This window comes from Cynocephalus volans, chromosome X, assembly GCF_027409185.1.
Source record: "Cynocephalus volans isolate mCynVol1 chromosome X, mCynVol1.pri, whole genome shotgun sequence".
NCBI lineage: Eukaryota > Metazoa > Chordata > Mammalia > Dermoptera > Cynocephalidae > Cynocephalus > Cynocephalus volans.
The window spans coordinates 12971506-13043594 of NC_084478.1; the positions used below are offsets into that span (position 1 = coordinate 12971506).

The 72089-nt window shown below is 46.0% G+C and overlaps 1 protein-coding gene across 1 annotated transcript; it reads right to left on the reverse strand.

Moving 5' to 3' along the window:
• Positions 1-11708: 11708 nt before the first annotated feature.
• LOC134366929 (H(+)/Cl(-) exchange transporter 4-like) lies at positions 11709-52724 on the reverse strand. The gene is made up of 11 exons (XM_063083500.1): positions 52584-52724; positions 49921-50020; positions 44043-44230; positions 41159-41281; positions 34868-35074; positions 34667-34747; positions 33036-33581; positions 30182-30368; positions 28821-29219; positions 21526-21742; positions 11709-11799 (listed from the first exon to the last, which is right to left on the reverse strand). The coding sequence occupies exons 1-11, from the start codon at positions 52707-52709 to the stop codon at positions 11709-11711; spliced, it is 2265 nt and encodes a 754-aa protein (XP_062939570.1). The 5' UTR covers positions 52710-52724.
• Between the last annotated feature and the right edge of the window lie 19365 nt (positions 52725-72089).

Genomic DNA, 72089 nt, shown 5'->3' on the forward strand with positions numbered 1-72089 from the left:
TTGAGTTGGGACTTTGTGATCTGCAACCAAAAACCTCACCAACACAATCCCATTTTCCTCCTCTAAGTGGCCACTGCCCCCCGTCACCAGCGCCACCAGCTCTGTCTTCCCAGCCCCTCTCTACCTCCCTGTCAGCCTCAGGAAGATGACGCGTCATCACTGGCTCCTCGTCATCCATCTCCTCCCACATGGATGGGCCCCCAAATCTCTGGCAGGTGCCAAATCTCCATGTAGATACCAAATCTTTCAACCTATCGGTGTCTTTGAACTTGCAGCTCGTCTCTTGTAGACAGCACACTGAGCCTGAAATGCCTGAGGGACCTTCCACTGCATCCAAACAGGAGATGAGAGAAACCAGCCTGGAGTTCTGGGACACAGAGCAAGGCCAGAGATTGGGGAGTGATGGTCAAAATCGAGAGTTTGTAGAGACGAGAAGGCCAAGCCTGGAGCCCTGTAAGCCCCGTATTTATGGGGGGGGAGGACATCGCTCATTGTTACTCTCCCCAAAGTTACAGGCATGTCACAGAGGCCCGGAAGAAACATCAGCAGCAGAATTTCAGCTGCTACTGAAGGTTAAGAAGGATCCAGAAGGTAGCAGGACCCTCACTGCGTGCCCCTTTCTGCACCCACAGACTCCCTCTGCCTCGCACTGGCAAGGAGCTGGATCTGGGGGGCCAGTGGGTCATTTTAGCACCTTCCGCCACATCTCTGAGTGTCAAGCTCTGGGATATTCTCTTCTGAGATATTTCCATTGTCAGCACCAATCGCATCACTGAAGGCTCTTATTGACTGAGGCAGGAACCCGGGTGTGGAGGTCTGAAAACCAATTTCTGTCCTCTTTCCTAGACTCGAATCTATCATTTGGTACCTTAGATTTCCCGTTTTTCCATTCAAAACCTCTATTTCTGGTGGTTATTGGTCACTTTTATGGCAGAGCAGCAGACCTGACATTTTCATCTAGTTCTGAATTTGTGCACTATTAAGGACTCGGGAAAGGTTCCCCAGGCTTTAAGATCCTGCTCAAGTTGCACCAGGAGGGACTTTAAAGGGGAGGGGCAAGAGCTGGCATTCCACGAACCTGATCTAACTTGGCTCAGCACGGACTGCAAGGTGGGCATCCAAAGGAGGATATATGAGGTTAGCTGGAAAAAAAAAAAGGAAGGTTACAGCTGGTTTTTGAGAATGCATTTTAATGCTCCTGCAATGTCTGCAGCATTAAAATGAAGTTTCTAAGCAAGGAAAGAATAGTTGCTGACAGACAGCAGTCACTATTGTGCCCCCAGAATATTTTCTGGGGCAATGACTCAGAAGACATGCTGTCTTAACCAGTGCGTCCATATTGCAAGAGCCAAAGGGTGGTGCCTGCGGCACACGGCTCATGACATTAGATTGGAGTTTGCTGCTCTTTTCTTCATCTCAAACATACTGCTTCTAACATGTCTTCAAGGATGACATAGTAAAAGACAAGAAACATCAGTTTGCCAAAACTAAACCATATTTCGCAAGTACAAATAGAATCTGATCCCTGGTACCTGCATTGTTGCGGGGTTATATACTGCACTAAGATGGTTAGGGGTGTGGAAGGAGGAGAGGAGCTAAACTTCAAAATGCAAAGGGCAAGAACAGTCCTTTCAGCTCCCTGATCCTGGGTGTTTCTTTGGCCTGCATATTAATTTGCAAAGAGAAGCTTTGTAGGCCCCATTTTTCTAAGCCTCAATATATTATCAATAACAACCTACAGACTAACTTAGCACAGGGGTCTCAGATGGTTCTTACTGCTTTCAACACGGCGCTTTTGCAAATGAGACGGGCAGTTTGTCAAGCCAAAAAGGACTAATAGGGCACTTTGTTATATGGTCAAACCAGGGACTGGCAAACTGTGGCCTGCAGGCCAGATCCAGCCACCACCAGTGTTTGTACGGCCCGCAGACATTGCTGGAGCAGGTTGGCACTGTGGGACATGAGACCAGCCATGACATCGCCCTTCACCTCTGTTTTCCCTTCTGCTCCCACAACCTGCCTCCTGAGACAGTGGCTGCTGCTGAGGGCCCATACTAGTAGCCACCTACACACTGTATCCTCTGCTGTCGGCAAGTACTGGGGGCCGAGCAGTCCAGGACCCTCCAGCCAGCTGCCCAAGTTGAGGTAGCCCAGCTCCCCAGGAGGGTGAGAGGGTGTGCTAGGACCTGGCTGTCACAGGGGCAGAGTAAAACTCATCAAGCGGTGAGCCTCACCCTACCCCACCCCTCCATCCCCTCCCCGACATCCTGTCCCCCTTCCTGGAGCCAGTCCCCAACCTATACCGGGAAATCAGAGATTCTTAATATGCCCTTAGGAGAGAGATATAGACTATATATTCGTATATCTGAACCCACACACTTCTGGAAGTTGCATTTATTTCTTTTCTTTTGGGTTATCTGCACATCAGTCTTGGTAATAAGCAGTATTTGAATGCCACCTACTGGGCACAGGTGGCCTTCTCTCACTCGCATCAATCGTTCCCACTCCAGAAAAATGGAGGTGACATCTGCCATTTGATGACATTGCTTGCACTGGGTCGCACAGCATGCCACAGCTGGCTGAAAGGCTTGCAGTAAAGTGAGAGGTGTTGTCTGCTGCAGTCAAATTTCTCACTCATGGCAGAGCAGCATTTCCCAGCCTCTTTGTTAGGCGGCTGTCCTGTGCACTGAAGGATGTTTGTCAACATCCTGGCTCCACTCATGTAGCAGGTTGAATAGTGTCCCCCCAAAATATACGTTCAAATCCTAACTCTTAGTACCTGTGAATGTGACCTTGTTTGGAAATAGCATCCGTCTTTGCAGATGTAACTAAGTTAATCTCAGGGCGAGATCATCCTGGATTTATGGTGGGCCCTAAGTCCAATAACAGGTGTCCATACCAGAGAAATGAGAGGGAAATTTAAGACGCAGGGACATGGAGGGGAAGGCAATGTGAAGTCAGAGGCAGAAATGGGAGCGATGCTGGCACAAGCCATTGAATGTGAAGGATCGCCGGCAGCCCCCAGAACCTGGGAGAGAGGCACGGAAAGAAGACTCCAGAAGGGTCCAACCCTGCTGACACCTTGATTTTGGACTTCTGGCCTCCGAAACTGAGAGAGAACACACCTGTTATTTTAAGCACTAAGTCTATGGCAGTTTGATACATGCAGCAACATCAGGAAACTAACATAACCCACTAGATGCCGTAACATCCTACCCCCATTTGGACAATCAAAATGTCTCCAGATATTGCCAGATATCCCCCGAGGAGCAAAATGACCCCTGGTTGAGAACCGCTGTGTTAGCATGATGCCCTCCACTATGAAGGGAAGGAATCCCTGAGCGTTGTAAAGGCCGCCCAGCATCACACACACACAACAGCACATGAAGGCCGTCGACATGCAGGACAAATGAGGAATGCAACTGAATGAGGTAGAAATGCAGAAATAAGCAGCAACGTTCTTTTTCGTTTTGTTCTTGTTTGTTAGACATTCTGTCTACACCACCATCGGACACAAGCGGGAGCACTTTTTAATCCATTTTGATCCCTGACAACAAAAGAATTATAATCTTTGCTTCTTTGCAAGGTGGAAGTGAGTTCCCGCTTCCTGGAAATAGAAAGGTGCCCAGCGACCATCACACACACAGGAAGTCCCTACTGTCACAGAGGCATGTGACGACGACAAAGTCCAGCAGTGAACAAAGGGGCTGTTCTTGCCTCCTGACTTTCGGCCTCTTCCACTACCAGTTAAAGTGAGATGCCAACTTCAGCTCTACTTTTGGGAACAAACTTGGGCCATTTCCAAAAACAGTGGATGGTGTCATCGCTGGTTGGAAGCATGGGCTTGAGAAGCAGGTCACCTGGTTTGGGAGTAGAGCTCTGCCGTGCACTTCCTGTGGGAGCTTCCTCAAGCCCCCACACCTGTCCAGCCCTCATGTAAGTCCACGGTGGAATCAGCTCCGAGTGAGCATTCAGAGACACAATGAACATAAAACGTGCGCGGCCTAGATCTTGCTTGGCATAGTAAGGTGTGGAGAAGTCTTCACTGTCATGATTCGGATTGAAGCGCATTCGGCAATTAGCCAGTGCACTTGCTGAGAACATAGAAGTTACTGGGCTTTGAAGGCACTACTAGAGGAACAGAGATGCAAAATCTTAGGATTTCAGTTGCCCAAAAACACAGAGTGTTTGGGCAGAAAATTTTCAATTATCTGGATGAAGGATTACCCACAAAAAATAGCGTGGGTAATCAAAAACAGCAGTTAATCCAGAAATAACTGGACTGCCATCAGCAAGGGTCATAGGAATAGAAAATTTTGTTGAATAAAAGGATGTTAAAAATGAATGAATGCTAGACAACTGCCCAAGCCGTGCCCCACAGCAGCCTCGCACAGGGCAGACACACAGATGGCCTGGGACAACGGTCCTACCCCATCCTTGGAAATTTATAGTCCCAGTCTTAATTTTTATTTCGTCGTCGCCCAGCCAGTCAAGAACAAGGGATTTGACATCAACCAAGTCGACAGCACATTCTGTGCAACAGTCTTAAGGATGGGTCTTCAACTTTCCTGAATACTTGAGCAAAGTCACCAGGACCAGTTTTCCAGAGGTTCTGTGGTGTAGAAACATATTGTGAAATCAGTATCTCTTCTATTTACAACATGCTTCTTGAGGACTCTGTGCTTATTTTATTTTTTAAAATAGAGTTCAAACATTTAAGTTTTAATAAGATGCCAATGTTTACACAGAGTGTTAGGATTTAAAAAAACAACAAGTTGCTATGTGGTCACTCCAACACCAAATGCGAATATGTCTCATAAAAGTCTCACGTAGGCTCGTTCCCAGCACACCTAGGATGGCCAATAAATAGTTATTACCGTGCCAGTGAAAATGGGGTCTGGTTAATGTTTCCCAAGTCGTACACAGACTTTCTCCTCATGCAGCTTAGTTCAAAGGTTATAAGCTGAGTCTGATAAAACGCTGCCCATGTGAAATTAAAATGAAAGCATAGTATGACTATTCCGTGGTAATCCAATAGTTGTCCTCCTTCGGTTTCTCATCTTTTCCAACTCAGCATCTGATAATGAACACTGAGCAGAATTTCCACCTGTTGATAATTCAAAGTAATCAATTCTCACCCAAGTGAAATAAACTAACGTTTTCAGTTTCTGTGACTTATTGGATTCAAAATATAGCTATTTCCATGTCTTCTCCTTTGTGAGGTCTTTAGGAAGCACCGAATAGAGAACTTTGAGGCTGTCTGGTTCTAAGTAACAGCAAGTGCAGAGTATTGCCTGACTTACCTCCAGAGCATTTACATTTCCCTAAAAGCCACAAAAACATTTGCATTCCCAGGGGATGCACTGAAAAAACACTGAGAAGAAATGCACTCATCACTTTCAGTATACCCTTTATTTGGTGTCTTCCTGCCACAGAGTTGTTTAGTAATAAAAGAGGGAGGGTAAGAGTTGATGCGCATCGTTACAGAACACTGTTTCCACTATGCATTTATGGTTTTTTACGTTAAAAACTGATTCAGAAACGATCCAGCAAGTTCTGCAAATGTCTAAAGCCTTTGGTTCTGGAAAAGAAGGGGAAAAAAACCAAACATTATTCCTGAAAGACGATTATTTCCCCTCCAAATCCCCGTTCTGCTCATCAGATCAACAGGTAAAATGGATTGAAGCTGTGCATTTGGACACAGCAAGTACCTCAGACTCTCTACCCGCGCACTCTCAGGAGGATGAGGGGCAGTTTGCAGCCGTAAGTTCCCCACGAAGTCGGTCTGAGCCCCTGCCAGTGCTTCTCATGCTTCTGCTCTCAGTGCTTCTCCGTGGCTTCAGCTGGATTACAAGAAAAGTCTCTGGTTTCACTGACCTTTGACTATCTTTCCACTGTTTCGTGTTCCCATTTGAAGCTACTTGTTTCAGCTGGAAGGACTTTCTGGATTCCATAGAGCCAGGCTATGACCAGCACTCTTCCATTACAAGCCACGTGGGAACAAGAGAGAACTGCAGGAAGCGATCTTTAAGACTTAAAGTCCAGGAGACTCCAACTTCACTTGCAAATACTCCGTGGAAACCCCGACAACACTAACAACAGGATCTGTTACTCAATACTTAAGTGCTGTGAATGAGACAATGAATTTAATTCTATTAAAGGATCAAAGATTAAATTCTCTACTATTGACCGGATATTTCCACACAGAAGTGCTATGTGAGGTTACTTTGGAGGGGGCTAATTAAACACAGAAACAAATTTTCCATAGCAAGTCAGCATGATCTGACTTAATATATTTTAATCAAGGGAAAATATATTTTCCCACATTAACTAGAAGTTTCACAGAAACCCACTTGTAGCTAGATTTTTATCCAAAATGAAAATTCTTATTAGGGTTAAGGAATGATGGATTCTACCAACTAGAAAAATGGGCAAAGGAGTTGAATAGACATTTCTCAAAGGAAGACATACAAATGGCCAACAGGTATAAGAAAAAATGCTCAGCATCACTAATCATCAGGGAAATGTAAATCCAAACCACTTTAAGGTATCACCTCACCCCAGTCAGACTGGCAATTATAAAAAAGAGAGACAATAACAAATGCTGATGAGGATGTGGAGAAAGAGGAACCCTCCTGCACTGTTGGTGGGCATGTAAATTAGTGCAGCGCTTACGGAGAACAGTATGGCCATTCCTCAAACTACAGATAGAACTGCCATAGAATCCAGCAATCTCACAACTGGGGATATATCCAGAGGATTGGAAATCATCAGGTTGAAGGGATACCTGCACTCCCATGTTTATTGTAGCTCTATTTACAACAGCTAGGTGATGGAACCAACCTAAATGTCCATTGATGGATGACTGGATAAGGACATTGTGGTACATATACACAATGGAATACTACTCAGCCATAAAAGAGAATGAAATTCTGCCATTTGCAGCAATGTGGATGATCCTGGAGAAAATTGTTCTAAATGAAACAACCCAGGTACAGAAAAAGAAATACCACATGTTCTCACTCATAACTGGGAGGAATCCATAAATAAACAAATAAAAAATAAAGAGAGACAGAGAAAGAGAAAAAGAAACAACCATTACAGTAATACACTGAACTTTTAGAGAGAAAAGGACCGTGGTTAATAGAGGTCGAAAAGGGGAGGGGAGGCAGGGGAGGCTAACAAGGAATTGATTAATGGACCCAAAGAATAATTGTGTATTGTTATGATGAATAAGCTAACTAACCTGATTTAACCATCACACAATGTGCACAATTATTGAAAATCAAACTTGTACCACACGTGTATGAATAATAAACTATGTTTTAAAAAAAAAAAAAAGATGAATTCTAATTGGGAGTTTCAGTGTCAAATCGGAGACCGGGGTGGGCAGCAGGAATGTTCGAAAGCGTTTGGAGTAAAGAGAACAAGAAGGAGGATAATGGACATGATGATGGCATCCAATATAGCAGACATCATCCCTTCCAAAGGACCAATCCTCCTTCCTTATTAAAAGAATGTGAAATTTGTTCAGAGAGTAATGTGCCTAATTAAAAATTTTCCCTCCCACTCTCATATGCAGCTGGTGGGGAGACGTGCGACGGAATTCCGGCCAGTGGGTGTAAGTAAGCCAGGCATCTCTGGGAATCTCCACCTTCTTAATATACACACTGCCCCTTGTTAATTGCCTCTTCCTCTGTCTTCTCTCTTAGAAAGCAGACACGATACATGGAGGTGCAGCAACTAGGAGGCAATAAGCCAAAGGACAAAGGGTAAGGATGATGGGAAAAATACCAGAAGTGTGGATCCTTGATGATATTGTGGAGACAGTCCCGGAGTGCCCACCTCCTACATTTCTTATTTTGCCCTTCACTGTATGTTGGGTTTTCTGTTATTTGCAGCCAAACGCACACCTAACTGATACATCAATGTCCAATGACAATGAGACTGAAAGGATGAGAATGATTCAGTGAAAAGTAAGGGACAAAGACTAAAGTGAAAGGGCAAGTGGGATCAATCCTACACAGATTGTAGAGTGCCCCTAAAACACAGCTTAATTCCTCCCTGCAGAAAAGACAGAAGTCCTGATTAAAACAATAAATGTGTCATTACATTCAAGTACAAAGATGCCCAATGTTGAAATTGGCCATCTGAAATTTAACTCTGTCTTTCTGTGCTGTGATTGCTAGTATGAAAGTGCATGCTTACACATTAAAACTGAAAATTTTGCATCCTACAGAGCAGAGAATGGAACAGATTTAGAATCAATTTAGTATTTCTCTTGCAATCCATTTGGAGGAGTTCCCACTGAGAACTCATATGCTTCACCCTCTGCACAGCCACGTCTGATAAGACCTGAGAGAAAAAATAAGTATTAACACTGAGTAGCCTTTTTTGAGTCTTGCATATGCTACTTGGAAATTAAAGCATGCTTACGGCAAGCTGGGAGCACACAGGCTATGGCCCATTGAAACTGCTGGACTGATCAATATTTAAGAATGCATGGGTAACAGCAATAAATAAATGAGGAAAATGGGAGTGCAAATCAGTGATCAGGTGTGTATACCCTCAAAATTAGGAGGTGTCCCTTTGTATAGGAAAAAATACAGTGTGGCACTGCACATTCCAATAGCTCATCATGCAGAACCATTGATGGAGTTTGGATGTGTTGTCCACTCGAAAACTCATGTGGCAGTGTTGGAAAGTGATTGCGTCATGGGGGTGTATTCTTCATGAATGGATTAATGCTCTCCCTGGGGGAGGAGGGATTAATGAGTGAGTTATTGCTGTATTGGTTCCCGCAAGAGCTCGTTGCTTGAAAACATCCTGGCACCTCCTCTCTCTCTCTCTTGCTTCCTGTCTCCATGTGATCTGCTTGTACCTTCCAGCTGCCTGCCACTTTTCCACCATGAGTAGAAGCAGCCTGAGGCCTGTGCCAGATGTAGCCATCCCATAATCGTAAGCGAAATAAACCCCTTTCCTTTATAAATTACCCAGTCTCAGGTAATTCTGTTAGAGCAACACGAATGGGCTAAAACAGAAAATTGGTACCAGAAGTGGGGTGTTGCTATACAGATACCTGCAAATGTGGATGCAACCTTCGAACTGGGTAATGGGCAAAGGTTGGAGGAGTTTGGAGGACTTAGAAGAAGAGAAAAAGAGGACGAAGATTGGAATGTTTTACAGACTTATGTAGTGGTGAACAGAATGCTGATAGAAATGTGGACAGTAATGGCCATGCAGATGATGAGGTCTCAGATAGAAATGAGTAGCTTATTGGGAACTGGACAAAAGAAAACCCTTGCTATACCATAGCAAGGAACCTGGCTGCATTGGGTCCATGCCCTTTGACTTTGTGGAAGTTGGAACTTAAGCGCTGTGAACCAAAGCATGGGGCCAAAGAAATTTCTAAGCAGCAAAGCATTAAGAACACTGCATGGCTACTTCTGACAGCCTACTCTGAGTTATGGCAGCAAAGGCATGACATAAAACCAGAATTTAAAATAGAAGCAGAGCATCAAGATTTGGTAAATTTGCAGCCTGGCCATGAGGTAAAGAAGTGGAGAGCAGGAGAAAAATGCAAGGGTGAAGCAGATAAACTGTTTGCTAAAGACATTGTGTTGGTGGTGAGGCCCCCAGATGCTAAGAACCAGGACAATGGGAAAAATGCCCTAAAGGCATTTGAGAAATCTGGAAGGGTGCCCCACCCATCACAGGCCCTGAGGCCTAGAAGGACTGAGTTATCTTGGAGGACATACCTGGGGCACAGTTGCACTCGGGATCCAGCTCCCTGCATCCCAGCTGCTCCAGCTGGCAAGGCTCCAAGTGTGGTTTGTGCCACAGCCCTGGAGAGTAGAGGCCTGAAACCTCGGTGGTGTCCACGTTGTGTTAATTGTGCAGGGCAGCAGGACATGTGAGCAGTGGAGGCATGGCAGCCTCCACCTAGATTCCAGAGGGTGTATGGAAAGGCCTGGGGGCCCAGGCAGAGACCTGCTGCAGGGGCAGAGCCACTGCAGAGGCCATCTATTAGAACAATGCCGAACAGGAAAGTGGGGCTGGAGCCCTCATGGAGAGCCCCCACCAGGGAAGTGTCTTGTAGAGCCAAGGCAGTGGGACTACCATGGAGACCCCAGACTTATGGAGCTACCAGAGTGGAACACCAGCCTGGAAAAGTTGCAGGCACCAGTGTAGCCCACTGGGCTGCATCTGGCAGAGCTGTGGGAATGAGGCTGCCTAATGCTTTGGGGGCCCAGATGCCCAAATGTGCCCAGAATGCAGGACCTGGAGTCAAAGAACATTATTTTGGGGCTTGAAGACATAATGTCTTCTCTGCTGGGTTTCAGACTTGTTTGGGGCCTGTTTCTCCTTTCTTCTGGCCTATTCCTCCCTTTTGTAATGGAAATGTATACCCAATGTCTGTTCTACCATTGTATCTTGGCAGTTGATAAATTTGGTTTTGTTTTTCAGGTTCACAGCTAGAAGGACTTTTGCTTTTGGTCTCAGATGAGACTTTGGACTTTGGACTTTTAAGTTGGCGCTGGAGCATGCTAAGACTTTTGGGACTGTTGGGACAGAATGATTGTATTTTTTATGTGAGAGTGACATGAGTTTTGGGCGGCCAGGTGCAGAACGATGGAGTTTGGATGCGTTGTCCCCTCCAAAACTCATGTGACAGTGTTGGAAACTGATTGAGTCACAGCAGCGTATCCCTTAGGAATGGATTACTGCTCTCCCTGGGGGAGGAAAGATTAATGAGTGAGTTCTCGCTCTACTGGTTCCTGCAAGAGCTCATTGTTTGAAAAGACCCTGGCACCTCCTCTTTCCCTCTCTTGCTTCCTGTCTCCATGTGATCTCCTTGTACCTGCCGGCTGCCTGCCACTTTTCCACCAGGAGTGGAAGCAGCCTGAGGCTCATGCCAGATGCAGCTGTCCCAGCACTGTAAGCCAAATAAACCTCTTTCCTTTATAAATTACCCAGTTTCAGATATTCTGTTATAGCAACACAAAACGCACTAAAACACCCATGGTGCTAGTCTTGTGTGGAGAAATGATTTCTTCACACTCATCATGGTGGGTGCCCTGATTTTGGTTCAGAAACTGATTGATAAGCAAAATAACAGTCTAAAACTAGGAGCAAGAGATGGGCTAGTTGAAAGTGGACCACTGGCATACTCCCAGTTTTCACTGGTTTCCAATTTAGTTTCTTTTTCTTTTCCAACAAAGTAAGTGCAAATGTCTTTAGTATGATGAAGTAACACAGCAGAAAAAACTTCGGGAACCAATAAGCAAGGACACTGACTTGCCGACACCCCTTTGCCTTTTGGACTCAAAGCTTCACGTGCTTTCCTAAGTGACAAACATCAGCCTCGAGCAGAAGAGATGAACGTTTTTCGGTTTGGCATTGGTGTTCCATGTCCTTGTACAAACCACATCAGTTACACCCACCCACATGCCCCCACAGCAGTTAGTAAACTCATTAAGAAACACAGCTTGAAATGCATACAGGGTTAAAGCTATAAAATACCTACTCATTGATGTTTTGTTTTACAAAAAGATTTCATCCTTCTTTCCCTCCTTTCAAATAAAGCTTTTGTTTCAGCTGCCCCCAGTGCATACACGATCTTTCCCTGGGATAATAATGTATCGTTTATTTATTTCTTTTAAAATAATACAGTCAGTGTTTTTCTCAAAATAATTGCCACCTTGTTGCTAATTAAGCATGATGGATTCGGGGTCCTGGTTTGCCATCTGGGCCATATGTCTCAGCACATCCTTTTTTGTGATGATGCCCAGAAGTCTTCTGGAGAAGAAACAAAATAGAGAAAAAAGTTCAGCCTTGCAATATTGACTCAACCCTGTCCCTAAACCCCTGTGCCTTTCCACCTGGGCGCAGGGATAGACAATGTTTCCAAGCCTCCTTTGCAGTTGGGCAGCCCAATGCAGTGAGCTCTGGCTGATGGCCTGTTGGTTTAGATGACAGGGACCAGTCCCAGGTCTCTGCACATTTCCCCACTCTCCTCATCTGGCAGCCAGAGGCAGAGGAGCTAGTGAAGGACTCTGAGTAACAGAAGACTGACTTAGGAGCCACCAGATTCAAAGACCTGGATCCCTGAATGACTGTGTGGTCTACAGCTCATGCCCGCTGTATCCCACAGTGGAAGAGATGTGTATGAAAAGTAAACCTTTATTATTTTAAGCCACTGAGATTGCAAGCTTGTTTATTATGGCAGCAAACCTACAATGACTAAAATACTCTCTTAAAATTCAAGAGTATAATCAATTAAAAAAGGGCTTACAAAAACCATTGTCAGAAACTCGATCACACCACAGAAATTTCAAGTATAAGGTATTTTAAGTATAAAGAATTTTAAATATAAGATAAAAATTGATTCTATTTTCGATTCTATCTTACTGGGGGTGTAAAGTTTGACATTCATCTCTGACCATATCTGTAGATTAAATTTCCTCCCCTTTCAAAATTCCATTGTTTTCATCTTATGAAAACAATGTCCAAGGTCAAGTGTTCAGATCTCCATACTGGCCAGCAACCAAAAAAAAAAGTTATCATCCAAAAATATATATATATATATAATAACAGCAAGGTCAGTCAAGGGTTTGGATTCCCATACTGGCGAGCTGCCAAAAAAACCCAAAAAACAAAAATCAATGCCACTTATCAAGGTTCTTTGTATAGGACCTCCTAGACTGTACATTACAGAACTCCAAGAAACGCTGTTCACAAATACTACAGTGTAAACAGTGCTTCCTATGGATTGAATTGTGTCCCACAAAGTGCCATGTATTAGAACCTTAATCCTCATTGTGACAGTGTTAAGAGGGTAGGAAGTCCTATTATGGTCATTGAAAGATGGGACCTTTGGGAGGTGATTACATTGTGAGGACCATGCCCTAGTGAATGGATTAATCTATTGATCGTTTAAGGATGATCATTGGCATGGTCCTGACGGCTTTAAAAGGAGAGCCAGTGAGGAGCTTAGTCTCTCGCTTACTCCTGCCATATCCACCATGTCATATCTTGCTTTGCAGTAGAGTCACCACCAAGAACAAGGTCCTCACCTGATGTGTTCCCTGGACTTTGAACTTCCCAGCCTCCCAAATGGTAAGCAATAAATATTGTTTCTTATATAAATTATCCAGTCTCCGGTATTTCTGTCATAAGCAACAGAAATGGACTAAAAGATTGCCCCTTGGATTGTGCAGTGAATATCTGCACAACTGTTCACAGAAACCCTCACTTCATCATTTTATTGAATACTTAAATGACCACCTGTGGGAATAAATCATGCCCTCTGGGTAAAATGGAATGTTTGAAATAAGGGCACATGCACGACTTCTTTGAGAAAAAATTTCCAATGCCAAATAAGTTTACAAAATACTGATCACTACATCTCGATCTTACCCAAGAAGAGGGAAATGGGAAGAAAACTATGGCAGTCTCACACGGGAATAATGTATAGCTATTAAAATAAGAGGTTTCTACTCTGTGTTTATGTAAAATGATGCCATACCAAAAACAACAACAATCAGAAAACACCACTGTAATACACTGCTGTTTATTTCATTAAAGCCAAATTAGCCAAACACATCTCTTACTAATAGTGAATAAGAAGAGGGCATGCAGGTATTCAAATCAGTTATATCTGGTGAAATGGACACTGATCAGTGAAACTATCAGACCAGAATTCTAACTTTTTATCTCTGACCACACGGCACCTTAAACATCCTTGAAAAAGTGATTTATTTCTTGCGTTAGTTTCCCCATCTATCACACCGGGGGAGACAGCAAATATGCCCCTTTCCCTCCATCTCACAGGAACATCTTCAGGAAAGAGAAAAATAGCAAAGGGGCCTTTAAAAGCATTCTAAACAAAAATAATGATGATGATATGGATTACAGAAACACGGAAAGAAAATGTCATGACTCTATAGTGAGGAAAACAAACAACCAAAAAACTGGAAAGGAACACTTGATGAATCTAGAAAGCAGGATCGAATTAGATAGTCAGCATTTTGCAAGCCCCAACGTAACAATTAGTTTAGTCAATAATTACCAATGGATAGCAAAACCACTGGGTAAATGTTGCTTAAAAACAGAAAATCCACATGGTCTCAAGTACTGTTCTACTGATTATGTGCAAGGATCACAATGTCCCTTTACAACAGAAGACTCTGATCATCACCACTTCATCCAGGTGATGAGCTTAACATCAACGAAGTCAGAAGAGCTGATGTTATAGCATCACCTGTGTTGGAATGCTGCCAAAAACTACTGAAACCAAATTGAATCATGAGGAAGGAATCAGGTAAATCTAAAATGTGAGACTACTGGTCTGGACTTGTCAAAGAAAATCCATGCCATAAAAAAACAAACAAACAACGCAGGGAACTGTTCTAGACAAAAGACCAAAGAGGCAAAACAACCAAATACAATGTGTGAACCTTGATGGGATTCTGGATTGAAATTTGAATATGGACTGGATATTGAATGATATATTGAATTATTGTTAATTCTGTGTAATTACGGTTTGATGATTTTGTAAAAGAATACCCTTATCCTTAGAGGATGTATGCTTCATGCTTCATTCCTAATTGCCAAAACTTGGAAGCAAGCAACATGTCTTTCAATAGGTGAATGAATAAACCGTGGTACATCCATACAATGGAATACTACTCAGCAATAAAAAGAAACGAGCTCTCAAGTCACAAAAAGACACAGAAGAACCTTAAATGCCTACGGCTAAATGAAAGAAGCCAGTGTGAAAAAGCTACATACTGTCTGATTCCAAGTATGTGACACCCTGGAAAAGGCAAAACTATGGAGACAGTAAAAAGATCTTTGGTTTCCAGGAGGCGGGAGGAGAGCGAGAGAGATGCATACGGGGCAGTGAAACTATTCCGAATGACACTATCATGGTGGATACATGACCTTATGCATTTGTGAAAATCCATAGAAATGTACAATACAGAGAGTGTACCCTAATGTAAACTATGGACTTCAGTTCATAAGCATGTATCAGTATTGCTCCATCAAGAAATAGAACACACTAATGCAAGATGTTAACAATAGGGACAATGGGAGGGACGAGAAGGGGGTATATGGCAACTCTGTACATTTTGCTCAATTTTTCTGTAAACCTAAAACTTCTCTAAAAATAGTCCATTTATTAAAAGAAACAAGCAAACAAACAAAAACAGAACCTTGGGGGGAAATGGTTGCCTAAAAGGAGAGGCGGGGTGGTGACGAGGGATACAGCTGGAACTGTTGTTCACTCAAGCTGTTTAGGACCACTCGACTTTCACCATGTTCGTGTACCACTTTAAATACTTCTGGGAAACTTATCAAAGTGCAGTAAAATTAAAGATGCCCCATAAAACAAGATGCTGCTCTTCTAAATCTGCCAAGTCCTTGTATTGTTTGGCTTGGGCTGCCTTAACAAAATACCACAGACTGGGGGGCTTAAACAACAGCTATTTTCTTCTCACAGTTCTGGAGGCTGGAAGTCCAAGATCAGTGTGTGGGCAGGGCTGGTTTCTCCTGAGACATCTCCTTGGTTTGCAGATGGCCGCCTTCTCCCTGAGTGCTCACATGGCCTTTCCTCTGTGAGTATACGCGCCTGGTGTCTCTTCCTCTTCTTATAAGGACACCAGTTCTATAGGATGAGGGCCCCACCCTTCTGACCTCATTTAACCTTAATTACCTCCTTAAAGGCCCTATCTCCAAATACAGTCACATTGGGGGTTAGGGCTTCAACACAGAAATTTGGATGGGGCCATGTTTCAGTCCATAACAATCCTTCAACTTCCTCTCCACTGAACAGTTGTAGTAAAGTAATCCCCTCTGAATGCTTTCCTTCCTACACCATGTGGAATTCTAAAATTGATAACAAGGTGTATGGAACTGATGTAGGTGCACCTGGCTTGTGCTGGTTCAATCCTGAATCAAGACACCCAAAGGAAACAAACATCCTCTCTCTTCCTTGCACACGATGCTGGGTTCTCCGGGAAAAGCCATGTGTAAATATCACCCTGGCTGATGGGATCAGAACCCAACAAGGGCTCCCCACACAGGAATGGTACTGGTCCAGCTGGCAGCTCCTGGAACCCCTTCTTTCCATCCTGATTTGTCTTAGGAGCTTGGGGGTCGACTGCCATAACAAAGGCCCATTGCATTCACTTGATTAAAGGTAAACATTTCCTCAAGGGCACTATTACCCACTGCTTTGCCAAATCACCCTGCTTCTACAGTCACAGAAGCTTCAGTGATCCCCTGTCTTATCCATGTCAGAGGCTTGGCGGCCCAGGTAAGAAAAGGAGGTTTCCTCCTTGGGTCAGATCAATTTCCTACTAGCTCTGATGATTCTAATTAATTTCAAGGGAGGACAAGGAGAGGTGGCTTTGTCACTGGGAGGGGCCACTATATAAGGGCAGGAAGGAGTCCTCAGTGAGTCCCCCTCCTGTGCAGTAGCAGCCATATGAGTCCCAGTCTGGGTCTCCAGGTCTCCCTCTGCTCCTCCATGCTCCACAAAGGCTTTACTCAGGGTTTCTCCTCCTTGGCACTAGTGACATTTAAGGCTGGATAATTCTTTGTCATGGGGGACCTGTTTTATGCACTGTAGAACATAAAGCTGCATCCCAGGCCTCTACCCGCTAGATGCCAGTAGCTCCAATCCCACCACCGCCCCCATGCCCCCCTCATTGTGACAATCAAAAATGTCTCTAGGCCTTGCCAAATGTCAAATGTCTGAGGATGGGAGGCAAAAATGCCCCTGCTGGAGAACCACTGCCCAGATGGAAAAGTACTGAATATTTTCAGACCAGTTGGTTTATAGCTGCTGAGCTGGACACCCTGAAATGTCCCCGTTGCCCTTGTTTTACTTCTAGAACCCCAATTATCTCCCAACAATTCATAACTAAAGGGTTAATATCTGGCAGCAGCTCTAAAATACTTGCAATATCACTCCTGCCTGGGAGTTTTCAAGTAAGAGTGGACCTCTGTAGGTGAATGTATAATGCACCGTCAGCATGGAACATGAAAATCCCACTACCTGGCCCCACATGCTCAGTATTTTATTGACCAGATATTCCAATATTCCAATTATCCTGAATATTGAAGTTGCTGCTGCATATTTCCAACTGCCCCCAGGTCCACTCCCCATTGTTGTTGACCCGCAAAGCTGCTGATGAAGGGCACTGATGTCCTCTGGGATCAGGGTCAGCTGGCAGGGTCCTCTACCAAAGGCCCTTGATATCACCATCTCTGCACAGCTTTGCCCCAGTGCCTGGTAGCTCACGGTGCCTCAGGAAATAGGATACCTGGAAGCAGCCCAGGTAGGACTGGCCGTGCAACTGATTCCCTTCAAGCTTGAGCAAAGTGTTTTAACTCTTAACGTCCCATATCCTCATTTCAAAAATAAAGAGAAGCCAAATGTCCATCACCTAATGAAATGATCAACAAAATGTGGTCTATCCATACAACGGAAAATTGTTCAGCCAGAAAAAGAAATGAAGTACTGACACTTGCTACAACATGGATGAACCTTGAAAACATTGTGCTAAGTGAAAGAAACCAATCACAAAAGGCCACATATTGTATGATTCCATTTATATAAAGTGTCCAGAATAGGCAAATCCCAAGAGACAGAAGGTAGATTAGTGATTGCCTTAGGGCTGTGGTATAGCTAAGGGGTGTGGAGTTTCTTTTTGGGATACTAAAATATTCTAAAACTGTTGAGATGGATGCACAATTCATTTTCTACTAAAAATCACCGAATTGTATATTTTAAGGGTATGAATTGTACAGTATGTGAGTTCTGATAAAACTATTAAATAAATAGACAGCCAGATAGATAAATAAAGGCATAGTGATGCAAAGTCCCACTCACCACTCAGATGCCAAGAATCCACAGCTAGGAGTGAAGGGCAGGTGAGGAATTCTCTCACTGACCTCTCCCTCAGAAAGTATCATTGTAAAACAGAGGGCAAAGGAACAGGAGATGGAAGTTTTTTAAAATGAGCATTTGTAAGTGTTGGGATTCCAACTATCCGTTCATAATGAAAAAGGAATTGTTGTAAGGCCGGCAGCATTTACCTGTAATAGCCCACGAGGAAAGCCCTGATCAGAAGGAAGATGAGAGCAGGCGTGAGCAGTTCCGTCCACCCGGGCAGGACACCTAAAGGGGCTCTCATGCAGTGGGCGAGGGCTCTGCTGCTGACGATCACCCACTAGCGACAGTCCCTCAATTTAACCAGCTGTCATCCTCTGACATTTATTTTCTACCGGAAAGCCTAGTTCAGGACGTTCCCCTCTAGAACTGCTGCCTTGGGTAACAGCACTTAAACTGTATTACGTCCGTGTTCCTTAGTGCATGACAAGCTCCTCGGCTTTTTTTTTTTTAACACTTTTTGAGCTTTCTCCAGTTCTCAGCCAAAATGCTCATAAGATGCTCAGTAAGATGTTGATTAAACCAATGTTGCATTGAAAAAAATGTGACTTGTTAGTGTTTGCAAAGTGATGAGAACTCCAGTATAATACACACACACACACACACACACACACACACACACACACACACACACACACACACACACACACAAACCCCTCCCATATCTATAAAGCCTGGTCTTTGTTTCCTTATCTTCACCCAGGAGACAGTATCAAAAGATCAGGCACTTGCAGTTCTGGAAACCTCCTCTTAAAAAGCCCGTGACTGTAAAAGTTAAGTTGGTTCCAATGGAGCTGGGGAAATAGTTCAGGAGCTGCCTTGAGTTCATGCATACACTGAAAGAAAGCTGAACATCAGCCCAGAAGGAGACGACATCAAATCCAGCAGGCTTCATTAGTGGCACGAAATGTCCTATTTGATTTAAATCAACGTTTTCAACTTCCAGCCCCTTTGGGTAGCAGTTTGAGTGAATCTAGTGAATTATAAATGGCCAGATCTATGCAAGAACATAACTCAGATTCGAGCAGCTGGGCTCTTCTGAGAAAGCTGCCTCGGCCAGGTCCCTGTGAACCACCTAGCAGGCCTTGGAGGAAATCTGACACCATCTCCCATACTCACTTTTCTTTTCTAGAACCTTCCTAGGGAAAAATCTCACTCTTAGCCAACAGAGGCTTCCTAGATTCTGGCATCCTGGGGACAAAGACTTCTACAGTTCCTGGTCTGGTTTCAAGGTTACCTTGGGCCCCAGGCCCTGAGGAATCCTGCAGATGATCCAGGTGGGCAGGACAGGCTCGGCTCCCGCCGTCTCAAGCCAGTCAGGCACATGGCAGGGGCACGCACCAGAAACGCGAGCCGGCTTGAGATGCCTGCCCTGGCTGCGAGCCCAAGGAGATGAAACGCCCCGCAAACAAGGATCCCTTGCCAGCACCAACGTATCAGCATCTGTGTTTGTTTAAAACATGTAGAGCGAGAGAGAGTGCGATTTTGTTTTTTCGCAGAACATTCAGAGCCAATTTTGGCACCCAGATCTTCACAGGAAAATCTCATGGGGCTCCATGAGGTTTGAGCAGGCGTTAAGGGCAGAATTTCCTCCCTGGACTGGAAATTCTGATGATAAACGACATTCGATTATTGTTTTAAAGGAAAGGAGAAACTGTAATATACTTGAAACGACACGGGTGATCACAGTGGTATTTGTGCCAAGCACTGGAAACTCAAGTGCATAAGCTGACTTCAGGGGTTCTCAAAGTGGGGTCCCCCGAGCAGCATCAGGAGCCTCACTGGGAGCTTGCTAGAAATGTACATTCTCAGGCCTCGCCCCAGCCCTCAGGAATCAGTAGCTCTGTGGTGGGTTTTAACCTGGAGGTTTAACCCTCTGGGGCACTCTGATGCACGCTCAAGTTTGAGAAGCCACTGAGCTCCTTTAACATTTACCAGCAAAAATGATCTCTATCCTCAAACACAGGATTCATTGATTTGTTCCCTGCTGACTGCACCTCCCATGTGCAAGACACACCTCTGGCTGCAGTCAGACCTAAGGAGGACGCTCATCCTGCTGGCTGAGTTCTCTGAGTATATGTGCAAATCTAACCCTTTGCAGAGACTGTGTCCCTGTAAGCAGGACAGCAGGAGGAAAGACAAATGAATAGAATTGCTCATCTGGCTATACATGGACATCCAGTCCAGGGTCACTCGACTGCAGGACCAGTGACATTTTGGGTCAAATGCTTTGTTGTGGGGGCTGTCCTGTATATTGCAGGATGTTAAGCATCAGCCCTGGCCTCCAGTTGTGACACCCCAAATGGATTCTGTGAAGGCCTAAACTACATCGGGTACCAATGTCTCCACAACTCATCCCCCACCTCCTACCTCAGCATATAAAGGAAAAAAATGGACAGATCAGCCTAGGTTCCAGCCCACCCTGACTGAGCAAGTTCCCTCCTCTACCCAAGCTTCTGAGCCATGGAAGCTGGGGCACACCTCAGAGCACAAAGAATGACCTTCAGGGAACTGCAACTGTGGTACTGTCATGGACCCTTGATCTTTGTGTCACTGGTTTCCTGGTTTGTGATGACACAAAGCAAAAGTAATATGGCAGCAGAGACAATGCCATGGGGTTGGCAAACCTCTCAATTCTCTGACGATGTTTGTTTGGAATACCTGAAGTTGTTTCAGACACTGATATATTAAGGAACAGTCGGAGCATAATATGAATACCACCTCTCTTATGCAAGATTTTATCCACAAGAAACTCCAGGAGAATGCAGAAAACTGCACCTAGCTGAACCCAGTGGCACTGGAATATGCAAATGCGCACACACGCACCCCTCAAACATCTATGAGCTAGTCCAGCTGATGGGTCCACACCTGCTGGGACACCCTCCCCTCCGATTTCGGAGAGCTCTTCTGCCACCCCTTCACAGTGACACAGGCTGCAGCCTTTCTGACGCCCACACCTCGGTCAACTTCAGGTCTTCTCAAGAAGTGACATATTTATTGGCATATTCATGTATTTCTTGACCATTTAATATGTATAAAATGGCACTACCATTTGTATTATGTTTCCATCGCTTCTTTAAACGTGTCACTGATGAAGTTTTTGAGTGTTGTGCACCTAACCCCATTTTCCCCATAAGTCCTGTGGTCTTCACTGCTCATTTTTGCAGAGCGCTGTGATTTTGAGGAACTCCTATGTTGCGTTAGGACAGAATTGGCCATAATTTCTCCCTGAGCCAAGTACCATCCGGGTGATAGAAAAGCAGCACCAAGCCCCTCTCCTCTGGCTCCTCCCGTTTTTGACTCCACCCTCAGACTCGGCCCAGACAGGAGTGCAGCCTGCAAGCGTCTCCCGCCTTCCTGGGCTGCACTGGCCATCCCGGCTCCAGGTCCCAAAGCTCCTTGTACATTGCCTTCTCAATACACTCACCACGACTCCCTGACATCACCTGGCAAGCACTGGTCCACCCCAGCAGACCGTGAGTTCCCTAAGGGCTGACGATGCATCTTTTTCTCCCGAGTCCAGCCACAGTACACATTCTGTCCACACGTGTCCCGCCACTCACCCACTCCGTGTCACCAGGCACTGCCGGAGCCCCAGTTGCCGGAAGATGTCCACCACCATCTCCATGGGGGTGTGGTCCGTGACCGTGAAAGGGCTGAGGTTGAGGATGCGCCGCAGCTTCAGGGGGTCCGGGCTGTTGGCCGGCAGCTCAGGGGGCTCGTCTGTGAAGTACGTGATGGAATTGCTCACGATGCCCTCCTGCCTCTGTCTGGCATTCTCTAGAACGGAGACAAGCAGGAACAATAAGCCGCACAAAAATCCTGGCCGAGCAACTCCACCCTATAGCCCCACACGGCATCCTCGAATCCTACAGAAAAGGGGTTTAGAGGACAAACTACACATTTTTAATGAGGGGCTTCAGCCAAAGATCTGTGAAACTGGCATCTCTCTTAAGCTATGCTATGCCAGGCTCCCCCTGCTGTGACCAGATCGTTGGTTGCCAAAGTCTTGCAAAATGGGCCTGATCAAGACGGCTCCTTTGGGGATATTCAATGCTTCCCCCCTGCACTCCAGGGCACCCCTAATGGCTGAGGGCCCTCCACTCTTGCTTTCCTAACACTCCTCCACCTGCTCAGAGGCTGAAGTTTGACGGGACAAGAAACCTCACTTATCTGCCCAATAACCTTAATACATTGGTTTTCTTCGATTTTGTTTTTTTTTATTTACAAAATCAGTCATATCTGGCACAAATGGCATTGTGAATCTTGAGAGGAAGAAGGAACCAATAAGACCAGCCCAGGCTCACAGCCCAGAAATGCAGCTCAATCCCAAATATGGCCCTTGGGTGCAAAGAAACGACCTCAGAAAAGCTACATCCCCCAACCCCTTGGATCTCCTGTCTTAAAAATGGGCCTTTTTGTGGATTCCTCAAAGAAAGATAGTAAAACTGTTAGCCTGTTTCTGTCTGTAGGCAAGGCCATGTGAAAGAAAGCTGAAGAAAAGTAGGGTAACAGGAACTCATTAGAAACACAGCTTAATGCAGTGCTAGAAACCCGGGCTATTTTAAGTCATGCATGAAATAAATCCATCGGTCTCAAGATATTTCTCCAAGGCGATTTTCCTTCTGTTGGAATTTTAATCTTTCTTTTGGTTCATGAGAAAAGCTTAGGGAAAGTGTACAGCAAGGCTAGCCTTAGAATGGATCCTGGTTTCTGTAATAACATTTCTTGCCTTCTCAAGACTACTATTCACCTATATTGTTCTTTCAAAAATAAAATTCTAACTGCCTCCTCTAAGGTCATTTAGTACAATAGAGTACTTTAATGGAAATCTGGCAGTGTTTGGGGTCAGGCTGAGTCTGAAAGGGGGTCTCTGTTTAAAAGCAGAACAGTGGGCCTGCTGGGCAAATGCCTGCACATTATATGGGTCAGGTGAAATCCAGTTACATCAAATGGAATATGATTCAACCACAAACACCAGACGACACTGATGCACAACATGTTTTCAAATGTAGATCGTGCATGATACACACTGTGTACCTCTCTCCTAAACCAAGATGCTTCCATCTTTAAGCACTACGGCAGGGAGGCAGCGGTCAACACACACTTGCTCATTTTTGTAGACCACTGACTCCCATAATGTCCCACGTAACAAGATTTCCATCTATTTTAACAGGTTGAATGTCAGGATTGAATCAAGCCACAGACCCCAAATAAGAACTGATCACATGGATATGCTGAACATTTATAAAACCCAATATGACTTAGTGAACCATCAATCCACTTCCTAAAATAAATAACAAGATTATATTTCCTCTGAATTTACTGATTGGTTTTAAAACTCTGATTCTATCAGCCACTACTTCAATGAACTCATGCTCTCAAGTGCACTCCCAGTGCCTGGACAATGCCTAGCACACAGTAGACACAAAACAGGTATTTGCTAAATGCACACATGAATGAATGGTAGGTCTACCAAATGACAGTGTATCTGGTTCTGCCTGCCATGTAGAACAGAGCCTATTTCACGTGGGAGGCATTAGGAAGGAAAGCCCATGAGGTATTCACTGCCAAGCAAGAATCGTAGGCATCGGCTAGGGTCCGAGCCAGAGATCTGAGCTTGTGCTCCAACACCGGCAACTGCTGCTCTCTCCAGAAGGGCTCTGCTAGGCCACTTTGGAACTCTATTATAAGCATGTATATTAACTTTGGGGTTAGAGGTGCTATGTATAGGCCAAAAGCTGGTGAATGGAAGAAGAACTGGCAAGAAAGCTTTTTGTAACTCTCTACTAGAGTGAACCACCTACTCCCAGTTTGGAACAGAAATCTTTGTCAGTCACCAAAATGCCTGCAACAAAACTATAGCACATAAGTTCACAGAGGACAGAGACTATGTATTGTCATCCACGGACCCACCGCTCCTAGGATACACAACACATGGTGGACGCTCAAGAAATATTTCTGTATGAAAGAATAAACCAACTCCTCACCCAGGGGATGACCTAGTGGTAGGAAAGAATAGACTCACAGGCCCCAGGGACTCTTGGGAGCCCATGTTGGGAAAGAAACCAAAAATATATAGCCCAAAATGAACATATTTTTTAAGAGCCAGGAAGGAAATGCTTTAATTGCAGTAAATATTAAACATGTCCTTCTATGGTCATAAGAAAGTGGATGCCTTTTTAAATTTTTCCTTTTTTTTCTAATTTCCCCAATATTCTATGAGTGTGTATTAATTTTACTTTTTTTTTTTTTTTTTGGTGGATTTTAAGCTTTTTTCTTTTTTTTTTTTTTCTTTTTTCTTTTTTTTTTAAATTTTATTTTGTCGATATACATTGTGGCTGATTATTGCTCCCCATCACCAAAACCTTCCTCCTTTCTCCCTCCCCCCCTCCTCCCCAAAAATGTCCTTTCTGTTTGCTTGTCGTATCAACTTCAAGTGATAGTAGTTGTTATATCTTCTTCCCCCCCTCCCGGTTTGTGTGTGTGTGTGTGTGTGTGTGTGTGTGTGTGTGTGTGTGTGTGTGTGTGTGAATTTATATATTAATTTTTAGCTCCCACCAATAAGTAAGAACATGTGGTATTTCTCTTTCTGTGCCTGACTTGTTTCACTTAATATAATTCTCTCGAGGTCCATCCATGTTGTTGCAAACGGCAGTATTTCATTCGTTTTTATAGCTGAGTAGTATTCCATTGTGTATATGTACCACATTTTCCGTATCCACTCATCTGATGATGGACATTAGGGCTGGTGCCAACTCTTGGCTATTGTAAAGAGTGCTGCGATGAACATTGGGGTACAGGTATACCTTCGACTTGATGATTTCCATTACTCTGGGTATATTCCCAAAAGTAGGATAGCCAGGTCGTATGGTAGATCTATCTGCAATTGTTTGAGGAACCTCCATACCATTTTCCATAGAGGCTGCACCATTTTGCAGTCCCACCAACAATGTATGAGAGTTCCTTTTTCTCTGCAACCTCGCCAGCATTTCTCGTTCAGAGTCTTTTGGATTTTAGCCATCCTAACTGGGGTTAGATGGTATCTCAATGTGGTTTTGATTTGCATTTCCTGGATGCTGAGTTATGCTGAGCATTTTTTCATATGTCTCTTGGCCATTTGAATATCTTCCTTAGAGAAATGCCTACTTAGCTCTTTTGCCCATTTTTTAATTGGGTTGCTTGTTTTCTTCTTGTAAAGTTGTTTGAGTTCCTTATATATTCTGGATATGTTTAATTTTACTTTTTAAAAAACCTAATAGTCCTTATTTTTAAATGTTTTAAAGTTAAAGTAGTTAAACTTTTTTATAACTGTCTTTAACATAGGAGGTTTGTCATATATTCCACTAGAGCTACTCTCAGTGACCACAGCCCCTGAAATATGATGTACATTTTATGAGCAGCCGCTGAGGATATTCAACTTGACATTCTACTTTCTAGCAGCAATATAAGGATACATCAAAACTTCATGGAAAGATTCATACAACCTTTAATTCTATTTTCCCATGAACTATTTGAAGTACCCTTGTACCCAGAGGGCATAATCCATAGCATTTGTAAGATGAATTTTGCAAACTGTGATAGGCCAAGAAATTTTAAAAGACTAGAAATAATCACACATCTGGTAAGCTACTAAGTGGCTTTAGAGCAATGGTTCTCAATTGGGAGCAATTTTGTCCCGACTCCCCACCCCCAGGGGACATTTGGCAATGTTTGGAGACATTTTTGGTTGTCACAATTTGGAAGGGGAGGTGCTCCTTGCAACTGGTGGGTGGAGGCCAGGGATGCTGCTAAACATCCTACAGTGCATAGGACAGTTCCCACCACAGAGAACGATCCAGCCCCAAATGTCCATCGTGCTAAGGTTGAGAACCCCTACTTTAGAGTAATTATGTGTTTAGGGAGGTAATACTCTACCATCTTGTTAACTAAAAATGCTTCCATGAAACAGACGTAATTAATGAAAAAGTTTAAAATAAAAACTTGGAAGCAACCACAGTAGCGGTCGGTACGTAGATGAAAGGATAAAAAAGTAAACACTATATAGAAGGAAAAGCATATTATCTTATAACAGGTTATTGTCTACCAAAGTATGGAAAAGTCCCCCTGCACATCCATCTGTATATCTATATCTATATCTACATATTTACATATATCTATATTTTAACATCCGCAGCAGAAAGAAGTAGATGGCCCTACTGTTCCCCATGATCTAGTCCAATCATCAACAGCCCACCCAGGCAGACACCTCTGTACCTCTGAATAGCTTGTCCAACAGATGTGACACTTATCCTCTTGTTCAGTCCTGGATGTGGACCCCTTTCTGCAAGTGAGCACTTTCCACGTGCTGAAGAGTCATCATTCAATCATCCACCAGACGAGGAGATGAGGTCCCTCCACTCTTCCCCGCCACCCTACCCTTCCCTCCTTTCATCGCCTCTGTGGCTCCCACTGAGGCCTCACTGAAGCCTTCCTGGCTTAACTGCACAACTCAAGACTAGAAGAGCCTGAGCCCCGCTGAGTACAGAAAGAGCCTCATACTTGCAAAGAGAAACGAGAGGCCAAGTCCCATTCACCAGGAATTGGAACATGGGTCACGTACAGCCCCGTGTCTTAACATGTGGTGACGAAGATGGCCACATTGCCTGGGCAGTGCTAACTATTCTCCCTCTAGCAGAGACGTAGCTGTGCTTTGGTATTCCAGAGACAGATTGAAAATAAAACATTTTCAGCTTCATGTGAGCGGTTGTTACAATTGTAAACATGATGTGTAAGAAAACTCCTCATTTACCTCAATCACCATTCTTTTCTTATCGCAACTATCTTGCATCTATCTGTAATCTTTGCTCCCAATTCCCCTAAAAGTGACACTTGGCTAAATGTGAATGTCACATTTCTATACTCATAAAAGCGCAGATAATTCCTCAAGTACAGGTCATGAATTTCTCCCCTAGAGTACAGGGACTCTTCTCTTTCCACAGACCAGGAAAACAGCTCTTGTGATTCCTCAGAGCAACACACTCCTTGCTTTGGCACAAACTGTGTAAATAGCTGCTTCTGTACTATTACGGGTCTGACTGAAAGCACACAGGTACTATTGACACCTCTTCAGATGCTCCAAACACAGCTTCTAGGAGAGTGCATGGTGGGCAAGCCTAAGGGTCTTCCCTAACCACTTGACGACAGTTAGTGCTTCCCTCTTGACTACAGTCATGGGTTTCAGCGAAATTAGTCAGCTGTCTCTTAGCAGCTGTGCCTGCAACCACACAATAGATAGTGGATGCTGTGACATTTATTACTTTAGTTTTTAAGTTTCAACCTTTGCTTAAAGGATTTCAGGGACTGAATACATTTTTTAAAGGCTGCTGATTACATTACTTTAAAAGAAACCCAACCCTACTTAAAAATCTTTTAAAAACTCGTTATTTATAAGGCAGTATTTAGGCCTGAAAGCACCTACCTGTTAAGGGACAGGACTTATATTAAAGCAACAAACAGGGAACACAAACTGAACAGTGAAGCACAAACTTGCTATGGTGTCTAAAATACAAAATCAATTTTTGCTTCGGGGGAGGTAAAAATGTTTGAACAGCAAGCTAAATAAGAGGCCATAGCTTATGCTTATCTTATAAAGCCTTTGATGGAGATACGTTAAAGATATTTTAAAAGCTACTTAACATGGGGAAGAGGATTTAGCAGTTGAAGGGAAGCACCTTAGAAATAAAAAACAAACAGCAGGGAGAAGCAAGCAGTTTCGTCTGGTGAAGACATGCTCACGGTGTGGCAATCGGTAACGAGACCAGGGCAAGTCCCGTTGATGAGCGTCACGAATACTCTGGAAGATGGCACGCACAGTAAAAATCATCACATGCACACGGAAGCCGGCCATGGGCCCCCGACTACCACAGGATGCTGAATGCCGTGCAGATCGCGGAGCGAGGATGCTGAGCAGATGGCATTGGCCACGTGCCGGTGCAAGGGCTATGCTGGCCTCCGCCCCTCCTGCATCTTGAGGTCCAGCAGGGCTCCATCTCCAAGGCTCACTGCTCCTCCCTGCCCGGGGCGTCCAACCACTCACGCCCAGGCCTCTGGCCCTCAGTGCCCTCTGTCTGCGGAATCCTTCCTCCTGCTCCCCTTCCAAACAGCCAGCCCTAGGTTGCTGGGGCCCACAGGCTTGCTCCTCTGAAGTGCCCCTACGTGGGCATCGCCCCTTCACTCCTCCGCCTACTCATCAGCCTGGCCCTCGGTGCAGCTGATTTCAGTTGGAACACGAGGAGGAAAATAATCACACAGCGGACTCGAGCAATATCATTTACCCATGTGGCCGCTAACAGCCGGATCACATGTAATGCCATGTAGTGAAGGAAAGCCTGTGCAGTGGCAGGGAGGTGGCAGGGCAGAGACCTCACAAGCCCCAGCGGCTGCACAGCCCACCTGAAAGTCGCTCTCTGAGAGCAGCTCGGCCCGGGCTACTCATATCTCTTCCTGAGCTTCATCCAGCACTTCCCCCAAAAAGCAGCATCTGCAGCTTGCCTCCCAGAGGAGCGGGCGCAGGGGGCTGCTTGCAAACACGTGGTCCCTTTCCAGCCACGCAAGACTTGGGTCTGAGCCCTTGTGCTTCACAGAGTGACTTGGGGGCCAGCAGCATCGGCATCAATGGAGAGCCCGTGAGGAGCGCAGTCTGGGCCCCGCTCCAGACCTGCTCCATCAGAGTCTGCATTTCCACCAGTGACCGCGCACACACGAACGCTTGCGAGCCCCTGGCATGACACGCATTCTCTCGCACCTCTCTGATCACTGGGGGGCACAGAGCTGCCTCTTGGCTCCTGACAAAAGGCAAGCTGCCCTCTTTACTCACTTATTGCGAGAATCAGCTCCCTCCGCTGGGCAAATCCGATGAGGCGCTCGGAGTCTCTGGAGACCACCACGGGGAAGCCGTTGTAGTCGGTGTCCTTGATGAGTGTCTCCACGTCCTCCACGGTCATGCGATCCTGGGTGAGCACCGACAGCGGCGGCTCTCCCCGCCGGGGCCGCATGACATCAGTGGCCAGTGTGCAGTGGGTGAACTCGTCCTTCACATTCAGGGAGGGGTAGCCGTTCAAGTGGATGTGGGCCTCGTAGATGCCTTCCTTCCCAAAGGCATTGGCCACCAACTTGCTGGTCACAGCCGCCGCCATGAGGGGCACAATGTACTCCAGACCACCCGTGAACTCGAACATGATGAGCACCAATGACACTGTCATCCTGGTAACTCCACCTGCAACACAAGACACGAGTGAGATTCCGAAGCCCGACCCCGGACCCTCGGGAGGGCATGATGTGTTGAAATGGATAGACGGCTGTAAATGCTCCTCACACGTGTTCCAAGGGGACATTCCCACATGCCGCCCATGCTCAGGCCTCAGGAACAGATGCCAGGTGCTGTTCAACGTGGCATCGCATCAGGGAGCTGTAAGTCACACCTGGCTGGGGGCTCTGCTCCAACGAGGGACCCTGGCTTGTCCACTCACCTAGGCCCACACGTCTGGCTTTTGGGCGAGTGGATCTGACTGAACAAGCAACCCCATAAGCCTTATAATTTTAGGATTCTTAGGGACTAGAGAGAGGAGAGAGACCCAGCTTTTTGTCCCTTGGTATTCAAAGGGAGAAACCATACTGACTCCTGGTCTTCCAGGGAGTTTAAACCAAGGTTTCTCAACTTCAGCACTAGGGACATTTGGGACTGGAGCATTCTTTGTTGTCAGGGGCTGTCTTGTACATTATAGCATGTTTAGCAGCATCTCTGGTCTCTACCCAATAGATGCAAGTGGCACCTCCCTCCCCAGGTGTGACAACCTAAAGTGTCTTCAGATACTGCCAAGTGTCCCTGAAAGGCAGAATCACTCCTGGTTAAGAACTACTGTTCTAGGTGGTATGGCTGTAAGATGGTGGAGACTCCATCAGCCTGGGCCCCTGAATGACTGGGTGGGAAGAATCTTCTGTTCACCCATGTTTTTTACATATATATATATATGTGTGTGTGTGTGTGTGTGTATTTATAGTGAGCAAGATATAAGCCTTGGTGTGTGAGCCACCGAGATTTGGGGGGATTCTCGTTATAGCAGCACAACCTAGCCTATCATGAGTAATGCAAATGTTCATGTCCACGCCTTCCTCCTCACCAGTCCTCTAAACCAGCTCAGTGCCCCCACCCCCTCCCTGCCCCACCCGTGGTTGTACCTAGGCAGGCTGCAGCTCCCACCATTGCGTAAAGCCCTGGTGTGATGCAGCCTGCTCCGGGCCTGCACCAGTTCTGGAAGATGATCCAGTCATGGTGATGGTAAGCCAGCTGCTCCACGCCAATGCCCACCATCCTGCCCGCCATTGCTCCCACGGCCATGCTGGGGATGAGGAGGCCAGACGGGATCTTGAGGGAGCACAGAGAAAAGCAGCATGAGGGAAGGCAGCTGAGTCCCCCTTCCCGATCCCCAGGAACCACGGTGCCCCCTCGATAAGCTTGCATTATGCTCAGCCTTCAAAGGAGGCACAACTCTTCAAAATCAGTCAGCTGGGAAAAGGTGGGACAAGTGATTTGACCTCCTTAGTCAGTAGCATCTACTACAACATGGAGAGAATGCCCTTTTACACTTTCATTTCTTCCCCTGCAAAGTCTGGCCCAGTTTGCCTGCTGTGGATTAAAGAATGATAAGCCCCAGTGCACATAGAATTCAAAGTGAACATCTGTCACTTGAGACACTCGTGACTCTCTCTCCCCTTGCCGTGTCATTCAGGTTGGCTTTTAAAATTAAGTGCCAAGCCACAGCATGAAAACAGAAAAGAAGAGCCTGCAACTGCTCCCTGGTAAAATAAAGAAGTTGAACACACCATCGCAGCTGCCCCTGATCTTCCAAAAAGCTTTCAAAGGCTTCCTGCTCTGTTTATAGACAGTGGATACCAGTCAGAGAGAGACAAGGGAGGCAGTTCCATCTTCCTAACCAACTACGTCTTCCGAGATGTATCCTGAATATTTTCTAGCCACGTTAGTGGCAGCGAAGAAACAGACTATGTAAACTGAATGATCTCAGAAGTAGCATGTTGCCTACTTTCCTGGCTGCTAATGCATTTTAGTTTGTCTGGTGACCATACACGTGGTATAGGACACTCCCAACAACTCTGTGTTCATTGAGACGTGAGCGCAGACCCTGAGCCACAGCTGCATTTATGTCGCCCCAAGTGGTCATCAGTCTGAGGATGCCAGGCGAACTGAAGTTCAGATCCTTGGGCGTGATTTCTAGAGTTTGGAATATTCCTTAGGAAATGGCTCCTATATTGGCTCCCCCTTAGTCCACAGCCATTTAATCCCCTGTAACTTCAAAGTAAAGTCTCAGCAAGCACCAGAAGATGCTCCAGCATCTTCCTTGGACACAAAAATAAATTCTTTTGCAAGGAGATGATGGATCAGACACAGTCAGCTGTTTAATAAAGTCTACCCATCCTTGTTCTTAAGGCACAGATTCGGGTTTCTGTTTGACCACTACACACCCAGGGACACCATTTCTTAGACTTTTTTTGAAAAAGACAATTCATATAAATACCACACAGAAAGCAAAAGTAATGGAACACTTCAGGGGCTCTGGGGGGTGGGTGATGTTGTGCTTCTGGTCCTGGGTGCTGGTTACACAAGCATGTGGGTTTTGTGAAAATTCATTAAGCTGTACGCATCTCTATATGATACTCTTTTATCACACTCTAACACTCGAATAAAAGTTTCATTTTGTTTTTAAGTAAGCAATAGCAGCACTATTCACAATAGCCAAAAGGTGGAAACAACCCAAATGTCCATCAAAGGATGAGTGGATAAACAACGTGTGGGGGAATCTACAGAGTGGAACACTCTTCAGCCAGAAAAGGAATGAAGTGCTGACACGTGCTACAACATGGATAACCCTTGAAAACACTGTGCTAAGTGAAAAAAGCCAGTCCCACAAGGACGGTCCGAAATGAATTAATTTAATTAAAATGAACTGTCCGAAATAGGCAAACCTATAGAGACAGAAAGCAGATCGGTGGTTGCCAGGGCTGCTGGGGCAGAGAATAGGAGGGACTGCTAATGGACATGGGGTCTCCTATGAAGGGGATGAAAATGTTCTGAAACTTGACCGAGGTGACGGTTGCACAACATTGTGAATGTACTTAATACCACTAACATGTACACTTTAAAATGACCAATTTCAGGTTATGTAAACTTTACCTCAATTTTTTTTTAAAAAAGCAATAACAACTTAATGTCAGTTTCCATAAAAGAAAGCTCTTTAGGAAGGGCTTTCAAAGTATGTCTGACTTTAACGCAGTGTTTAAAAGCAGGAAGAAAGAAGCTGTCTCTTCTCTGGCTTTAGGAACAAAAATGAGGAAAGCACACGGTGTCATCCACAGCTCTTGAGGACACCCCTCATCAGGAGACGATGTGTGCAAAGAGCCCCCATCGTGGCCCCAGCCCCACCCAGACTGGGAGGCCATCACGTGGTGTGCAGCGTAGGTGCTGCCACACAGTCTCAGAACTCTGGGTTTGCATCTGTCTCTCCCAGAGGCAGGTGCTCTTTACGGGCAGCATTCTGTTTCGAGTGCTGTACACCTTGGACTTAGCACAGAGCCTAGATACAGCGGATGCTCAATGCATGCTCATCGATCCAAACTGGGCCACACATGGGCTTGTCCCACCACCTGGCATCACCCTGACAGCAGGCAAAGCTGTGGCCACCCCTGGTCTGGGAGTGAGATGAAGTGAGCTCCATGCCCATCTCTTTCTCCCATATGCTGTGGGTCTGATTAGGCCACTCCGGGTCTCTGAGCCTCAGCTTCCTCACTTGTAAAATGGGATTAAAACCTCATTTTGCAGGCTTGTTGGTTATTAAAGAATTGTGTCCTGATGATTGAAAGAATGTCAAGTGCCCAGCACATGAGAACATTCAAGAAACTTCGGATCCCCTTTTCCTCCCATGACAATTTTGTTCAGGAGTGTAGGGTGCTGTCCCCAGAAGGACTTGGGTTCTTCCCCCCACCAGCACCCACCCTCACTTTCTTACCCTTCACTTACCTTCATGCCAAAGGTAAATATGGTGATGACGATTTTGAAGATCAGCGCCAGGGCCAGCTGCCACATGGCCGTGTAAATGCCAAACCCAGCTGGCCGGTCTGGAATGTCAACCACAGGCCGGGTCATGTTGGGGTCATTGATGTAGTCACACAGCTGGGAGGACTCAAAGGCCCCACAGTCGTTGAACATCTCAGAAATGAGGTCACTGGTGCTCTGGCGTGTGTAGGGATTGGGGTAGGCAATGACAGCGGTGATGGCAGTCACCACAATGACCTCCAGCACCGGGTACTTCCCCAGCCAAGTGGTCTTGCGCCTCCTGCACCAGGCGATGTTGCAGCGGATGAAGAGGGTTCCCCACAAGCCCCCAAACACCCCAAGCAGAATGAAGGGGAAGAGTTCAGCCATGTGCCAGGGCGTGTGATATTCCACATAAAAGAGAACAAGGTGGCTGTTCCCAAAGCGATTGATGGATCGCAACGTGAAGGCCGCCACCAGGGCCGTGAATAATGACATCCACGATGTCTCCGAGAGAAAGTAGTAACTGATCTGGAATAAAGAAGTCGCAAATTAGTGACTGGTCAGAGAAAGAGCTGCTCAGAGTTCAGGCCCTTTGGTCAGCAGCCACCTGCTGGTGCCCACCGTGAGACACACTGGGACCAAACATGGACGATCGGCACTCACTTCATCAGTCAGTCCAGGCTTGACTATGACAAAATGCACCAACGAAGATACCAAAGGGATCTAATTGTGTCTAAAAGTAAAATGGATACTGAGCAAGGTGGCTTAAGCCACTTTTTTTAAGAGAAAAATACTTAATCATAATTCTCTTTATAGCACAGAGACCCCCCTAAAAGCAAATAAACCTCTGGATTTGATTCAGGGGTTGGAAAACTCTGGCCGACAGGTCAATTCTGGCCCACCAAAAGTATTCATAAGGCACACGAGTTAAGAATGGTTTTTACATTTTTAAATGGTTAGAGGAGAAAAAAAATGTTTTTTTGAGTTGAACTACTCAGAAGAACAATATTTTGTGACGTGAAAACTATAGAAAATTCTAATTTCACGGTAAAAGGCCACAAAGAAAGTTAAAATTGCATAATGATAAACACACACACACACACACACACACACACAAAAACACACATAGGATATTAAAAAAAGAAAATTCTAATTTCAGTGCCCATGGGAACATAGCCATGCCCATTCACCAACTATGTGTTGTCTATGGCTGTTTTCATGCCACATGGCCAAGTTGGGCAGTTGCAGCAGAAACTGTGTGGCCCACAGAGCCTGAAATATTTCCCATTTGGCCCTTTATGGAAAACGTTTGCCAACCAGCTAACCCCTGGAATGATCCATTCGCGTTACCAAAACCAAAAATGCTTAATTCAGTTGGCTCTGAGAAACAGAGAAGACACTATAAATCTTCAAAAAAAGTCATGTTGGCAATTTTTAAAACAATATTTTTAAATGGCAGAAATTGTAGCTCCTTAATTAACTGCAGGAATCTTATGCAACACTTCTTTGAATGTACTCCTCACAGGGCAGGAGACGAAGGCTCACTGCTATGCCAGTCATCCACGGGTCCTTGCCTCTCAGCCCCACGCATTCCCTCTGCTGCCCCTTCTCACCTCTTCCAGACTGAAAAGCACACCCCCGATCGGAGCACCAAAGGCCACGGAGACTCCCGCCGCAACCGCCGCTGAAAGCACCTGCAAGGCAAACAGTTACGTATGAGCTCCGGGCCCTCCGTGAACACCAGCGTGTGCAGGCGAGACCACGGATGGGCTGTGGGTAGAACGCTTTCCTGCAGCGGAAGCTGGCCAGCTCACCTTGCGCCTCTTGCCCTCGTTTTTGCTGTACTTAGAGAAAAGTCTGCTGAAGAAGTTGCCACAGCAACAAGCCACGTGCACCAGCGGCCCTTCTTTCCCAAGGCTCAGGCCGGATGACACTACCAGCACCAGGGCGACCATCTTAATTAGCAGGGTCCACTTCCCCAAGTAGCCCCTGTTGATGAAGCCGCTCAGTATGGTCTTGATCTGAAACAGAGGATCGAGAATGAGAGGGAATGAACTGTTTCAATGCACGGCCAGGAAAATAGCTGTAATTCCTCTGAGAGGCATTTTTAAAGTTTTGATTCACAAAGTCATGTGGAAGACAGGCTCTTTTGGCTTTCCATTTGTCTATATTATATTAACAGAAACTTACATGAATATATAATTTTATATTAACAGAAACATTGAAAAATTCAATGCAAGTAAACCTTAAGAATTCCCAAAGTACTAAAAGATCACAGGACAGAATAACTCACTTCTAAAGGTCTCATTTAAGTCGTGATGTTTTGTCCTGTTCACATTACCCTTTGCTGTGTTGAGAAGAGATATACAAGGGGTCTTCAAAAAGTTCATGGAAAGATTCGTATTATTTTTAATTCCATTTTTCTACAAACTTTTTGAAGTATCCTCATATACCTATGATTTTAACCGCTACCTTTTGACTCTTGGAAGATATCCCAGAGAAATGACAGGGAGAGCTGGCCAGCTACGTGACAGAGCAAACAGAGTGAAGGAGTTTAGAATACGCCACCCAGAGTATGCCACTCTGGCAGATTGACTATTTGAGTTACAGGCACTCAGAAAACAGCAGGTGCAAGATCTCTCTGACCTTCATTTTGTTTCTTAAAAGAAGGAGATGAAATTCACATGTGAAAGATGCCCTTCCTGTACGAGAAGGAGAGTGTCATTCTTATCATCAAGGATGGGAAGTTGAGGCCAAAGCAATTCTGTACAAACCAACGTTGTTAGACTAGCCCTTATCCTCCTAGTCACGTCTCTGTCAGTACCCGAGCCCAAGCCCCTTTACCCTGTCAAATTTTCATAGTTGACTACTCTTTGTCCAATGCAGCATATAAGTGCACAACTCTAACTGCGTCTTCAGGTCTTCATTTCCTTATGAAGGGTCCCATGTCATATAAAACATATTAAATAAATGTGTATGTTTTTCTCCTATGGATCTGTCTTACATCAACTTAATTCTCAGGCCAAGCCAAAAACCCCTAGAAGGGTAGAGGTAAAATCCTGCCTCCCCCACAAGAGCAAAACGTCAGTTGAACTTTAGGTCAAGGGTTGGCAAACTATGGCCCGTGGGCCAAATCTAGCTTGTTGCCTATTTTTATATGACCCACAAGCTAAGAATGGTTTTTACATTATTTAAAGTAATATAAATAGTAATAGAAATATCACATAAAGTAAGAAAAAAATTACTAGCCTTTCAGTGATAATAGTTGCTCCATCCTGCCTCTTGGCCCATAGGCCTAAAATATTGACTCTCTATCCTTTATAAGAAAAGTTTGCTGGCCCCTGCTGGAGGCGATAGGTAAAATGGGTGTTTACTGTCCAATTCCTTCAACTTTTCTATATGTTTGAAAATATTCTTAACACAGCGTTGGAAAAGGAAGAAGACGCTCAGCATTCTAATAACGCAACTTTGGGGGATATACAGATGTTTGAATTCATGGCAACCCCTTTTCTTTCACCTAATCCTATCTCTTGTATTGAAAAGGACTTTGACTACAGGGAGCATTGTCTTGCTCCATTTTCAGACCTGCCGCATTTTGTAAATGCCAAGTAATGGCTTTCTTCCTAAAGGCGTGCTTGAGCATTTTGCCTAAGGCTTTGAGAATTCAACTCAGTGCCAATCTCAGTGACTAACTTCATACACTGTGGTCCTCTAACCCAAAATGGTGTCCTTTAGGATACAGAAACATTACCATGGCTACATAACCTCTACCTCCAACCTCTCCCACAATTCGCTAAAATGAGGTGAATGTTTATCACCGAGCTGGCATTTTACAAGCCTGTAATCACAGATTAATTAGACGCCAAGTGAGTTACTCCATGAATTTCGTGGTCGATTTCTTTTCCCATTGTGTAATACATAACGGGACAGTGTTATCGCTTATCAGTGCCATTTACATAACTTCAAAGTGCCTCCTTGTGGACACTGCTCTGCCAAGTATTCAATTTCTCAAGTAGCTATTACAGTCCTTCACAACCTCAGCACTCATCAGAATCACTGGGAATTAGGAAATATTAAGAATTGGCTCTCCCCAGAGAGATTTGATGTAACTGGCCCCGGGTGCATCCAGGGTATGAGGAGTTGTACAGCCTCCCCAGGTGAATCTACAATGCAGCCCAGGTGGAGAACCACTGTTCCATTCCGGGAAAATGTAGCACAGGTAGCCCTAATTTCTCAATATTTAAGAAACGGACCTGAAACACTCTTGGTTCTTTCACAAATTCCTGCTACTGAGCGTCATGACACCTGTGGTGACTTGGGGAGGGTCATGAAGTCAGTGAATCTTCAGATTGTTAAAGGGGTGTGCACAGGACCATTTTCATCTCAGGAGCAGGGGAGGGAAAGAGCCCATGCGAGCAGGTCGTGCATGTCTTCCTGAAGAATTCAATGAGCTCCTCCCTACAGGACACTCCAGAGGCCTCCTAGCTGCGCAGTCAGCTGGTGTTTCTTGAACGAGCCTTTAAATAACTGATGGCAAACTAGTGGGGGCGAAACCAGGCCTTAACAGGTGGTAGTTGGCCTAATTGATCCTGTGCTCTGGGGATCTCAGATCCCTTTATTTAAGGGATGTTTTATTATGCCTGCCACAATCCTGCCCTTTTGTGTTGCCTTGAATAAAATTCTCTATAATTTTTTGTCAGTTAGTTAATGTGGATTTGGACCCCAGGATACAGTTTAAAAGCATCATAGCACTTTGAAAATTACAAGCATCTAAATTACCTGAGCCTTTGCCAACCATGACATGTGGTAAGTTGAACAGTGTAATACGTATTTTGTAATTCTCTAAAATGATTTGACAAAATTCTCATGATCAAATTAGGGACTAAAGAAGGCAAATTCATTCCCAATAGATGCCAAAATCCAATGACTTGTTTTAACTTGGATTCATTGAGACTGAAGCAAGCAGGGCTTTCACAAGATGTATTGCAGTGGATTTGTGACTTGGTATTTTTAACTTTAAAACCAGAACACTTTCTGTTAAGTAAATATTTGTAAGAGTGTTCATTTCTTGTAATAAACGGAAACATCAACTCAGAGTAAGTTCTGAGAAGACATGATTTCATATACAAGGATACTTCAAAAAGTTCGTGGAAAGATTTGTATTTTAAGTCTATTTTTCCACGACCTTCTTGAAGTCCTTGTATAGTTGATAGTGGTTCTACTGATAAAGCGAACAGAAGCAGAAAGAGAGACTCTTACCCAGTTCTCTCTAAATTCCCAAATCCAAGAAACTATGAGTGTTCACTTTTAAATGTGCCTTACAGAGCTTATACCTAAGAAGGCAGCACCTACTCCACTAGGAGTATTCAAGACACATAAAAAACTTTTCTCTAAGTTTGCATTTTAAAAAATGTTTCCAAAGAACCTTCATTTTAAATAATAAAAATGTGATACAGTTTATTTTTATTTTTTTATTTTTTTTATTTTTTTTTCTCCAAAGGTTTATTTTTTCATTTTTTTTCTCCAAAGGTTTATTTTATTTTATTTTTTTAATTTTATTTTTATTTACTTTTATTTACTTATTTTCCTTTTTACTCTGCCCTTTTCCTCCAAGAACTGGGATAGGTACTGCCTTCTTAGGTTAAGAATTTCAAGCTCTACTATGAAAATTTTGCTACTGCTGAGTCATAATAACTAAACTTAGGTTATTTGGTTCCTGATACTTTAAAAGATTGTTATAAACTCTTTTCTAAATGGAGAAATGAACCTATTACATCCATATTTACATATGGTTAAAAGAAATTACTAAAACAAGCACTATGTACCCACTCCCAAGTTTAAGAAATAGAAGAGTGGGTCCCTTTGACAGCCCCATGTTCACTCTCCAGTAGAAACGATCTCCTTCCCTTCACCACTTCCGATCATTTCTTTGCCTTTCCCTATGGACTCCTATTATAGAGAGAAGCATCCTTTATATATTCTTCTGCAACTTAGTTTTTCACTTGACATCACGTTTTTCAGTTTCCTCCACATGTATGTGTTCCTGGTACTTTTGTTATATAAGAAATTTCAATGCTCCTCTGGGTAGTTCACGTCTTTTGAGTCCAGCTGTCACCACTAAAGATGCCCACTTCGAGTGAACACCAAGTCCGGCCAGCCCTCAAAGACAGAGCTCATACTCGAGCTGCAGGTCTGTCTGTAAGATCACAAGCTGAGCCTCACACCTCTGGTTCTTGGAAGAGGAAGACGGGACTGCCCATCATGCCTTTTATTTCTGCTTTATATTTTCCACCAATTCCCCACTGGCCATCTCCTTATTTTGGAAATATTTGAGTCAACAACATGTATCGACGGGTGGTGGGATCATAACCTAAGACGCCATGGTGCCTTAGGCTTTAGATGTCAGAGAAAATGCAGTCAGCTCTGCTATAATACTTGTTTAGAAAATGCATATTGGTTCCAATGCTATCTATACATTAGGGAAGAATTTGAGCATAACACAAATTTTATGTCTGTTTATGCACAATTTGCTCTGGGAGAAATACTAGGTGAATGCAGAACACCGTACCCAGCTGAACTGAGCTATGTAGGGAAACACAAAACATACATACACACATGCCTCAAACATCACCCAGTCCACACGTGTGCTGGGGAGCCACACCCGTGCACGCCGCTGTCACAGCTTCCCCTCCAGGTCCACATAACCCTCCTGCAGCCCCTTCACAGTAACTCACAAGCTGCAGCACTTCTGACACCCACTTCGACAGCCAACTTCAAGTTTTTCAAGAAGAAACATACTTATTGTAGTATTGACATATTTCTTGGCTATTTAATGTGTAAAACTGTGCTGCTGTTTTTACTAGCCTATCTTTTTTATATGTATCACTGATGAAGTTTTTGAGTATTGTGTTCCTAACCCATTTTCTCCATAAGCCCTTTTTTTTTAAATTGCGTGATTTTGCATGGCATGGTGATGTTTAGGAATGCATATGTCACACTATAGCAGAACTGGCTGTACTGAGAAAATAGGATGGTAATACGGCTTGTTTTTGGGGTTCCTGAAGCAATTCGTTAATATAAACCATCAAAAATTCAGCATGACATATTAAGATTTTTCCCTATCTTTCCTGAAACAAGACCATATTGAATTTTTCTTTTGACCATCTTTCAATGACTCAGCCCTTCCTGTAACTGCCTGGACCAGCATCAGTGGTGGAGGGCACCACCCTATGGTGGGGACGTGTCGCCACAACTGGTGCACAACTACATCTTCAAACTCAGCATCTCTACCGCGTGTGGGCCTTGCTGCAGCACCAACTTGAAGAACTGAATTGCATTGATTCGAGGGATAATACAAGAATTTTAAAAATTATTTCTGGCTAAAATTGTCACTGTCTGGGCTCTTTGCGAACCAGCTCAATTATCATTATTCTGCCCAGTAGATCCTTGTAGGTTTCAAGTTCAGTCTCAGGCATTCGCCCTGATGGATGAGCTCACTTCCCTCATACTTTGGTTACATCAAAGCGCTGAAAACTATTTATAAGAACGCTAAATTCACAAGGGTAAATTCACAGTGCATGCGGTGAAAGTGAAATTAAGTTTTGTAAAGATTGCTATTACCTGGTCATCAGAAGAGCAGAATGTGGCAAGGGATTTTAATCATCAGTGAACTTTCTCAGCAACAAACCTCCGCCATTGCCCTTTTTTCACATTATATCATAGGCGCACTTCCGAGTCATCCCAGTGCCAATTTATGCGTGTGGTTAATGAACTCTGATTCCACAGGCCTTAAGAGTTATGCCAGGTTTACTACGACAATGGTTTAATCATCTGAGAAGCGATAAAGCAGAAATCTTGGATACAGAGTATGAATCCTGAACTCACAGTTGACCAGCTTGGTGACCTTGGGCAAGTTCCTTAATCTCTCTGCGCTAGTTTCTTCAACTACCAAATGCACAATAATAGTACCTGCCTCATAGTCTACTGTGAGGTGTAAATGAGTTAGTCAAATGAGTTCATGCTCGGAACTGTGCTTGGCACAACAGTGCTACGGAAGTATTTGCTGTTCTTATTATTGGTACAAAAGAAATTCAGCCACGACTCACCTCAGGTATGCCAGAGCCACAGGCATATGGTGCAAACACGCGCACCAGGGAGACGGCCAGAAACGCAAACAGCAACTCCCACAGGATGTATATTAAGTAATTCAGAATGTAAGCACTGGCACCCTAAACAGACACAAAGGAGGAGGACATGAGCCATGGCAAACCTGAGCAACATACCAAAGCCACCCCTCTGTCGGGAGAGCAGACGCTTTGATGGGATTGGGCAGGCCCAGTCCCTGTCTTGTAAAAACAAAAAGGCCAGAGTCGGTTTTATCGTCTGTCGCCAACGCTGAAATGGGTACACACAACACAGCACCGGTGTTCCTCCAGGAGCTGTTCACGTGCACCTTCCACCTGCTGACGTCTCAGAGGCAACGGAAGCCGTGACAGTGCACCTTCCACCGGCTGATGTCTCAGAGGCAACGGAAGCCGTGAATGATGCTCGATTTTAATCACCACTTGCACTAGAGCTAATGAACGGTGTGATGCAGAAAATTCTGTCTTCAGAGCCTGGAAGGCCTGTCTTTCTTGTCTGCGGTGGACTGGTCTCTCCTAGCTTTCATAGAGGCCACGCTCACACCCCAGCAAGCAACTGCACTGGCGATGAGCAAGGGTGGGAGCTGTGGTTTGGAATGCTGCTACTCAGGTGAGCTGCCTGGTCCAGCGGCCTCAGCATGCCTTTGGACTTGCCAGAAACGCAGAGTCTCAGGTACCATTTGAGAGGCACTACTTGGGGGAAAACTTGATCATCTCCCTCAGAATACTTCACTGATTCCAAATTATCTGGTATGTGGGGAGCATTTTTCTGAACCAAAGACATAGTCTGGGGTCTTTTCAGTTGAGGACTTGGTCTGCTGAGTGGAGTCTGCATTTCTTTAGGCCTCAGCTTCTTGCTACCATCTGGATGACTCAAGTGTGGGCGGAAGGAAAGAGGGGTCACCTACAAGTCAGGCCATGGACACAGCCAAATGTGTTCCTATTAAATGCAAAACACATTCCAGAAGACTGCTCTGGCCTTTACAAGCACATATATTCACACCCTATGAGGTGAGAGTTCGGACAGAGGAATTTCTTTCACCCACTTAAAAATGTACTTTTTTTGGAGGCTAAAAATGATTTCTCACTCCTACTAAGAGTAACTCTTTGAAAAAAAGGATAAATATTAAAAGTCGTTGAAAGGATGGATGCCCATATTGCCCCAAAACACATATTGCAAGTAGGAGAGAAGAAATAAAATATGGCGCCCAGCCACCTCTGCCTGCCCACACCCATCGGCCCAAGTAGAGAGTTTCTTTTCGGAAGTGACAGAGAGCACTGAGAATGTGTGAGATTTCAAGATCTCTGTCTACTTCTGAGATTTGAAGAAATTCATTTTCTATTCCACTGAGAAAGGGGTTTAGCAAAATGGCAAAGTGCATTCCAAATGTCTTCAGCTGTGCTAAGTTGGTCAGGCAAAAAAAAGTGGGGCAGGGAGGAGACGTATAAACAGATTACATGTACCTTCCAAGAACAGTTCTAGCTTAAACGGTCCTCACATCACCCCTAATGTGAAGCTTGGCTCCTAGCTCCCCTCACCTGGATTTCTGATCCTTCAAGGATCCAGTCATTGTGGTAACCACTGAATTTGGTTAAAAGTTAACCCTTTCCTGAGCTTAGATTTTTATAAAGATGTGAAACTCTAGGTGCGTTGAAGGCAAACACTAGGTCTGTGGTTCACCACCACATCCCCTGTGCCTGGGACATTCTCTTCACAGAAGGCCCGGAACATCCTCTGTAATGAGCTCATAAAATGGAGTGGAAGATAACTGAAAGCACAATAAGGTACCAGTTCATACCCACTAGCATGGCTAACATCAAAAGCAGATAATAATAAGTGTTAGCAAGAAGGAGAGCAAATGGGAACCCTCATGCACTGCTGGTGGGAAGGTAAAATGGTGCAGCCACTGTGGAAAACAGTCTGGCAGCTCCTCAAAAGGTCAAACACAGAGTTGCCATCTGACCCAGCAATTCCACTCCTGGGTATACACTCAAGAGAAATGAAACATGTGTCCACAAATGTTCATAGCAACATCATTCATAATAGCAAAAAGGGAGAAGCAACCCATGTTCATCAACTGATAAAGTGATACATAAAATGTGGTATATCCCCCCACAAATGTGAAAAATTAGATTTTAAAATTAAAAAGTGTATATCCATATAGTGAAATATTATTCAGCCACAAAAAGGAATGAAGTATTAATTCATGCTACAACATGAAGGAACTTGGAAAACATTGTGCTAAGTGAAAGAAGCCAGACAAAAAAGCCACACATTATATGATTCCATTTACATGAAATCTCCAGAACAGACAAATCTATAGAGACAGAAAATAGAGCAGTTGCCAGGGGCTAGTGGGTTGGGGGGCCATGGGACTGACTGTTAATGGGTACAAGGTATCTTGGGGGTTGATGAAAATGTTCTAAAGTTAGATTGTGATGATGGTTAATTGTACACTTTAAATATGGAATGTGAATTATATCTCACTAAAGCTGTTATTCTAAAAAAAAGATAATTCATATTTTCTCCTCAAATAAAAGGTATAAAAATTAATGCTATTTCTTCAGCATGATCAACAAACTACGTTCAGTAAGAAAAATAAAGCCAAATACAAGGCTTTTAAATATGTATGTATATAGCACATGAAACAGTGAGGAAGGGTTTTCCAAGTGAAGTCTGGGTGGCTGCATTAGAGCTAGAGAAAAGCAAGTCACACTAGTATTACGCCGTGGACTGTCATCGCAACAGACACTTGAAGGTGAAATGACACTCACGAATCACCCCACAGGGTTCCAAAGGCATGTGGAATTGTGTGAGTCCCCAGGATGACCCTGCCCAGACACCCACCTCCGACTGATTCAACAGCAGCTCCGACCATTTCTGCCACTGTGGACACTTGTCTCTGTCTTCAAAAGTGGTTTCATTGGAAGTCCAGCAGCACTGCTCGTGGCTGTACCAGAAGGCAGACAGGCAGACACCTTCCTTCAGGTCTGTCATCCAGTCGACGGCAAGATCGATGACCCCAGCCAAGATGCCTGGAGGAAGCAGCACAAGGTTTTGCCACCAAATGCGAACCAAACTTGGGAAACCCATGCTTATTAGGACTTTCCAGATTCTTTAAATTCTGGGTAAGGGATCGTAGGGCCATACAAGTAGATAATGACTTTAAAGGCCCATAGAAGTGGGATGAAATAGAATGTGCATCAGAAAGAGAAACACCACGTGTCCTCACTCATAAGTGGGAGCTGGAAAATAAATTTTAAAAGAAAGAAGGAAAGACACAAGGCTGCCAATAATACTTTTGCAAAGGAGAGAACAGGACCGAGGTTACCAGAGTTGGGAAAGGGGGAGGGGAGATGGCCAAGGGAGGGACTGGTAAATGGCCACCCAAAACGATGACATGGTGTCATGCCGAGTGTGCCAATTATCCTGGTCGGAGCATCGCATGTTGCACACGGCTACAGATATTCAAGGCTGTGCCCCACACACATATACAGTCACTTACGTCCCAACGAAAACATAAATAATAGACTGTGCAGCTCAGCGGGCCACAAAAGGCTGCCTTGCATCTCTTTCCAGAATAACTCATTCTAGTCTTTTCCAAAGGCAAGGAATGTTCTCCGGCTTCTTAACTTGTGAAACTTTTACTGAATCCTCACTTCAGTATCGGGTTCACACCCGCATCACCCCGAAAGGCATCCGCACCCCCACATAGGCGCACCCCCATCCCTTGTCCTCTGCTCCGTGCTCAGTGGCCCGCCTGGGTCCCAGACACCCTGCGTCCTCAGACCCTCCCTCTTACAGTTCCCCTTTCTCTCTCCTGTCCCTGCCACCTCCCCTTTCTGATGGCTCCTTCCCTGCAGCCTTCAGTGTCAACACTGCCCGGCCCCACCTTCCCCTCCAGCCACCGGCCAGTCTCTTCCGTCCGCTCAGCCTCACTCCGCTCTGTCCACCTGGAGACCCGCAGCTCAGGCAATGGCCTTTGCTCAGTCTTCATCTTCCAGGACCGGATCAGCAAACTACAGCCCATGGGCCAAATCTGGTCACTGCCTGTTTTCGTAAATCTAGTTTTATTGGAGCACAGCCGTGCCACTCAATGAGGTGCCATCTGTGGCTGCTTTCATGCTACAGAGGCAGAACTGAAGAGGTGACACAGAAAGTGGGTGGCCCACAGAGCTGACAATATTTACTCCCTGGCCCCTTACAGAAAAAGTGTGCTGACCCCAGTTCCAGACTTCTCAGCATCCTTTGACACTGCTGACCACTCCATCCTTCTAGAAACACACCTGCCCTTGGTTTCCACAACATTATCCTCCCCTGGTTTCCTCCTGGCTCTCTGGTTTTCTCTGTCTCCCTGATCTCTGCTCTACCCAACTTCTAAAAGGCACATTTCCTCCAAGCTTGACCCTAAACCCTTCTCTCTTCTTACACTACACTCTCGACCCTGGCCACCAGGTTCACGTCCTTCTATTGCCACTGAGCTGTAGCTGTGCATATCTAGCTCTGCCCTCCAGGCACGTAGGAGCTCCTGCCTACTGTGCTCAGTCACCACAGAGCCCAGCCACCAGCTCCACTGCCCATGGCAGACATCACCCATCGATCTGACACACTCTACTGGATTCGCCTTCACCACGCTTTTGACATGCCCCTGTCAGACACCACTTATCCACTGTGCCAGACTCGTGTGCAATCACCCTCAAACACCCTTTCTAACAGAGCCCCAGGCAGTCAAAGCCAATGAGTAGCAACTGTCAAAGGACACGCGTCTATTTGGCTTCTCGGGTCTGTGGGACATCTCCACCCCAGCTCTCTGCATCCAACGCTGAGCGACAGTATCTCCCTCCCAGGCCCAGCTTTGCTCACAGCTGAGAGAAGGGCCCAGCATCCAGGTACTTGTGCAAACCAGAAACCTGCGTACACATCCCGCTCCGGGCAATCACCACATCCTAGCGACTCCACCTCAAAATCTCTCTTGAATCGCTCCCGTCCCCTCCTCCCCATGGCCTCTGCTAACATTCAGGCCACCGTTTCAGAATCATTTCTGTCTGGGCTGCAGCCAGAGCCCCCTTTCGGGTCTCCATGCCCAACTTGCCCACCTCCGGTGGGTTCTCCACACTGTGGTCAAACAGGCTTTCAAAGCTGCCAATCTGACCCACGCCAGTCCCTATGGAAAAGCCTGCCACGATTTCCCGTTGCTCTTGGGAGAATGCCCAAATCCTCAACAGATTGCTGTCCCTGATGGCAGGCACCTCGTATCTCTCCAGCCTCATTTTTTTTCCATCACTAACCCCCACCCTCTGCCCAATCCATATTTCTGGAACATGCCAGGAGCTCCTGTCTGCACCATCTCAGCAAGCGTTACCCTCCCTCCACTGGGCAGGGTCCTCCTTATGTTCCAGATTCCAGCATTTATATCCCTCCTTTGGGAAGCCTTCTCTGAGTTCCTAAGTGTGGCCCAAGTGTATTTCTCGTGCCTTGCCCCATCTCCATACCTACTGTATCGTGATCTCATGGTTAGCAATATAGGTATATATACGTCTGTACTTCCACAGGCTATAAATCACAGGAAAAAAGGTTTCATTGTCTGGTTTTCATGCCACAGAGGGGGTTAGATCAGTCATCCAGAGCCTCTGTCCACTGTAAGTGGGCAAGGAGACTACCTGCCTTGTCCGTTATTGTACCCACGTCAGGTACATAGATGGAGCTATATGTCCACATTGAGTGGATGACTGCAGTAAATAAATGGAGGAAAAAATCAGAAAACTCAGGTCCCTTCATTCACTCAAGGGATATGTATTGAGCACCTACTTACTACGTGCCAGTCACTAGTCCACATCCTGGGGATACAGCAGCGAACAAAGCAGACCCAAGTCTCTGACTTCATGAAGCTGTACCTCACGGAGGGGACAGAGACACTAGACAAGTAAGTAAGTAGCCAGAGACTCCACTAGAAGGTGATAGGTGCTAGAGAGAAAATATAGCTCGATTCAATGGTACAGCCGCCTTGGAAAACAGTCTGGCAGTTCCTCAAAAAGTTAAATACAGAGTTACCATTTGGCCCAGCAACTCCACTCGGAGGCATATACCCAAGACGAAAACATGTGTCCACATAAAGACCTGCACACAAATGCTCTTAGTGGCATTATTCAAAACAGCCAAAGAGTAGAAACAACCCAAGTACTCATCAACGGATGACCAGATAAACAAAATGTGGTTTGTCCATACAATGGAGTAGTATTCAGTAATAAAAAGGAATGAAGCACTGATACTAGCTACGACGTGGATGAACCTTGAAAACATTGTGCTAAGTGAAAGAAGTTAATCACAAAGGACCACATTGTACTGTATGATACCATTTATAAGACATATACAGAACAGGCAGATCCATAGAGACAGAAAGTAGATTAGTGGTGGCCTGAGGCTGAGAGGGGACTGGGGCTGGGGCTTTGATAGCTAAAAAGTACAGAGGTTCTTTTGTGGGTGATAAAATTATTTTAAAATTGATCGTGGTGATGGTTGCACAACTCTGTGAATATACTAAAAACCACTGAACTGGACACTTTATATGAGTGAATTGTGTAGCATGTGAAATATATTTCAATAAAGCTGTTACATACACACATATATACATACCTAGAGCAGGAAAGGGGGATGAGATTCAGAGGGAAGGATGTAATTTTAGAGAAGGCAGTCGGGGAAGGCCTCAAATAAAAGATAACATTTGATCAAAGACCCAAAGAAGGTTGGGGAGGGGTCCTGCAGATATCTAGGGGCAAGACGCAATGATCACCCCAAATTCCATCTTTATTCATTCATTCGTAATCACATTATCCCACACCCAATCCTCCTTGCTGATTCTGGTGCTGACTGAGCCTCAGCTTTATTCCACGGTACAACAGCGACACCAAGTAGCAGCTCCTGATAAACGCCCTGCAGAGGAGATGCCGCTGGGCCTCTCCATCCGGGGTCAGAATAGAGTGGCCAGGGCGCCACTGAGGGGACGGACAGCCAGCCAGACAATTGGTGCATCCAGGCCAAAAGAACACTTGAGCCACTTCTGTTTCCACTGTCCTCCCATTCTTGCCCTCCTTCCGTACTCATGCGCAGATGCGCCCACGGGCCTTCCTTTCTCCGGCGGTTCTCACCCCGGCCTCCATATTCGAATCACAGAGGGGAGAAGAGGGGGCTTTACTCAATGCGAGGGCGCCCCCTCCAGAGAGTCTGTTTAATTGCAGCCCAGGCAGTTCTACATATTGTTTCACTCCCCAGGTGATTCCTCCTGCGAGAACTGACAGCAACTGAGTTGATAGTGAGACCAGCTGGTCAATATCAGGTCAGCTAAAGATAGCCCAGTTGCGCTCCTCCACTAGCCAAATAAATCTAAGCTGTGCCATTTATTCCAGCAAGACACCAGAACATCTGTTCCAAGTGTCTTCATTTACCCTATTTATTTCTCCTTATTAGGAGCCAAGAATAATGATACAGTGTAAGGTTTGATAAATCTATTCTAAGTAGGGCCATCGAAATCCAGAGCAAACTCCATCCCCTCCTCCTCCCCCGCCCCGCCCCCGCCTCCTTCAAAGGTCTTCACAGAAGCGGTCAAGCAAACGTGGTGGCAGAAGACCATGTATCTGCCAAGACTAATTCCCTTCCCTGGTTGCCGCCACTGGGGGGTGGGAGAATAGAATTGGGGAAATGAAGAGACAGCTGCTGTGGCTAGTAGGAAAGGGCTGCTCTCAAGCATTCCTCTTGGCTTCTTTTTTCTGGAATGCCGAGGCGGACGAGGCAGATGGGGCCCTTCCCTGGCCACCGAGCCTCTCCTACAATTACCCATGAAATAAATGAAAGGTCGCCTGGAAATCGGAATCACCTGTAATCACAAAATCATGTGTCTCATTACTGTTCTTTCTTAAAGCACTTACTATATTCTGCCTGTATTACAGTCACTTCTCTGATCAATTTTCCTGCCATAATGATTATGTTGTTACATGTAGGGGATTTTTATTCAGGGGATCTCTTCAGCATGCTCAAATTTTTAAATTCTTAGACATTAACCCTCCCAGCCTCCTCAAAGGAAGTAAGTTTGGGGACACAATTTCCATGAAGAGCTGGTGCATTTGACATTAAAACGACAGGTTTCCCCTCCAGACATTCGTCCATTTACTCTGGAAACATCTACTACTGGCAAACACGGTGTTGGGATTATAAAAAGGAAGGACACGGAGTCACCGAGGGTCAGAACGATGTCGGGGCTGGGGATCTCCCAGGGCCTACCTCAGACCCTGTGGGTGTCTAGCATTGTTTTGAGTCCCCTACGGTGTTTACAGGTCATTCCAGGGCCTGCCAGTAGTAGCAAAAGCCAGTCTCATGTGGTGTTTGATTATGGCAGCTCAAAATCTTTTCATATTTCGTTGGCTTCTACATAACCAAGGACAGCAGAATGCAGAACGCGTGCTTTCAGTACACTCCCGCATGCTCATAAACCTTTGCACTATGTGGAAAGGGCCAACCAGCTCTATAATGACAGCTCTCCAGAAGCTTATTCGATGACACCTTTGATGGAAACTATATGGTCATGTATTCTGCTCTTAGACATTTCAAGTAAGAAATCTCTTGCACGGGGTAAAAGGGAAACGCTCCACATTCCGAACATCATCCCAAGCGGCTGGGGCTCGGGGTCGTCAGCGTCCGCAGCTCGCCCGGGAGCGCTGCGTGCCCTGCGTACCTGCCAGCAGGCCGATGAGCAGCATGACCACCCAGCCCGACCAGGCGTCCTGCAGGCTCCTGATGAACCCCCATATGGACTCCTTGCTTTCGCTGGTTATCTGGAAGCAGAGCAGACACAGCAGGTGATGTACACACATTTTTCAACTCATGCTTTTCTCCTTGAAACTGTTTTCTCAGGAAACAGGGTGGTAATTAAGAGAAAATGAAGGTCATTCAGCAACCAAATTCCCAGTTACATTATTCATTCAGTTGTGTGCCACATGACACAATGGGCTTCCTAGTTCACAGAGCTATGGAGGTGCCATCATAGTCTCCAAGAAACAAGAGTAGCAAAAACTGCACTTGATTAGAAAAACATACTGAATGTGATCTGAGCTTTCATTATTTAAAAGCCATTCTGAAGGAGGCACTGACTGGGTATCACTATCTTGAATATAAGCTACTGTTTTAACTTACTTTATCAGGTCTGTTCATTAAAAAGCCTCTTCAACAAAGACTGCATTTCCTACTTTTGTTTTCGAGGTTTAATTTTAACAGCAAGAACTGTGAATTAACAGCATGGATCACAGTTACCATGGCAGATGGACACGTCTATACACACTGTAAGAACGCACCTTTGCCTCCCTGTGTTCACAAAATCCTCCGAGATCACCATTCCCCTCACAACCGTTTCGAGAGGTGGTTGGCAACCATTTTCTATATAGGACTAGACAGTAAATATTTCGGGCTCTGCACGTCAAATGGTGTCTGTTGCAACTAATCAACTCTGCCACTGTGCACAAAAGGAGCCATAAAGAACATGTAAATGAATGGGCATGACTAAGTTCCAATAAAACTTTACAAAACGAGGTGCCAGCTGGCGTTGCCCCGAGGGCCATAGTTTGCTGAGCCCTGCTCTAGAGGGAAGGCTGCCCTGTCCCCATGCTCCTCCACATTGGAGCCAAGAGGCTGCGCCATCTTCTTGACTGAACCTCACTCCTGCAAAGCTCTTCCTCCTTTCACTGCCAACCTTCATGAAAGGGCGTGACACAGTCGCACTCTCCACGTCCCTCCACATCTCCCTCTGAAGCGGCTCTCCCTGAAGTTGCCAACAGCCCCCATGTTGTTGGTTCACCATTACCCCTCCATGGAGGCTGACCTTGGGAGCAGCCCCTCCTCAACACTCTCTACTCTTCTCACTTGGGACAACTCTCGGCTGGTCCCCTCCCTCACCTCTCCCTGCTTCTCCTCAGAATTTGTCACTGGCACCCACTTACCTCCGCCAGACCTCCTAACTCCTGGCATTGCCCAGGGTCCTGACCGCCTCCTTCTGTCTCCCTCCACATTCCCCAGCCACCCTGGCCACCTCTAAAGCTTCAGCACCCACTCTCATGCCAGGGACCCATCACTGTGGCCCTGACCTTGCCCTGGAACTGCAGAGTTCCCTCCACCTGCCAACCACCCACCCCCAGCTGCAGGCGAGGTGGGCAGCTCAAATTCAAAGCGTCTAAAACAAAACCCACTGGTCTCGCTCTGAAATCTGCCGCCCCCCATCATCAAAGGCATCAACCCCATCTGGCCACAGCCCGGTATTCCTTGACTCCGCCCCCCACCTGACCCCAGCCCCTCCCGTAGTCCTGTCAATGTCTCTCTGAGGTCCCTGCTCCCCTTAATCCACCTCTACTTCACGGCCTTTAGTCAGACCTCCCGCTTCCTCCAGAACTCACTTCCAAGCCTTCTGTTTCTCCCTTTGCGATGCATCTTTATTGTATTCTGTCGCCTGCAACACAAAATACAAACTCCTCCCCATGGCCTACTCAGTCACTCCTAAAGGGCCCCATTGCTCATGTTTCTACAAATCTTTTTTTTTTTTTTTTTTTTTTTTTTTGCAGCTGTCCGGTAAGGGGATCAGAACCCTTGACCTTGGTGTTGCAAGGCTGCGCTCTAATCAACTGAGCCAACCGGCCAGCCCTTACTCTCGTTTCTAGACTCATCTGCTTTCTTCCCCTTCCAGGAATCCCCCACCAGACCCCTGGAGCTCCCTGAATTGCCCAAGTGTGCCATGTTCTTTCAAGCCTCTGACTTAAGAAAGGGACACTCTGGTGTTTACATGCTTTTCCCTTTGTCTGCCCAGTGAACTCTTAGTCTTCCTTCAAGTCCCAACTGAAATATCAGCCTCTGAGAACCTCTTCTCCAACCGTCCCTCTTAGAGGATCCCATAGCACTTACACGTAGCTTCACTGCAGCCCATTAAAATATATATCGACTGCCAACTAGACGCCCGGCCCCATAACATGTGCTTTCACACACACAGCCTCACTTACCCTTGAGGAATAATCACCTCTGTCCCCACAGATGAGAAAATGAGGGGCTCAGAACTGGCACCCCCAAAGTCACCTAGCCCGATGGTGTCAAGGGCAGGAAGTGCGCCAGATTCATCTGGTTCCAGAGTCCCCTCCTTGTGCTCCGCACCACATTCCCTCTATATGACAGACTCCCACCCCCAGCACTGGGAGCTACAGCCATCTGTCCACATCTCTGACCTGGCCCCACTCTTCTTTAGAACCTAACCTGGTACATGACACATGAACCTGAGCCCCCACTCAACAACTTCCGGATGCCAGCATGCCACAGCCACTTGTATGGGTCCCCTTCACCTTGTCCCTTCACAATGCCACCTACCTTTCTGTGTCGGTCTGTGTCCCGTGACTTTTCCCTTAGCCAGTCGATGATGTGGAAGTCCTCATATGTCCCCACGTCGGGGAATGGCTCATCGAGAAAATCCATCAGGTTTCCACTGCCACTCATCGCTCCTGCATTGACCAGGCTAGTTACACCTGAGAGAGAAAAACGGTCAAGGAAAAGGTGAACAGGACATCTACATGGACATGGCAGAAGATAACCCACGGGCTCTATTTTCTTACACAACAAGAAGTTATCTCAGCATAGGCATCTCTGCTGTAGTAACATATATACACAGTCAGTTCTCATTATAGGTAGAAGATGTGTTCTATAAAGTCACTTCAGACACTACATTAGCAAAAACTCAGTGACCGCTCCTAAGGAAATACAGGTTTAGGGCCCTGAGAGCCTCTGCTCACATTCTTGTCAACCTATCAAGACATAACCCTGTATCTCGTGTTTCTGTCTACAGACACTGTAGTTAATAGACAGTGCTCAGTCATTAACATTGAACTCATGGCCAACAGCACTACCACTCACGTCTGGGTGAAGCCTCTCTGACACATGTATTTTCTCCATAAAACACAGCACAGCCTTCCTGCACGTGGAAACACTAGACAGAACTTCATCACTCAGTTTCAGGGCCATTTTAAACAGCAACATTACCAAGCAAAAAGCGCAAAAATGTGGCACTAAATAGAACACAGAAAGGACACTTGTTTAAAGCATGAGACTGAAAACAAGAAGGCAGAGCATTGCCTTCTTCGATCTCAGTGAGGAACGTTTGCTTCTGGCAACTCAATTTTTTGCCACTGTGCACGTGCACATGTCTGTGAATGACCTTGAAGGCACCACAAGTATTGATTCGGAGGCTACAAAAAATTTGAGTGAGCAGGCAAACTTGCAAATACCAAACCCAAAAATGAGGAGCAACTAGATACATTTCTGAGAAGTCCCACATCCTGCAAAAGCAAGGTGTCAAAATGAGAGGGTCGAGGGCTAATAGGATTGACGCAGACCACTCAAAATCAAATAATTGTAGCCAAACTGGTAACTGGTTCCCCTGGGAGATAAGTGGACCACTCGGGCAGACAGTCTATGTGGTTGTCATCGCAGATATTCAAAATGCACAGCACCAGTGAAGACGCTGGTGGGAGCCAAGGCAATCTGCAGATGGCAGCGGCCCTCTGCACTCCGGGCGCCACCACGGACATGGATAAGGGAGGTAGGAAAAGCCGTCACGAGCCAAGAGCCATGCAAGGCTGGAGGCCCTGGGCAAGGAGCTCTGGGCACAGACGCTCATTTTTAATTCTTCTTAAAATACAGTCAGAAGGGCTCTTGCTGCCAGGGTAGTAGCAAAGGTGAATGTCTCTTCCTTTCCTGTCTGAGATCACAATTCCACTCGCACTATTCCAGCTCCCCTTGCCTGGAAAACAATTGCAAGTGAACCAACACATCTGCCAGGCTCTCTTGCCATCAGAGCCTGATTTACAGATCCCGTGGGAGCTAATCTGGAGCAGGCCAGTGCTCACCACCAGTTAGCAGAAAGAAAAATGTGCTCCTACAGAGACCGGAGGTTGAAATATGCACTAAATAAAAACTACTTTGGTAAAGAGCATGGGAATTTGAATTATAGGACAAGAGCCACAAAAGTGCCGAAATAGATGGTTAAAAAGATGAGTGCGGACTTCTCATTGCTTTTGTATTTCTATATCTGGAGGACTCAGTCATGACCTGATGACACTGGATTTTAATCAAATTGAAAAGTCTCTATGGGCAAAGTATTCACCTTCCAAGCAATAAAATGGCCACAGTGATTGATTTGTTGACCGTCCGTGCAACTCGGCTGCTTCAAAACTTTAAAAGTTTGAGGTTTGAGCAGTGCCAAGTCCAAAACTACACCCATTGATGAGTATCCAGGGAAGAGTCGCATTGCATAAGGCAGGAGCAGCCAATAACAGAACCAGTAATATAAGGGAAGGGGTCAAATTAGAGCACAAAGATTTCATTCTCATTTCTACAAAAACAAGATGGTAATAACCTATTACATGTGGTAAAGAAAATCTCTGATGGGAAAAATAAGATGACAGGCTATTGGCCCACAGTGGGAGCTCTCATCAGAAAAACCCAGCTGGCATATAGAATAATTGCAGAGACCTGGATATTGTATTTGCTGCCTGAAATTTAACCAAACCTCTAGTCGAACAACTACTCCAGGCAATAATGCTTGAGATAAAAATTCGCTCTGGAGAAAAATTACATCTTTAAACTTTGATGGAGCATGTTATGATCGTGATGATTAGACACATAATTGGTAGAGGAGAGTAAACATGATATAACCTGCAGAGCCTCGGGGGGCTTTCCTGGGGACCTGGAAGGAAATGGTGATGTCATGTCTGAAATTGGAGTTAAGAGACGACCAGAACAGAGACAGTGCAAGAAGAGAACACCCGGGTGGGAAAATGGGAAGGACTCTATTTGGGATCCACCTGGGAGGTGAAATGGATGAGGAACTAGAATCCAGCCAGGCAGGGGAGCCACAGGGAGGGAACTCCAAGGATTTGCTGACTGAGAAATAAACTGAAGCTCTGTATGTTCAATAAAGTACAAGGAACAACCCCAAATGGATGCACACAGTCATTTGCAACTTACAAGGGAGCCCTTGAACCACCCACCTGTTTTAATTTCTTCTCTCCAACAAGAATATTTCTGCTGGCAGGTGACACCTGCGCTTACGTCCTCAAGGCCATGGGTTCAAGGAAGAAAAGCATCCTACAGCCTGGATCTAAGATTTCTACTTGGTCTGGATCACCTAGATCAGGACTCAGGAAACTGCAGCCCTTGGGCCGAACCCAGCCTGCTGCCTGGTTTGTAAATAAAGTTTTACTGGCACACAAGCATATCTACTTGTTTACATATTGTCTATGGCAGCTTTCACGTTACAACAGCAGGGTTGAGTACTTATGACAAAGACCATATCACCCACAAAGCCTGGAATGTTCAACATCTCGCCCTTTACAGAAAAAGTTTGTTGACCCCTGATCTCTACAGCAGACCACAAAAGTGGCCCATATTCTCTAGCCCTCCCTGTCTCCACTGCCTTTTCAATGCGACTTTCCTGCTCCACTTCATTAAGAGGGAGTCTATTCTCTACTCCTGTGTCATGCAATAGAAGTGACAGTATGCATGAATTGAGCCTAGACCCCAAGAGGCGGTGCAGCCTCTGCTCTTATCCTGTGGCCTCTGTTTCCACCATGAGAAGAAGCCTCACTAGAAGGCTGGAAGATGAGAGGCCACAGGGAGCTGAGTTGGGTCACCTCAGCTGATGCCATCCCGGATCATCTCGGCCCATCTGACCACAGATTCCTAAGTGAGCCCAGCCAAGATCCGCAGCTTTGGCCCAGTCAAACCACACAGCAGACCCACAGACTTGTGACGACAAAGTGGTTATTGTTTTAAGCCACTGAGTCTTTCAAAGGAGTTGTTATACAGCAGCATCATAACAATGGACAACAGACAGAACGTACTTGGGCTCTGGGAGAGGAGAAAGGACGACAGGGTAGAAGGACTGGAGTAGCAAGGGGTGACGAAGCTATCAGAAGAGACAGGATGGACCAGAACGCTCCCTAGTCCACGCCGGAGGCATCCTGCCTGACAATATAACATCTCTCTTACTACAGCCATTATTTACATTTGCTTACAAAGGGACTCTGGAAGACGTGCAGGACACCTAGGTCCTTATCCAATCCCTTAAGGCAAGAAAGTCTCTGTATGTTTGTTCTCCCAGCACGAAGACCCCAAGAGGCTAGGGTCAGCCTTCAACAGCAGTTGCTAACAACCGAACCTGTCCAGTGAAACCCACTTCAGCCAGCGCCAGTGATGACAAGGCTGTGTTATTATGACATCATCAATGATGCAATTTGTGACTGATTCTGAAGGCAACTCTGATTGGGCTGGCTCACTTTCTGAGCAGGGATCTCTACCATTTAAAGGAAACCTGGGGCTGACCAGTTAGCTCAGTTGGTTAAAGCACGGTGCTGATAACACCGAGGTCCGGGTTATCTGCTGCCAACGCCATAACACCATGGCTCAGACAGTATCAATAGTCTTATCACTCTCTCCCCTGGTACTAGGGTTTGACTGGGCTCAAAGGAGCTGGGGCTGGAAGATTCAACAGCTAGAGACTAGAATAGCTGGGGCTCCCCAGGCATCTCTCTCTCCATGTGGCATCCCACATGGTTCCTCCAGCATGGCAGCTTTGGGTGGCAGGACTTCTTACGTGGAGGCTCTCGGCTACAAAACCAGCGTTGAGAGAGAGACCAGGGAGAAGCTGTGTCATCTGGCATGACTGAGCCTCAGAAGTCAGGCAGCGTCTCTTTGCCACATGCTGTCTCTCGAGACAGTCACAATAGCCCACCCAGGTTCAAGGGGAGAGGAAGTAGACTCCACCTCTTGATGGGAGAATGGCAAACCTCTACAGGAGCATACAAAAATCAAAAATATTTTTCTGGCTATTTTTGAAAAATACAACTAACCACTCAACTTACGAAAAATCTTGGCAAATACAGAAAAGTATCAAAAGGAAAATAAGGATTACCTGTCATCACACTCTAGATAGAGAACTGCTACAACCTGTTTCTGTGTTTTCTACATAGATATATTTTTTAACAAATTGGGGGTATAATACATCTGGTTCTTAAATATTATGCTTTTTCCCTCTATATTTTGAGTGTTTCTCATGAGAGGCAAAATTGCATAGTGGTTAAAAACACAGACTCTGGGACAGCACTGCCTGGGTTCAAATCTCACACTCTGCTGCTTACTAGCTGTGTGGTCTTAGGCAAGCTGCTGAAAGAATGAGTGTGGTGGACTGCAAGAACCACCGGTGCTAAACAGTAGCCTGAACACTCAGGTGACTTCATCCATGACAGGACACTGCAAGGAGAGCCTTTCTAGTGTCATACGCTGGACGTACAGACCACCTCCTTTCCTGTCTCTGCGAGCTACTGCCCATCAAAGGTAATGCTGTCACTGACCCAGGCGCTACAGGACGTGAGGGCAGCCTCCACATCCCCCATCTTGAGACACTGTAATGACATCTTATGATGTGACCCTACCAGACCAGGCTTCTTTGATAACCAAGGGCACACCCTGGACCCAGCACAACATTGCTGCTAAAGAAGTTAGATGCATGGTCCAGCTCACCTGGTCACCCAGGTCACTGTGCTTCTGACCGACCAGCTCTAATTTGGGGCTTCCATGGCCCCTTCTCAGTTTTGATTAATTTGTTAGAATTACTTGCAAAACTCAAGTAAACACTTTTACCACTTTATTATATTAAATATGATAAACAATACGGATGAACAGCCAGATGAAGAAATGTGTAAGGCGAGGTCTGGAAGGGTCCTGAGTGCAGGGGCTTCTGTCCACACGGAGTTGGGGTGTGCCACCCTCCCAGTATGTGGATGTGTTTGCAAAGCAGAAGCTGTCTGAATCCTGTACTTTGGGGATGTTTATGGGGGCTTCATCACATAGGCATGATTTTATTAACTCAGTCTCCAGCCCTCTCCCCCTCCAGGCTTCTAATCATGGCTTGGACTTTCTGGTGACAATCCCCCATCTAGGAGCCCACCAAGAGTTGCCTTGTTAGGACAAAAGACACTCCCATCACCCAGGAATTTCCAAGGGATTAGGAGCTCTGTGTCAGGAGCTAGGGCCAAAGACCAAATATAAGAAAAAAAGATTCTCCTAGCACCCCCATTGCTCAGGAAATTCCAAGGGTTTAAGGAATTCTGTGCCAGGATCTGGGAAGAAACCAAATACATACTTCTTCATGTACCACAATATCACAGTTCCTGACTCTGCTCACCTCGAATCTTTCTTCTCCAATGAGATGCCCAGCATGCAGGAGACAGATGAATAAATTTACCTTTGAGCGTCATTTATAAGAGTGGTTCTTAACCCAACTTCAAATTTACATTATCTAAAGAGCATTGTATTTGTTTGTTTTCTGTTGCTTATAACAAAATATCTGAATCTGGGTAATTTGTAAAGAAACAAAATTTATTTCCTACAGTTTTGGAGGCTGGGAAGTCCCCAGTCCAGGGGACACATCTGTTGAGTGCAATGCAGTGTGTCACAAGGTGAGAGACATGGCATGTGCAAGAGAGAACTAACCTGCTCTGTCACTCTCCTGATAAAGCCATCAGAACCAGGCCATTACTCACGGATGGATCAATCTATTGACGAGGGCACGGTCCTCACAATCTAATCACCTCTTAAAGGCCTCACCTATCAAATACCGTGATTGAATTTCCCACCCTCTAAGCACTATCAAAGTGGGGATCAAGTTTCTAGTACATGAAACTTGGGGGGACACATTCAACTCATAGCAAGCATTTAAGAAATGCTGCACCATAGACCAATTAAGTCCGAATCCCTGCATGATGTCCCCGGCCAGGATGGAGATACACTGGCTTACACAACTCCATCTTGCTCACAATAACCAATGAATATTTGTTGATCATTTCAACCTCTTTATGAAGCTTGGGCAAGTATACCTTGACCCTGGAAACTAGAAACGTTGGGGTTTGTAAAGGGGAGAGAAGGGTGTAACAGCTACAAATGCCCCTGTATTATTCCTTTGGAGAGGGTTGGGGAGTGGGGGTGGGAGTAAGGGTTTATGTTCTGCTGACCAAAAATCCTTGCTATTTCTGTTGAATAGCTTCCTTCGCTCAGTTTCCATAGCTTTCTGTCTGTGTCCCACCAGCGAGTGAATCTGCTGGGTAGAGGCGATTTGTTATGTATTTGCTCCCCTGAGATTAACTCTTGGCACTGAGCATCTCACGTAACTCTTGCAGTGCTGTCTGTGTGTGCCTGGACTACCATAACAGTAGCACAGGCTGGGGCTTCAACAACAGATATTTATTTTGTCTCAGCTCTGGAGGCCAGAAGTCCCAGGTCCAGTTCTGGCAGGGTTGGTTTCTGATGGAGACTCTCTTCCTGACCTGCAGATGACACACCATGCTGTGTCCTCACAAGGTGGAGAGGAGAGCTCTGATGTCTCCTCCTCTTCTTATAAGGGTACTAGCCCTGTTGGATTAGGGCCCCCCACCCATATGACCTCATTTAACTTTTATCACCTCTTCACAGGCCCTATCTCCAAGTATGGTCACATTGGGGGTTAGGGCTTCAATTTATGAATTTTGGGGAGACACAATTCAGTCCGTTGCATTCCACCCCTGGCCCCCCACAACTCATAACCATCTCACATGCAAAATGTATTTATTTCATCTGGACAACCCCAAAACTCTTAACTCATTCCAGCATCATCTCTGAAGTCTAAAGTCTACAGCCTCATCTAAATATCATCTGAATCATATATGGGTGACACTTGAGGTATGATTTATCCTGAGGCAAGATTCCTTTCCCTCCGTGAACCTGCAAAACCAGACAAATTATGTGCTTTTAAAATATAGTGGTGGGACAGGCATGGATAGACACTCCCATTGCAAAAGGGAGGGATAGGAAAGAAGGAGGGGGTGACGGGTCTCAAGCAAGTATGAAACCTAGCAAGGCAAATGCCGTCAGCTCTTAAGGCTGGAGAACAAGCCTCTCTGGCCTGATGCCCAGATTTCCCGGCTCACTGGTGGGGCAGCATCACCCTCATGGCTCTAGGGGGTGCCCCTGTTGTCTCTGCGGGGGCCGTGCCCTCTGCAGCTGAGGAGGGAACAGCCTCGCTCCCTGGACCTGTGGTAAGAGCAGCAGCCCCGTGGTCTCTGAATCGCCTTCAGTGTCATTCTTCAGTTTTCTTAAAAAATAGTGCATGTGCTCATCTGAATATCTCTGTGGTCACATCCTGTAGAGTCCCAGAAGTCCAGCAGCCTTCTTTCATTCTGTCCCAATTTCTCTGTCCCCTGCAGTTCAAGCTGGCAGTCTCTCTGCTGGTATGATCCCATCTCTATTCCTGGCTTCTGCTGAGATGGCTGCTTGACATCATGGGGAACCACTTCATGGAGCGACTGTCCAGCCACCCCCTTAGCGTTCTCTCCAGAACAAGATTCCTCATTTTCCACATCCCTCTCTCTGTCCCTTTCTTCGTCCTCCATCCGTCCATCCCTCCTTCAGTCCATCCATCCTTCGGTCCATCCTGTCATCCCTCCCTCCATCCATCCTTTCTCCTCCCATTCCTCCAGTCCTCCATGCATCTGAGCATAGTACACTCCAGGGTCTGTGCTAGGTCCTGGGGGACAAGACCTCTGTGATCCTTGACTTCGTGGTGTGCAGAGTCTAGGGGGGGGGCATCTGAAGACACTTGCCCTTCCGTGAAGATTCAGAGCACAGTCTTGGGATCAGGATTGCCTGGGCTTGCGGGGAGGTTGCCTCTCCAGGGAAAGGGGCTATGGGTGCCTGGAGGGAGAAGATCCTTTGAGTTAAGGTCGTTTCTGGGCTTTGGCACTGGGCTGCTGTTTTGGAGGATGCAAAGCTGAAAGACCTGTGTCCTTGCAGTCTCCTTCTCTGTGATTGGATTGCTGGGCTACAGTGTCCAAAAGTCAGGCAGCTGTGGCCCTTTGGCTTTCCCTGGTTTCTGGACCTGAGGGTAATTCCTTACTTCTCTCCTGTCCCCTCTGCTGTCATGAAGAAGGCCTCGGACACTCGAGGTTACGTCAGCAGAAGGAGCTCACTGTGGAGTTCTGATAAGCAGTGTTCCAGTGATATGGGTGGCCGGGCAGTTCAGCACAAAATGACACAGGTCCCAGTTAACTGACGGTTTTCTTTGCTGGCAGTGGCAAACTCTGCTCAGCTGGCCTCAGGCGCCCAGTGCTGCTGGCTCGCTCTTAGGGATGTGCATTGACAAGTTTGAAAGAACAAATACATTTGAGAAAAATGTTGGGCCGCGTGTTCTAAGTGTCGCTTTCAATTTTGGAGGCAGCGGGCTGTTGTGCTTTTGTTTTGACTGTCCAGTGGTCCTGTTGGCCTGACCTCGGTTCCCCCTGGCCAGGGCTCAAGGTGGCACTTCTTCCTGCCTCATGGCCATGTGCATCAGCACAGAGTAGGAACGCCCGCGGGCTGAGCGCCCTGCACCCAAATGGAGCATGTTCCCCCACCACAGGATGCACGACCTCCCTCTTCACAGAGCAGGTGCCCACAGTGGGCCGCACGCCCTTACCCAGCAGGAGCAGATCGCCACCTTCCCACCCCCGCGGACCGCGCCTCCTCACCCCTCAAGGGCAGGTCCCCCCACGGGCCACGCATCCTCACCCAGACACTAAGATGTGGAGCCCTAACCGTGCACAGAGCAGGTTCCCACCCCGAGGGTCGCGCACCCTTCCACCGCACGGTGCAGGTCCACCCGCGCCTTCAACCCACACGACTTGCTTTGAAGAGGGACATCAGACGTCATAGCATCACAGAGATGGGTACCATAGAGGACATCACAGACAGTAGCATCACAGAGAAGGGTTCACAGAGGGACATGCTGGGTTACAACATAGAGAGCAGTATCATAGAGAGACTTTATACATAATACCATAGAGGAGGGTGTCATCAAGGGACATCATAGGTAATATATGAGAGGGCCGCATTATAGAGGGACTTCACAGATCCTACCATGGGGGCGTGTCATAGAAGAACATCATTCATAACATCATAGAGAGGAGTATCATAGAGGGACATTGTTTATAATACCATAGAAAGGTGTCATAGAGGGACATTATTAATAGTACCATAGAGAGGGATTTCACAGAGGGAAATTATTGATAGTACTATAGAGAGGAGCATCATAGAGGGATATCAGTGATAATAGCAGAGAAAGGGTGTCATAAAGGGACATTATACATAATACAATAGAGAGGGGTGTCATAGAGGGACACCATACATAATGTCATGGAGAGGAGGATCAGAGGGAAATCCCAGGTAATAGCATCAGAGAGAGGGGTATCATAGCGGGACATCATAGTAGGATCATACAGAAGGGTTTCGTTCAGGGACATATTACGTAATATCATAGAGAGGGGTGACCTAGGGCCGGCCCGTGGCTCACTCGGGAGAGTGCGGTGCTGAGAGAGGGGTGACCTGATGGGGCATTATGGATAAAAGCATCATACAGAGGGCATCGGAGAGGGACATCACAGATAATAACGTGGAGAGGGTGATCATAGAGGGACAGTATAGATAACATACAGAGGGCAATCAGAGGGACATCATAGATAATGGCATAAAGAAAGGAATCATAGAGGGCCCTCAAGCGGGACACAGGCCCTCACCTGGACAACGATACAGTTTGGAGCCCTCGCTCCACATTCAGCAGCAGGTCCCCACCTCGCCGACGGCGCGACCTCACTCAGCAGTAGCAAGTCCCCCCACTCCTCGTGGGACTCGCACCCTCATCCTGCATTGACCGGGTCCCTACCGGGGCTGTACCTCACTGGACACCGATAAAGCCTGGAGCCCTCAAACCGCACTGAGCAGGTCCCCCTACCGACCGCTCGCCCCCACCCTGCACGGATGGAGCACGTCCCCACGCGGGTCGCGTGCTCTCAGCCCGCAGGAGCAGGTCTTCCCGCCCCACTGGCCACGCACAGTCACCCCCACACCTGTAAGGTCTAGAGACCTGACTCTGCAAGGTGCAGGTCCACCACGCGGGCTACGTGCCCTCACCCGGACACAGATAAGGTTGGAGCCCTAACTGCACACGGACCAGGTCTCCCCTGGCAGTCCGCATGCCCTCACCCTAAACGGAGCAGGACACTCCGTGGGCTGCGGGTCCTCCTCCCGAACGGAGCATGTCACACCCCCTCTGGACCCGTGCCCTAACTCCGCACGGACCAGGTCACCCCCGTGAATTGCACGCCCTCACCACGCAGGAGCAGATCCTGCCCCGAGGGCCTCCTGCCCTCGCTCTGCAGGGAGCACTACCCCTCAGCGGGCCACAAGCCCTCACCTGGACGCCGATAAGGTCTGGAGACCTCATCCCACACAGAGTAGGACACCTCGCGGCAGCCGGTCCTCTCCCCAAACGGAGCATGTCCCACCCCAGCGGGACCCGCACCCTCAGTCCGCACGGAGAGAGTCCCCGCCACCGGCCGCAGTCCTCACGTTTACATCCATGTCTGGAGCCCTCACTGCGCACAAAGCAGATCCTCCCGATGGTCGCCTGCCCTCACGCCGCATGGAGCGGGTTCCCACGCAGGCTGCACGCCTCACCCCGAGAAGATAGTTCTTGAGCCCATCCCCCCACAGAGCAGGAACTCCCGTAACCTGCGCCCACTCACCCCGCACTGAGCAGGTCCCCACCGCAGGTCAGACGCTGTCACCCGGACAGATAAAGTCTGGAGCCCTCAAGGGGCACCGAGCAGGTACCCTGGCCACGCACGGAGCTGGTCCCCCTCGAGGGCTACACGCCCTCACCCTGCAGGAGCATGTCCCACCGCCCACCCCCCTCATCCGCATGAACTCACCCCACACGGAGCAGGACTCCCGCGGGCAGCACAGCCTCACCCCGCACGAAGCCGGTAACCCTGGGCTTTCACCCAGCATTCGGTGCGTCATAGAGACGCATCATAGATAATATCATAGAGAGCTGAATCATAGAGGGGCATTAGAGATAATATCATAGAGAGCGAATCATAGACGGGCATGACACATAATATCATAGAGACAAGAATCATTGAGGAGCATTTTTAGATAGTATCATAGAGAGCAGAATCATAGAGGCGGGTGACATAATATCAGAGACAAGAATCATAGAGGAGCGTTATAGATAATATACCTGGAAACGGCCTTCATCTTCCTCTGTCGGCCGGGTGCACAGGTGTCCCCATATGGAGAAACTAGCTGTGTTCAGTGGAGATGTGTGCCCTTGATGTGAGCTACACCATGATGTGAGGCTTTTGCCGTGCTTTAACAGGCGTGGCTAGGAAGGAAGCAGTAAGGACCTTTGGGTCAATTTGTTGAAAATGATGAGCTGTTCTTAGTTCTTCAGGTGTTTTTCCTGGGGTTTTGTCCACAGGGTTTGGTTTATATGTGTGTTTTATAAGTTTTGACTCCCTCCCCTCTGTGCTGTCTATGATGGTCAGATCTTAATTTGTATGTTTTGCCTCTTCTTACACTTTGGGCTATAAAGGAGAGCAGGTCCTGTGATTCAATCTGATTATTTCCATAGTCAAAACCTGGAAACAGCCCCAAGGTTGATCAGTAGGAAAATAAAGCAACAGACGGTGGTCTGTTTATACAGTGGAATGCTACTCGGGGGTATAAAGGCATGGACTACAAGTCACACAGGAGTACACGTGCATCTCAGGAGCATCATGCTGAGTGACAGGCGGCTGACACACACGAGACCTGCTGCACAGCTTCATCTACGTGGGCTTGTAGAATGGGTCAAACAACGTGTGGTAGGAAACATCAAGATAGTGGTTGTCTCTGGGGTGGGGGTTGATTAGAAATGGGCATGGGGCACCTTCTGGGGTGATGTTAACATTCTGGATACGCTTGAACAACTAAACATTTTAGCAGAAGAGTATGTCCCTGTTCGTATCCAGTCATAAAATTATCGACCCATGAACAGACCAGGAAGATGTGCAGCCCATTCTAATCGAAGGAAGAAGAAAAACAATAGCATGTGCAGAGAGACTTTCAAATAAGAAAGATACAGAGCATGAAAATTTTATTTACATATTCTGTTTGTCTAAAGTTTCCCGTCCTAGGACTGTAGAACGTATATTTGGAATTAGAGTCCTTTTTAAACTCTTACTGGCAAGAGCATTTTCTTCATAAACAGATCCAAAGAATCCAAATAGTAGCAAATGTTAGATGTTGTTTTAGGCCATCTGGGCCACTGTAACAAAGTACCATAGACTGAGTTGCCCAAACAGCAGACATGTGCTTCTCACAGTTCTGGAGGCTGGAAGTCTGAGGTCAGGGCACCACCACGGTTGCGTTCTGGTGAGGACTCTTCTGATTGCTGACTTCTCATTGCATCCTCACCTGTCACAAAGAGAGCAAACTAGCTCTCTGGCCTCTTAAGAAGGCACTGATCCCATCCATGAGGGCTGTGCCCTCAGGACCCAATCACCCTCCAAAGACCCCACCTCCACATACTATCACACCAGGGGGTCATTTCAATATGGGGATTGGGGTGGGGGACACAAGCATTCAGTCCATAACAGATGTCAACTTCTTGGTATCCTGTTACACCTCTTTTCTCTGTGTAACGGATACTAAGAAAAAGAATTACGCAAATACTCAAGCACTATGTATGCACTGAGGCCTGGACAGACTGCACTTTGGTAATTCTCCATCAGGAGGAGCGAAACTGAGTGTGGCAGCCACCTCCAAAGTTAGCCTCTCCCTTTTATTGTAAACACAAGGAAGTTTTACAAGAAAATTCAGTTGATTTAACCATTATAAAAACAAGGATATCAGCAGAATTATGGCTAAAAAATGGAAAACTAGTAACATCATTGAAATAAGCCAAGTGACATTCCATAATGCAATTTACAAAAGGTTAAGTCAATCTGCCAACAAAAGCTTGATCTTAGCAAACACTGTTTTTGCCTACAGCAATTTCCCCAGCATTTTTACATATCAATCAAGTAATTGTCTGTCCTTGAGCCAGCAACCTTGTTGTGTTACAGTTCTATATCTTACAACAGAGACTTTAGCCTGGGGAAAGTTTCCTGTCTTTTTCAAGGTTAACATTTCTATATGTAATCCCAAAAGTTTAGGCTAAATCTGAGACTAAAGGGTTTGGAAACCCTGTGAAATACATTTGCTTTATAGTATACTCAACAGTATCCTGTGTATAAGAAAAGTATTTTTCTTCAGCAACATCTTTCTAAATTTAAGTGAAAAAGAACCCAAAATGATATCTAAGAAGTAGAAGGTGGTGTAGATGTCAATGTGTAAGAGAGCCACGACCTACAGGGAAGAAGGAAAGGGACATGCCTCGTGGAACTTCCAGTCTGTATATTCACCTTGAAGTGGCAAAATATTCATTCTAAGTAGGCTGTGGAACACATGTATTACGATCCTCAGAACAACTACAGATGACTCAACAGATAGAGCGGTTTATAGAATGTCTTCTCTGCATGTGGTTTTAATAGCTTTCCTTTTAGTCCCAGTAGTAAAGTTCATTGTGTGTGCTTTGCACTCAAATCTTTGTACAATCTCTGCTCATTTGCTTAGGAGAAATTCCTTGTCATGGGAGCACCGGAGGCAAAGTGGAGTTTTGACTTCCACATGACATCTAGCCCTCCGCACTGGCTTGCTGACATCATTGGCCTTTTTGGCCATCTCATTTCTTATTACAGAAGCCCCATCTGAAGCTATGCCCAATCACCATTTCACCAGGTGTACTATGTCCCAACAAGCCCATGACTCAACCGGGAGGTAACTTCCCATGAATTAACCATGTCTTTCCTAATGTGTTCATTGTCGATGGCCTTTCACAATTACATCTCACCCAGGTTGGTGCCACCTCTCCTGACACCTGCATTCATACACTGCCATTGCTTTAAAATATGTCATTACCTCCCTGTGATATGAATTAAATACAATGTGGGAGGGACAAGAGAGACTTGAGATGGACTCTGATGGTCCACTGGTAAACATACTCTGCCCCCCAAGGCTAACAGAGAGACAAAGAAGACACATGACCAAGAAAAGACACCGAAGACGGTGCTGTGGCCCAATGAAGAACGGGCACTGCCATGGTGGCCGTGACTAGCAACTGGGAATTTAGAAGGCGGGAAGAGTGGCTGGTGGAAAGCTGTGACAAGTGGAAGGTCGAGGGAAGGGCCTCAGAATCGAGACCGGCCCACAGTGTGGCTCAGAAGCCAGTGACAAAGGGCTGGGACATATGTCTGTGAGGAGCTGTGTCCACCCCAGCCCCGCCACCCAGCATGCTGGCTGTCCTCCCCGCAACTCGTGGCTCACTTGGAGACCACATCACTGGTTAGAGGAGTCTTAGTCCTTCTTTGCTGTGTAGTTTTAAATTGGGGTAAAGTGTACATCACAAAGTTTACCATTCGAAACATTTTGAATGTACAGTTCAGTGGCATTGAGGACATTGACATTGTGTGCCACCATCACCACCATCCACCTCCAGAACTTTTTCATCTTCCCCAACTGGAACTGTCCCCATTAAACACTGCCGACCTTAACTCTGTCCTCACTCCCCCGCTCCCAGACCCTGATACCCCTAATTCTACTTCCTGTCTCTGAGTTTGACTCCTCTACATACTTCCCATAAGTGGTATCAGACACTGTTTGTCCTGTGTGTCTGGCTTATGTCACTTAGCATGATGGCCTTGAGGGTCATCCATGTTGTAGCGTGTGTCAGAATTCCCCTCCTTCCTTTTTAAGCCTGTAAGTAGGGGTGACATTCCACTGTCTGGATACACCACGTTTCGCTTATGACTCATCCACGGACGGACACTTGGTCCCACCTCTTGGCTGCTGTGAATAGTGCCGCCATGAACGTGGGCGTGTGAATATATTTTTGAGTTCCTGCTTTCACTTCTTTTGGGCATAGACCCAGAAGTGGAATTGCTGGATCATATGGTAATTCTATGTCTACTTTTTTCAGAAATCGCCATATTTTCCACAGCGGTGGCACCGTTTTTTACATTCCCGCCAGCAATGCACAGGGTTCCAGTTTCTTCACGTGCTCAGCAGTACTTGTTATTTTCTGGTTTTGTTGTTGTTTTTAATGATCCTAATGGATGTGAAGTGATAGCACATTGTGCTCAAGATATTTTAAGGCAGGTAGAGTTAAAAGAGAACAGAGAAAATGTCAACACAGATACTGAGGAAAAAATATATGTATGCAACAATTAATAATACGCTTGGAACTACACTTGTAAAAAAATAGCCCTCTGATTTCCGTCTGTTTGATTTTTCATTCTACAAATGTTGAACAGCTTCTCTGACAGCCTTTTCTTTCCTAGCCCCGTCCCCACCTCCACAGTGGAGGGCATCCCTTGATCCAACAGAGGCCGCCTGAGATAAGGAAGAAGTTCTCCCACCAGTGCCCAACCCAGTCCCCCTTCCCAGAGGTAAGAACTTTTACCATTTCCTGCACCCAATCTCTATCATAAGCAAACATGTTTTATAGCTTGTATAATATATATATGCACATATTTTTATAATTATATATTTATTTTCTAATATATATATGAACATGTATTATATAAAATATATAATTAACTTTTACAGAAATGGACCTTCCTATACAAACTCTTCTGCAACTGAAGTTTTTACTTAGCAAAGTATTTTGAACAGTTTTCCTTGCCAGGACACCTCCCCTTGCTCTGTCTCTCTCAGTCTGTCTGTCTGTCTCTGTGTCTCTCTTTCTTTAATGGAAACCATGTGTGTGTATGGTACATAAATAGTGCCCAAAGGCATACTGTGAGCAGGGCATTGCCCTCCCATCCCAGACCCCACTCCCGGAAACTGCCTTCAGCGGTTCCAGGTGCTGTCTTTCCAGAACATTCCATGCATATTCAGATGTATGGTAAGAAGACATGTGTATCCTTTCATATTTACACAAATTATAAAATACACATTGTTCTGTAACGTTTACCCTTGGTAATGGATCTCTCTTCCTCAATGCATGCGTGTGCATCTACACAGACATACACACGCACACACACACATTGACACACCTGTGTATATGTGTGTAAATATGGGTGGGAGGTGCCTTCACTGGTTTTCTGGTCCCACTGTTGCACCTGCAGGTGATTCTCTGCCCCGCAGCTCTGGGAAGGAGGAGTTTCTTCATCTCTCTTGTGCATGGACCTCTCTGAGTTGAGGACAAAGTGACTTCTCTAATGTGGCTTTGCCAGCACTGATGAATCCCTCACCTTTAGAGACAGAGTCTGTGCTCCCCATCTCTGGGCCATCCCTGGGACGTCAGAGGGAGCCCACAACTTTAACTCATTAATTAATTGTCGTTCCCTTCCAAACAGTGTTCTCCCAAATGCACTGTACTGGAGACTGGTGGGCTCAGTTGCCCAGTGTCCCTGGGTGGCAGCGTCTGTGCCAGCGGAGGCTGTGTCGTGCCATCTCTTCCACTCACTGAATTCCTCTCTCTAACAACAGATGCAATTACCTTGCACATTTAAATGCTTCCTGCCAGTCCACATGTTCCAGCAGCCCGCCCCCAACTGGCAGTTCCTGAAGTCACCTCAAAAGGAATTCTCAAAGTCAGTTAAAGTCACTCAGCCCCACTCTCACATTCCTACCAAGGTGCCAGTTCAATTGTCCCTTCAGACTGATGTATTCGGGATTATGTGGCCATAAAGAATGATTGTTATAAAGGTGGCATCTACCAGGAAGGTTCTGGCCCTGGTAGGGCTTTCTGATTTCAGCCTGGAGTGAGCCTTCCCTGCTCCTGCACGGGATGCCCTGCGGGCTGCTGTGATATCCTCCCTGCCTCGTGGGCATTGGCCCTGTGCCTCCACTGCACCTGTCCCATCCAGGCTCCCACCTCGCCACTCAGAGGTCCAATGGATCTTCCTTGAGAGGATGGGGGTCTGTGAACTATTCCTCTGGACCCTTCCCAGCACCCAGGAGAGTGTTTTGCACATAGTAGATGCTCCACAAATGTCTTCCCTCTGTACATACCTTCTCTTCGTAGAAGGACACCAGTCACATTGTTTAAGGCTCACCTTAATGACCTCACTTTAATTTGATTACCTCTGTAAAAACTCTAGTTCCCAGTAAGGTCTCGGGAGAAATGTAGACAGGAAGGAGGGAAATGTGATGGGAAGAGACTTGCCACATTCTGTCCCCAAAGAAGCAGGTGGGACAAGGGGAGAAGCTGCACCTTACCAGCAAGGTGGCACAGATTGGGAGTCAGGAAGCAATTCTATGTGGCTGGAGGAAATCGGGAGCCATCACCACACCTAAAAAGTTCCATCTGTTTGCTCATTCGCTCACATGTGTCTCCTGTGACCAAGCAGTGCTGGAAGGGCCACGGCATAGTGGTAAACAAGACAGGTAAGGCGAGGAAGACCAGCAAGAAGGAAGGAAGGAAGGAAGGAAACAAGTAAGACATTGCAGATGGTCACAAATTAAAGCCAGGAGGGAGCGGGGAGTGATGGCCTGGGAGGTGCCATTTTTGGAAGATTGGTGAGGAAGGGTCCACTATGAAGACGACGCTAGGGCAAACGCTGAAAGCGGCGCGGTGAGGAAGGGAGCAGTGGAGTTTGCTTAGGTCGTAATCTGCAGTACGTATTACGTGACCAAGAAGAGATGTCAAGTGGCAATTAATCTTCCTAATGTGCATTCTTCAAAGTAGGGCATTTGGCTTATACGTCAACTGGAATCCCAAGGAACTAACAAGAGTCAACCCCTCCAAGCAGTTCATTTCTCAGTGTGCTGACAAAATTCAGTTTTGTCCTACTGATCTTCAGTAAAAGGAACAAGGGCTCTTTGAAGAAATGATTGATTCCTTGTGGTACCAGCAAGTAAGGAAGTGCTCAAAAAAGAATGTAGCCATGGGGAAGGGACACTGGAGCCCACAGGGAAAAAGCTCACTCTGGAAAAAAAAAATTAGTGGGTGAAAAGATGGAAGACAATGAATTCGTATAGTCTCAAAGTAATTCCCCCAAGATATTTATTAAACACAAGAGAAAGATTAAATACAAAGGAAAATAGCTTTACACGAAAGAAATCAGCAGATACTCCCTCATCCAAGTGATGGGGCCCAGCATCCCCAGTCATGAGACATACAGACATTGTGAGCAGCTTGACCTCATGCACTGGAAAGGACACACATAATTTCTGTGTTATTCCAAAATGTACAAACTCTTTCCAATCATGAAGAAACATCTGGAAAATCAAAATTAGTGCATATTTTGCAAAATATCTGACTACTACTATCTAATAGTCTCAAGGAGATGAAAGACAAGGAAATAGTGAGGACCTGTCACAGGTTGGGGAAGACTAAGGAGATACAACAACTAAAGACAATGTGGGCTCCTGGATCCTTGACCAGAAAAAGGACATCAGTGGGAAAAGTTATGATATTCAAATAAGATCTGTAATTTAGTTAATTGTATTGTGCTGATGTTAATTACCATCATGGTTCTGTCAGATCTGAACATTGGGAGTAGCTGGGTAAAGGGTATATAAGAATTCTCTGTATGATTTTGCAAGTTTTTGTAAGTCTAAAATGAGTTTCAAAAACAAGTTTTCAAACTCAAGATTAGTATTAACTTTCCAATGAAAATTCTAGGTAAACATATTAAAACCTCGCAATTGTCTGGCCTGCCCAAGTCGACCCCAGTGGTTTCAGAGCAGATAACGACGGGATGTAGCAGGGAAAACAATCTTTTGGAATATTGGATTTACAGTACACTGAGAAAATAAGCCTTCGGACGTTGAGGATTCTTCACCTGGGCCAACCCATAAATGTCCATACCGGCCTTGGTTTCTCTCCTGGTGGGTTGTTGGTTGACCTGGGATGACAGTGATCAGCAGTAGAGGATCTCCAAGGCA

What these genes read in the sequence shown, in the direction of transcription:
- LOC134366929 (XM_063083500.1), bottom strand. Translation starts at nt 52,709, where the DNA reads ATGAGTGGCAGTGGAAACCTGATGGATTTTCTCGATGAGCCATTCCCC. An exon ending in TGCTTTTCAGTCTGGAAGAG is followed by an intron (nt 33,582 to 34,666) that starts GTGAGAAGGGGC and finishes TCTTTATTCCAG; the next exon opens with ATCAGTTACTACTTTCTCTC. An exon ending in TATTTACCTTTGGCATGAAG is followed by an intron (nt 30,369 to 33,035) that starts GTAAGTGAAGGG and finishes TGCTCCCTCAAG; the next exon opens with ATCCCGTCTGGCCTCCTCAT.